This window comes from Marmota monax, unplaced genomic scaffold (assembly GCF_021218885.2).
Source record: "Marmota monax isolate L192 unplaced genomic scaffold, Marmota_monax_Labrador192_F-V1.1 WCK01_AAM20220418_F8-fsc00196, whole genome shotgun sequence".
Lineage (NCBI taxonomy): Eukaryota > Metazoa > Chordata > Mammalia > Rodentia > Sciuridae > Marmota > Marmota monax.
Window position 1 is genome coordinate 3019799 of NW_026694390.1, and position 71311 is coordinate 3091109.

The following is a 71311-nucleotide window of genomic DNA, read 5'->3' on the forward strand; positions in this document are numbered from 1 at the left end:
GTTCCTGCTTCACTAAAATGGGGGTATCCGTGGTTTCTGGCTGCTACAGGGAAGGAAGAGCCTCCCAGAGGCACAGTGAGCTACCTACCTGGCCAGGAGCAGGGTTCTGAAAAATTCCCCCTGTGTAGGGCTTCCTTCCCAGTGGGCTGCGTGCTCTCAGCAGAAATGTTGCAGGACCTTCCATTATCGGGGAGGTCTCCCTGGGCCTTTCCCAATGAAAGCCACTTCTTCAGGAATAAGCTGGAATCTGTTCTCAGACAGCCAAGTCTATAATTCAGATGTGGAAACTTTCACATCCTAATTTAGGCCAGTTGCTAAAAGATTAAAATGTAGTTTGAGATATATACACATTATATACATTGAACATATAGTAATTTCCATCATGTGTGATGTGGGGTTAATAGCACAGAACTCACAGAGCTACTCTAAAGAGTAAATCCAGCACAGGGAATAGCGCATGATTTAAGTGTTCAGAAAATGCTGGACATCCATAATAGCTAGTATTTATTTACAGGTGAGTTAAAGCTATGTGATTTCCACACATTATCTCATTACTTACTAATGGGGGCAGGGAGGAGTTTCTTAACCCACAGGTCTTGGAGAATGCAGAGAGAGCTTGGGGGGGGGGCGGGGATCCCGGGAGTTGAGGGGGTTCCCTAACTCTAATACTCATTTGGAAACTCATGTGTTCTGTGTACTTTATGGCAAAACTATCTGTGGCTTTTAATTAGCTCCTCAAATAATGAAGAATGCGTTTCTAAATTATTTCTGTGCTGTTCAGCTCGTGCACAGGATGACATGTTCCCACAGGTAAATAATCCTATCACAGCAAGACTATGGTGTTTGTAACCAAATATTTCCTGACCTTGGATAAAACTTCCCTCCCTTGAACTTTGCAAAAATATCCCTCAAGTCATTTCCAGTGTCAGAGGCAATGTGATCTATTTCAGGCTAAGGCGAGCACTTTCACCTCAAAGGCGTTGAGGCTCTGCACTTGGCAAGGGAGAGGATGACTAGAAGTAGGGAGGGCTAAGGGAATTCCATTTGGTGGCCCTTGCTTCTTTGGACCTGGGACTTGCGGTGCGCACCCTCATCCTGCCTGAGTGCTGCGCCTTTAAGGTCCACTGGGGGCGTGATGTCAGCGGCCCGGGAGCACTTAGAGAGGTGAGCCGGCAGCCTGCGCAGCGGGTGACTTGGACGCCGGGTTAGGAGTAAAACCCGCAGAGAGCTCCAGACTCCCACTTTGATCAGAGCACTTGTCCCCCGCGGGCCATGTCCTGCAGGCACTGAGTGAGCACTGCCCTGGCTCTGGGAGGGCGAGCGGCGCTATAGCAGCCATGAGCAGCTTCCAGTTGGAAGACTTTGCCGCGGGCTGGATCGGAGGTGAGTGCCGAGGGGACACTCGCGGACCGGAGCGTGAGCTACCGGCACTGCACCAAGTCCTCTGGCTTTGGAAACTTTGCCCCCCGCACCTTCCTTCACGCGCCGTGGCTGCCGCGACGCCTTGGTGCGGGGACCGTCCCTGGTTCGAAGCCCTCGAGTCCTCTCGGGTGGTCTGGCTACTCAGTGGAACTCCTCTGATTTCATGATTGACCCTGAGCTGATTTGCTTCAACCTTAGGATCCGAGGAGTTTGATCTGGTAATGATTAAGCAGTCCGTAGAGCTCACAGCCAATGGAGCCTCCCTGGCGGGCACCCACCCTTCAGTGACGGGTTTGCACCTGAATCTGGGGACGTGGCTAGCAGGAACTTGGCTGCGAGTTGGCGCTTGGCCCCTGAATCCTGGGCGCGGGATGGTGAGGGGTTGCAAGGTCCGGCTGGCTCTAGGGGGAGCCCGGATTGGAAGGAGCAGAGCGCAGGGAGGGGAGCTCCAGGTTGCAGGTGCTCAGTAACAGCTGGCAGGAACCCTTCCTGTTCTCAGCAGTGGTCAGCCTTCAGCCAATGCGCTCCTTCAAGGTCCTTCCTAGCACTATTGGGCCTACTGGTCCCTTCGCCATCACTCCCTGAGCTGCTCTGCTGGACCTCAGGTGGGTTGCTTGGGCCAGAGGTGCATCCAATTTCCTTGCTTCTCCTTTTAAAATGCCTGTATTCCTCCTTTCTCAAGTATGAGGGAGTAAGTGTAGACGTTTGATGGACCTTGTTGATTGTAAAAAAAAAATTACCTTTATTTTGACCGGCCCAAGATTAAAAGAGATGCTGTTAAAAAATATAAAAAATTAAAAGAGATGCTTTTAAAAATATAAAAAAATTAAAAGAGATGCTGTTAAATTCAGCCCCTCCCCCAAAGGAGGGGCACTAAATAAAAAGATCAACAAACCAGATAAGACTCCAGGTCCTCCCCTCCCACCTAGCAGGCCTCTGATGTTTTCCCTGGTAGCTGGCAACTGGTCCTGCACACACCTTCCTGGACAGAGGTAGCTTTTTCCACAGCACCCAGTTCTGTTGGCACAGGAGCCTGTGGGTGGGGCTGAGAATTGCCTCTCCTAAATTGACCAGCCAGAGGCCCATTTGACATACCCAAGCCCTCTTTGAACAGTCCTTCAACCACTTGGAGGGGTAGACAGAGAGGGGAGACCCCTCCCTGTATGGCCCCTTTAGTTTTCAGTAGAGTTGCAGACGGCTGGGTTTGAGAACTGCCCTGGAGGGTGGGCTGAGGCAGAGGAACCCAGACCTCTGATAAGACAATTCTGAGATTGCCCTTATTTTTGTTTTGTTTTGTTTGTTTATTTGTTTTTGCCTGCCTGAAATGATGGTGAAGGTAGTAGTCACATGAATGCTTACTAGGTGTAACTTTACTGAGGTTTATGCAAAGCTTATTGAAGTTAATTTTACCTATCATAAAATTCATTTCAAGTGTACAATTGAATGATTTTTAGCAACTTTACCAAGTGGTGCAACCGTCACTATAAATGAGTTATTGAGCATTGTCAACCCCCAGGAAGATCTCTCAAGTCCACTAACAGCTGAGCTTTGCTTCCCTTCCTCCCCCTAGACAACCACTAATTTGCCTTCTGTAAATTTGCCTTTCCTGGATCTTTCATAGCAGCTAAATCCTGAAAAGTGGGGTGTCTTGCATTTGTTCATACATATTTCTTTACTAATAACCCTAAATGAAGTGGGTACTATTACATTCTCATTTTACAGATTGGAGGTACAAAGAAATCCTGAGGCCATGCATCTAACATGGGCACTGGTATTCTGACCCAGACAACTGGGCACCAGGGTCTGACTGCCAGGGTGGTAACTCCCAGACTTGTCTATACTTGTTGTCTTTGTTAACAACCTTGTACGGAAAAATTTCCCCATAACAACCTCCACGTTTTACTTGGAGTTATATAAGTCTTGGAGATCCCAAGATCTGGAAACTACTGACCCCCAAATCTCATTTTAAAAAAATCTGGCACCTCTTGCTTTCCAGATGGGTGGGCTGATGAGTGTGAGCAGGGAGACACTGACCCAAGACCAGAGCTGAACTGTGCTCAAGGCAGAGGGAAGCCAGCACTGGTTCTGGGGGACTTGCCTCCCAGCCTAAGGACCAGAGCTCCTTCCACCTTGCTGGGAGGGGTCCTGCAAAGTGGGACTGAAGGCTCCAGGCTTTCTTCTGACCTCCACCGACCATCACTTCTGTGCCACTGCCCAGTTCAGGGATAAGGATGAGGTGAGAGAGGACAGGAAGATCTGGACCAAAGGATTAGCTAAATTCTCTGTCCCTGTAAATACAGAATATTCCAGGGCCCTGACTTAGCTGACTTGGTTAAATCACTTCTGCTGGCAGAGCCATTGTCTCTTAAGTCACTGGACTGGAAAATTTATTTTGGAAGAACAGCTCCTGTTTGAATCTCAGTCACCAGCTTCCACAAGGGCTTCTTTATCTAGGTGGCCTTGCTCTTCCCAGAATGGTACAGGCCTCTGTGAAGACAGGTTTTTTTTAATGAAAAGGTCCATTGTATCTATCACCTTTGGATCTTTAAAAGAACATCATTCAAAAGTGACAATATCTATGGTGCATACCTGTAATCCCAGCTACTAGGGAGGCTAAGGCAGAAGGATCACAAGTTTGAGGCCAGCCTTAGTGACTTACTGAGGCCCTCTCAAAAAAAAAAAAAAAAAAATGGACAGGGGATGTGGCTCAGTGGTAAAGTGCCCCTGGGTTCAATCTCCAGTGCCTGACCCCAACCCCTTCAAATAAAATGAAACAAAGAAAAGTTGAATAATCTATAGATAACTTAAAAGTTGCTGGGTTTTCTCTTCACCCCCTTGCTTTTTGAGTTGAAATTCACATAATGTAAAATTAGCCATTTGAAAGTGTGCAATTCAGTGGCATTTTTTGTACCCTTACAATCCTGTGAAACCATCACCTTTATCTAGTTCTAAACCATTTTCCTCATGATGATTAAAGTAAATCAGGACAGACCTGAAGAATCCCTGGGCAGACAAAGTTAGTGAGGTCTCAAACAGAGACCTTAACATTGCTTAATTTGCAAACATGAGTAAAACGCCTTGGGCTATTTCTTGTAAATTCTTATATTAAAGAAAAGCAGAATTGATGCTTGATGACTCAGAAGTACTCAGCTAACTTATATAACTAGGGACTTTCCAACAGGACTTATCTAAGACAGCACCTGTGTAACCAATCAAATACAGTCATGTGCTGCACATCGAAGTCTCATCTTGGTCAATGATGGACCATGTAGTTGATGGTGGCCATGCCACATAGGTAGGTGTGCAGTAGGCTGTACCCTCCAGGATCCAGGTTTGTGTAAGTACACTCTGGTGTTTGCCCAAAGATGAAACCACTTAACGATGCATTTATTGAGTCTGCATCCCATCATTAGAGCTCACATGATCATGATTTCCCTGCTGCATCTCTGTATCTAGAAGCTTCCTCTGTCATTCTCTTGTGTGTGGAGCTTCTGAACCACTCCTTCCTTGCAGTTGTCCAATTCATAAATGTTTGTTTGCTCAACAAATGCTTTAAAATTTTATTGTGCTTCAGTTTACTTTTTAACATGGACAAAGAAAGTCCTGTACCCATTAAACAGCCACTCCCATCTCCCCTGCCCACAGCCCTGTAAACCCACTAATCTGCTTTTTTTTCTTTACAAATTTACCTGTTCTAGATAATTCGCATAAGTGGAAATTATTATGCCTTTGTGTCTGATGTATTTCACTTAGCATGTGTTTTTTGAGGTTCATCCATATTGTAGCATGTTCAGTACTTCATTCCTATTTATAGCTAAATAATATTCCATTGTATGAATGGACATACCACTCTTGATTCATTGGTTGGTGGACATTGGGCTTTTGTAAATGATACTGACATGAACCTGCATTAATATGTACTAGTTTTTGGTTCTTGGATATATCTCTAGAAATAGAATTTCTGGGTTGTGTAGTAATTATATAATTTGATGTTTAATTTATTTTAAGGAATCATCCAACTGTTTTCCACAATGGTTGCACCCATTCACATTCCCACCAACAACATACAAGACTTCTAATTTCCTACATCCTTGCCAACACTTATTATTTTCCTATCAGGTATACAAGGGAATGTCATTGTGATTTTGACTTGCATTTCCCTAAATGTTGAACATCTCTTCATGTCTTTCTGGGCCATTTGTATATCTTCTTTAAAGAAGTGTTTATTCAAGACCTTTTACCCATAATTTTCTTAGTTGTCAGAGTTTATATATTCTGGATACTAGACCCTTATCACATATATGATTTGCCAATATTTCCCTCCATTCTGCAAGTTGTCTTCACTTTCTTGAGAATGTTTTTTGATGCACAAAAGCTTCACATTTTTGTGAAACCCTGTTTATATTTTTTCTTTTGTTGCTTGTGCTTTTGGTATTATACTTAAGAGTCCATTGCAAATCCCAGGTCATGGAGTTTTTTTCCCCTATGTTTTAGTTTAAGTGTTTTATTGTTTTAGCTCTCCCGTTTAGATTTTTGATCTATTTTGAATTAATATTTTGTATGATATGAGGTAGGGAACTAAATCCATTCTTCTGCATATGCATGTCATTTTATCAGCACCTTATTTTCCTTCTCTGAGGTGCTTAAGTCAAGATTTAGGTTGGCTCCATTTTCTCTGCCTTCCTTGGTACTTGGACTAGTGTACATTGGAAGCTCTGTAGCAACTGATCATCGACTGAATGAGTGAACCCATATACCTGAGTCCTCTGTCCTGTTCCAAGAGCCAGCTGATACAAACAGGAGTCCAAGGTATGAGTGACCATATATTATTCTTTGATCCACAGGTGCAGCCAGTGTCATTGTTGGCCACCCTTTGGACACAGTCAAGGTACAGTTCCCATGTTTCCCATTACATCTTGGAGCCTCTGGTCTGTGCTCACTCTTTCTGATTCTCCTGAGATTCTCTGGTCCAGGGAAGGCTCTCTGCTTCCAGCTCAGAGGTCTGGGGGTGCCAGAAGTCCTGGTTTGGAATGGCTTTCCCCTTTCTACTTGATGGTGAATTTGTTCCTGTGAATGTCCCATCCCTGCCTCAGGTTCTCATGAGTTGATGAAGTAGAGGACAGGACAATGGCCAATATCCTCCTCCAAGTCCCTCTACAGCTGAACAATCAAGAAAGGCTTCAAATGTGAGGTTGCAATTGAGCCCAAAATGTAAGGTTGAATTTCAGATAATTAGGAAAGATGTACCAGGCACAGGGGACAGCATGGGTCTAAAAGGCACTGAGATAGAGATGTCAGGATCCATGCTTGGGAAAGGCCAGATGGCCAGTTTGGCTGATATGTCAGGTTCCTGGTGCAGCTTTGGGTCAGAATCCAGGTAAAGCAGGTCAGCACTCAATCTTCAGAGAACTTGAATGTCAGGTTAGCACCTTGGACCTAGTTGGAAGTGGGAGCCATTGTAACTTGACCAGGCATAAAGGATGTGAAGACTCTAGAGATAGCAGGGCCATTCTGACATTGGGATTTATCTCTGACAGGGGACGGTGCTTGCCTTAGGTCACATAAGTTCAAATCTGAGGAATGAAATGCTACAAAAGAGTGCTCTTTGACCCCACCCTACCCCTGTCTTCTGTCCCCAGAGGTGAACAGGACTCGGTCACCTGGGAACGTGGCCATACATAATTTCTTCTCACTCCTGACTTCCAGATCTCCCTGGGTTGTGCTACAGTTTCCTTTCTCACTATCTTCCTCCCTGTATGATAATGGGCCCCTCTGAGGTCAGAGCTCAGGCCTAGTCTCTTCTCAACTGGAAGATCATCCTACTTGTCTTAATATACATAGAAAAGCAGGGTGTGAATGTTCCATCCCTGCCTGCAGATTCTCATGAGCTGATGGGGGCAGGGGTAACAGAACACTGGCTAATAGGATGGTAGGCAGGGCCAGTGCTGGACAGTGGGCACTTGTGGCAGTGAGCCAAGCAGTACGAGCTTTCCACTGTAGACACAATGAGAGAGATAAAAGGCAGGAACCAGACTTTAGAGAGGGGCTGTATTAGGGCTGGGACTCAAAGTCCCAAAGTGGACTTGGCCTCCAGTAAGCCTACCTCACTGGTCAGTGTTTCTTTACATTTAGAGCCCCTGGAACAGACTGGGACCCAATATAGTTTTTCTGAATGAAGGACAATGGCCCAGAACCACTTTTTCAAAACCACCAGTCAGGTCGCTGTGGGCTTGGTCCCCGGAGGAACAGTGCCCCCAATACTCCTGGCCAAAGTGGTCAGAACTGGGCTCTGGAGATGCCCCCCATTTTGGAAACCATCCTCGAGGCCATACCTTGTCCATGGTCAGCTGAGGTCCTCTGCTGTTTTGGTTGAGGCTGCCAAGGTCTATGTTTTCTCCCATCTGCCTGGGTGTTCAGAGCAGAGGGACCCAGAGGAACTGGAGTTGGGACCAGGAGGCCTGGGGGTCAAGGTGGCTTTTCTGAAGGGGGTGGGGGCTGCTGCAGATAGATGCCAAGGATGGGGTCATCCCAGGGGCTCTGCCTGTCCAGCTTCCCCAGTCCCTTTCCTGGATACAATAGCTGGGAAAGATGGGCTCCTGGGGTCCGTCTTTCAGGGGGCCAGAGGAAGAGGAGGCTGCAGGTCCACAGAGGTGGACGTTTTGTGGCCATTGTCTTTGCACATTCAGGACTGCAGGATGGTAGGTCCTTAGACTTCAGTGAGGAGTCCCAGGTTTCGCTTCCCCAGGGAAGCGAAAAGCAGCCTGGAGTGAGGCTGTAATGTGTGGAATACACGCTAGGGCATCATGGGATTCTGTGGCCGGGACTCAGAGGGCCCTACAACTATCGCTGAGGCCAGGGGGAAGCTTCGAGGCCTACCAACTGAGCAGAAGCAGCAGCCAGTCTCAGGCTAAGAAGAATGTTTGCTCCAAGGAGGGCCTAGACCTTTGCTGCCCACCCTCATGAGAGGGTGGACGAGGAAGGAGCCTCTTGCATTGAAGAGGATAAAGAGTCTGGTTTGTTCGAAGCACTCCTTTGCCAAGCACTTGTTTGAGTGCCTGAGAGAAAGCCATGCAGGGAGGCTGGGAGGACTGTGTCAGGAGCTTTGCTATTGTATGTGGGTGGGCCGGGGGGGGGGTATGTCACAAGGGGAAGGTGCCAATGGAGCCAACTGGAGACACTGAGGGAGGGAGACTGGGCACTTGTCCACCCATCCAGTCCCCGACTGCAGGAGCCATTAGCTGACCACTAAGTCTGATGATTTAGCAGTGAGGGAGGCAAGTGAGGGGACAAACATTCATAGGGGACAATGATTAGGGAACATGATATATGCACAAGGCATTTGTAGGCTGTTGTAGGTGCCAGGGAGAAAATAACGCAAGGTGATGAGAAGGAGTCACTAGGGGCTTCTCTATATTGGGGGGGTCAAGATGGCTTTTCTGAAGGGGAGGTGGTCAAATGATACAAAAAGCCACACACAGAAAACAGAGGTCAGAGTGCTCTGACAGAGGCACAAGCTGGTAGAAAGGCTTATGTAGAAGAGGGTGAGGGCTGCTTCAGATGCCAAGGAGGGGGCTATCCCAGGGGCTCTGCCTGTTCAGCCTCCCCATTCCCTTTTCTGGGCACAATGGCTGCTGGGGTCCATCTTTCAGGGGGCCAGAGAAGGAAGAGGTTGCAGGCCCACAGAGGTGGATGTTTTGTGACCATTGTCCTTGCACATATAGGACTGCATGGTGGCAGGTCAGCCAGGGTGTCCGTTCTTCCCATCAGCCCTGCACACCCAGGCCCTGGCTCCCAGAGTCCACCAGGAGGGCTCTGGAGTAAGTTCAGGTCTGAAGTGGACTGACCAGCATCTCAAGGCTGAGACCTGCTGCCCAGATGTAAAGCCCCCAGGACTCTCCAGAGCCAAGCCAAGCCAAGCCCTCTGGAGGGTCCTCCACACCTCTGTGATATCTGTGGATGCCCACTGGATTCTCTCTGGTCTCCCTAGGGCAGGCCAGGTATCCCAAGAGTGCATCACAGCGAGAAGGCTGAGTTTCCTAGCCAGTAGTTCCAACTCTGCCCTGTTCAGAGCACAGCTTAGTTCAGAGCAAGGCACTGCCTTGAGACAGCTAAATAAACGGCTATCCAGGATCTTAGCCCAGTGCAAGGGGCTCTCCTGGACTGGGCCTTATAGAGACTTTGAAGACTCAGATGCCATTCTTGATGACTTTAGGAAGAAAAGGCTTTCCCTGACCTCCCCATCCTTTCCAACTTGCCTAACTCTCCCTAGTCTGTCCCAATTGACAAGGTGATCACTGGCAGGCAGCAGGGCTGAGCCTGAAGAGCACAGGTTTTAGAACCACGCAGGCTCTGGGTTTGAACCCTACTTTTTGCCATTTCCTGTCTGCATAGCCTTCTGTTAGGACCCAAATCCCTGGTTTAAATATAAGGCAAGTGTGTTGCTCCTGGTACCCAGCAGACATTTCAAATTGGTAGCTACTATTTTTATCAACATCATTCTATATAGATGAAGTTTTTTCTCAGTTATGACATTGTGTGAAAATAGGTAGCTGGGTTTTAACCAAATTTGGAGACATGTGTTTAAAAACGTCAAACTTAAATGGTGTGTATAAATTTCTCTTTGGATCACGGGAACACCTCAAAAGATGGGCAGTCATTGTCCAGAGTGGCTTCCCCAGTCACCTGACCATGGAGCAACTTGTCAAGTATCTACCTCTGTGTGTCAGAGCAAGGGAAAGGGCTGCTATTTCTCTAGGCTGACTTGAGAAAAGTGAGTTGGTAACAAATTGTTGTTGCACAGGGTGTGAGAGACTTAAATGTAAAAAATCTGGTGCTTATCTTAGCTTCCTTAGGCAATTATTCCACTTTCCTGCAAATTGGTTGGCTTAAAACAACAAAAATTTGAAAAAATTTTGAGGAAGCTCAAACCAAGTTGTTGGTCCCTTCCGGAGGCTCTGAGGGAGTCCCAGGACTCTCTTCTGGCTTCCATGTTGGCGGTCCTGGCGCTCCTGGGTCATGACTGCATCGTGCTAATTAATCTCTGTCTTCACATGGTCTTTTCCTGTGGATGACTGTGTGACCAGTCTCCGTCTCCTTTCTATGGATGTCAGTCATTGGATTAAGAACCTCAGGGGAGTGAGTCCTCTCCCTGTCTGTGCTTAGATGCAAACCTGTCCACTTATCACCTAGAAAGTTTGGGGGCCCCTTCCTTTTCTCCACTCTGCCCCTGCACCTCAGGGGGACTCTTTTTAAGCTAGTCTGTGACCAGCCTGAGAACCTGCTGCCCAGGCACCAGACTGGCAATGGGGCTCATGTGACTGACTTTCAGGTCTTGTCCTTGAGGTGTCCCACTGTCCTTTGTTCAACCTGGAACTACCTTCCTTCCCTCTGGTTGACATTTTCTCTGGAGTACCTGTCACTGAGAAAGATCTGGGCAAGTTTAAAGAACTGGAAGTTCAGTCCCAACCTTCCCACCAACTCCCGTAACCCCGGGGAATAGCACTTAGCCTCCTTGGAACCTGGTTTTCTTGTCTGTAAAATCTGCACACAGTACCTCCTTGCTAAGGCTGTCATGAACATTGTTCATGGAGATTCTGAAGAAAGAGTGACCAGCAAGATGGCCCCAACCTGATGGAAAGACATGGGAGGGTGTGGAGAGGCAGATGAGTGACTTGCCTGAGGTCCAGGGCCCACCTGTGGAAGAGTCCAGCTGCCGGGACCTGAGCTGCAGTCCTAGGTCAAGGCTCCTTCCTCTGTCTGCCTGGCCACTGGTGGAGGAGCTAGCCGCTGGCTCCTCAGTGTCACGAAGCTGAGATTTTTGGCATCTAGAATTGTATAAGACTAAACCTGTGTTGCTTCAGCCACTTCCAAAGCAATAGGAAATTAATACAGAGAGTCAGCTTTCTTCATCCGGAAAATGTGGGTGATATCTTGCCTCTCGGCATGGGTGGGATTCAGTGAGGTGACTTCTACGAGATGCCATGTGTGTAATTGGTGCATACTAAATGCCAGCTCCTGCTGTAACCGGTGATCCTAGGGCCATGGGCTTTGCCACTTGCCTCAGGGCCATGCTGAGCTCAACATGCTAGGAAGACCTTTGTTCCATGGCTTTGAAATTATTCTATGGCCTGGGTTCTGCTCTGGTTCAAGTCCCTCCATGTACCATTTTCTTAAGTAGTATGAATTCTCAACTTTAGTGGAAACTTGATCCTTCTGGGGACCCTATCATTGGGTGGATTCGTTATCCAGGGACAACGAGACGGCGTAGGATCTCAAACCTGCTTTATGTGGGACATAGAGAAAGGTCTACATCAAGTCATCATTGTCCTCATTGGGGACACCCCATCCTAAGGTAGACCTCTGCTTAGCAAGGAGAACATGACAACCCAGTTTCCATCTTGCTCTTTCTTCCCGGTGTCCCTCTTGCCACACAATTTAGAAGTGAGTTTCTTCATCACCACCCGGCCTTTCCTATCTGTGGTTTATTTGTCTCCTTAGCATATCACCATTGAACACACATATTTACCTTTGAATTATTTTTTATTGACTATTTTTTCCAGCCCTAGTAAGTTCCATGAGGTCAGAGACTTGGTCATCTCCATTGAGAATTTCCTGAAGTTGGAACAGACTCCTTTGCTGCAGACACTCAACAAATATTGATTGAAGGAGTCAATAAATACATTTCCCTTCCCTGATTATGAAAGTAATACTTATGAACAATGTGATACCCTTTCCTGCTTATTTCCTATGGCTACATGTGTTTATAAAAATAGATGGATGCCAATCAAACCTTTGGCCATGCTACTCATCATGATTATTGCTCCTGGGAGGGGCAGAGGGAGAGAGAGTGGGCCAAAGGAGGTTTCACCTTTATCTGTGATATTAAAACTTTTTAATTGAGAGATTGTATTCATTCCATATTAGTTGTATACTTAAAATCATCTTTAAAACCATATAAGCTAAAGATAATGAAAGTCTCCCTCGCTTATTGTAGGAAAGTTGGAAATGGAGAAAAGTTCCATGCCCCAAAGCATCACTTAGGGGACCACCACCGTGAGGATGAGTGTTCCTCCTGGGTCCTCTCTACTTGCCTTGGTGGTGAGCTCAAGCAGTTTTTGTGAAGAGTCTCCATCTTCCCTGGGTCTTAGCTCCTCAGTGTGCCTGGGTGCTGTGGGAACAGGGCCAGCATCTCCTCCTTTGTGGCTCTCACAGCTCCCTTCCTGCATGGGTGTAGCATGCCATGGTTACCGCCAAACCATTTAATAAGCTACGCATCTTTAAAGAAGTGAAATCCTCCGAGACCAGGGTAGGAGGTGACCTGGGGAATTTTGTGGGCTTCCTCAGACCCTCTGTTTGTCATTTGCTGTCCCTGGTCACCAAAGCCAGCCTTCCTTAGAGGACACCATGCCTTCACCATTCAGCCCCTCAGTTAGCCAGTGCAGAGCAGCCATTGTGCCAAGGCTGTGCTCAACTCTGGGGACAAAAGGGGAAGGTAGACAGATGGCCCTGCCTTATTCGGGTAATCCAACATAAACCCTATGTAAACAAGCAGATAAGGCCATTGCTAAGGTCAGACCCAAGAGAACAGGAGCTGGAGGAAGAGTCTTTGAAGGGGAGGGAACAGTCAGAGAAAAGTCTAGAGGTGGGAGAGATTGGCTGCTCCAGAGATTGGGAATGTGTGTGTGGTGGGCATGGAGGCCAAGGCATGGACAGGAAATGGCCTGTGGGGTAAGGGGCAAGCTCAGGTGTCCTCTACCTTCTACCCGAGGTTTCTCTAGGTACAGGCAGAGTGTAGTATTTATTTTAAGTTTGGTGGGAGTCCACTGAACAGCTTTAACCAGAGTGACGTTGATGTTTGAACATGATCAGAATGATTGTGCAAAGAGACAGGAAGAGGGAAGGCCAGGCCTTCGTCCAGGTGAGAGATGAAGGAGTGAGGACAGGGTGGTGATTCTGGAGGCAAGAAGAGCAGGTCTCCCAGGGATGTGTGAGGTGTGGGAACGATGGACAGAGGCTGATAGGAGAGAGCCGCAGTTGGATATTTGTACTCAGTCGGCAGAGACCATACTTCAGCAGCCATAATTTTTGCACAGCTGACTGGCCATGGTCCTACTTGGAGGCAAAGCAAGCTTCTGCTGCACTGAGCAGGACTGAGTGGGACATTAGAACAGGACAGTGCCTGCAGAAGACAGAGCACAGGCTGGCCAGGCCTGGCTCCTGACTGGGTCACTTTGGGCAGGGTCTTCTTCCTCTGGGGATGCGATTGATTTCATATGACCCGTGTCCTTGTCTGTCTCCACAGACTCGCCTGCAGGCTGGCGTGGGCTACGGGAACACCTTCAGCTGCATCCGTACCATGTACAAGAGAGAGAGTGTAAGTGTCCCCCCCGCCCCGTGGGAGGAGGGATCCCTGCCAGGGTCTCATGGGCTGGGGCCCAGGTCATGGCTCCCACACCAGTGTGTAAGGCAAGAGGCCACTCATTCCACTCATCACCTTGGCCTGATTTTTCCTTCTCTTCTTACCCCACATATTACATGTTACCCTAACTTATCCTGTCACCTACTACAATATTATTGGGGAAAAACCTGGTTCTGTGTAACCTCTCTGGAGAAATCTGAGGAATATAAAACCGCAGTGTGGAAAATTCCTGCATAAACAAGGTGGCCTGCCAGGTTTTGAGTTGGAATGAGTGGCGGGGAAACCATGTGCCCACAGGTATGTATCCCGGTGTGCCTGGGGACACTGAGCTCACCATGTGACCCAAGCTTTTCTGATCAGGGGAGTAGAGGAAGGAGATTGAGAGGGAGGGAGGGAGGATGGGAAAAGGGAAGAATGATAGAAAGAAATGACCCAACTATCCTATGTACATATGGAATATGCCACAGTGAATCTCACCTTTATGTACATCTGTAATGCACTCCTTTAAAAAGAAATATAAATAAATAGAAGAAAGATTGATAGGATAGAGGAAAGGGGGCAGGGGAAAGGAGAAAACGATGGAAAGTGGAAGTACTGAGAAAGTTATATTCCATGCATCTCTAATTATGTCACAATGAACCCCAATATCATGTATGACTATAAGGTACTAATAAAAATTTTAAAAAGAAAAACTGGCTAAAGTTTTGTAACACACATCAGCTTCCTTCTTGAGAATTACCATGTGATATTCTAAGGCCCCTCTTTGAGAGATTTAAAATAAGTTTGAAAATTCAAAGTGAAATGAATATATCTAAAATGAATACAGTGAAACATCACATCATGTACCACCACAAGAACGGGATCCTAATTAGAATAAGTTACACTCCATGTATGTATAATATGACACACTGTACTATCACATACTAAAAAGAACAAATAAAGAAATTATATAAAGTTCAAAAAAAGGAAAACGAAAAAAGAAACAGAAAGTCAGCACAAGCTCTGTGATATTCCTGCAGATTTTCCTTGAGTCCCAGAAAATGTGATCTATGGCGACTGCTCTTTTCTAGTACACTAGGGCTTGGGAGCCTCCTACAATACTGTGACATTGTCCACAGACAAAGGGCATCTTGCATCAGTGTGATTTAACTCTCCCGATTGGCTGCTTTGAAATCAGGGCAAGCACTGCAAACCTAGTACTTGGTGTTCCAGGGTAATGTGGTGTGATCCCCAAGTCCCCTGAAAGTCAGCCCTTGGGTCTGTCTCCATTTTGGCACCCATTCCCCACAGAGTCCACCAGCCAGTGTCCCAGTTCTGGGGCTTTGATGGGGACTGTAGGTGGTTTCTCTGAAGTACCACAGCTCCTGGCTAAGCAGCTTCCAAAGTTATCTGAAGGACCTTGTTATGGAGGAAAAGCCAGAAGCAGTGTGTGTGTGTGTGTGTGTGTGTGTGTGTGTGTGTGTGCGCGCGCGTGCATATGTGTGTGAGGTTCCTGTCTTTGGCAATTAGGGTGCAGCATATGTGGTCAGGATTATTGGATTAGTGCACAACCTGGATTTTGTACAGTGGCTTTTTAGAACATTCCTAGAACATTTTTATTTTGGCATCTGGGTGTTGCCCTGACTCCTCCAAGGGCCTGTGGAATTTTCTGGGTTTCCTCAGAGCCCATGTGCAGTGCTCATTGAGAATGCAGTAGAGAAAAGACCTTGACCCCAGCCTGCAGCACCTCTCCTCAGCCCCCTGTGCAGGCATAGGGCTGCTCTTGTGTCCTTCCGGGGCTTCCCTCTTCAGCCACTTCTGTCAGGAGACATTCATGCTCAGGGCCCTCATCTGCAGGTTGACCCACGTACCCCTGAAGAAACCCTCACCAAGGGCTTAGTGAATTGCACTGTAATTGCCTGTCAATTTGTCTGTCCCTTGCCCTTGCCCTCAACTGCCCTGTCCCTAGACCGTGAGCTCAGTGAGGGTGAAGACTGTTTCTTATTGTCCCCTAGGGCCTGGCACATGGGAAGTAACCAGAAAATGCTTTGAGGGTCAAATAAGGAGATATGTATGGTGGTTAGCCACTTCTCCCTAGGTGTCCCATGGGCCAGCCCCAGACATTGCCACTGAAGCAGCAGGTGGCCTGGAGACCACCACACAGGAGACAAAACATTGTGCAGAAGTGGTTTCTCAGCTGGTTGCGGTGGCTCACGCCTATAATCCCAGTTTCTCGGGAGGCTGAGGCAGGAGGATCGAGAGTTCAAAGCCAGCCTCAGCAACAGTGAGGTGCTGAGCAACTCAGTGAGACCCTGTCTCTAAATAAAATACAAAATAGGGCTGGGGATGTGGCTCAGTGGTCAATTCTCCCTGAGTCCAATCCCCAGTACCCTCCAAAAAATAAAAAAATTAAAAGAAGTGATTTCTCTCCAGCGGCAGGCATGCCTGCCCCTGAGTTTCAGCAGCCCTCTCCTGTCCCATCAGGTTCCTCTTCAAGGCTCTTCACCGACACAGTGGCTTATCAGAGGCCAGGGCAGTGTGGCCTGCAGGGGGCCTGGCCGCATCCCTGGGCCTCATGCTTCCCTCACTGGGTCTCACCACAGGTGTTCGGCTTCTTCAAGGGCATGTCCTTCCCCCTGGCCAGCATTGCTGTCTACAACTCAGTGGTGTTTGGGGTCTTCAGTAACACACAGCGGTTCCTCAGCCAACACCGCTGCGGGGAGCCCGAGACCAGTCCTCGCCACAGCCTGTCTGACCTGCTCCTAGCCAGCATGGTGGCTGGCATGGTCTCTGTTGGGCTGGGCGGGCCCGTGGACCTCATCAAGATCCGGCTGCAGATGCAAACACAGCCATTTCGGGAAGGTAAGAGGCCAGGGAAGGGGAAGCTGGTGTCTGGGGACCTTGACTCTTTCCTGGGTGGCTGAATCTGGGATGGAGTTTTTAACATCCTTGTTATTGAGCAGGACACTCATGTTATCATGTCATGTTCTAGAGATGTTCTAAAAGGCCACTGTACAGAATCCAATAATCCAATAATCCTGACCACATGTGCTGCACCCTAATTGCCAGAGACAGGAACCTCACACACATATGCACAGACACACACACATACACACACACGTGCACACACACACGTGCACACACCCTGCCTCTGGCTCTTCCTCCATGTGTGTTCTCATTACTCTAGCTGTAGTAGTAACTGTCATAAGTCAAGTCTTTAGTACATGACAGGTTATATGGCAGGTACCTGCTGAGAGCTCTGCATGTGTTCACTTAATTCATCTTTGTGACAGTTCCGTGAGCCAGGTGCTACCATTACCTCTGTTTTACAGATGAGAAAACTGAAGTTCCCAGAGAAAACTGTTTCTCAAGAACACTTAGTGACGGCGAGCAAAGACCAGCTACATTATTTGACAGCACCCAATGTCAAATGAAAATGCAAGGACTGATTGTTAAAAGCAACAGCAAAAAAAATAGTTAGGAATTTTACCGCTAACCCAAGCATGGAGCCCGTGTGGCCGCACAGCTCTCAGCCTCATGACGCTGTCCCTGGGCTGAGCTGGGACTCATACCCCTATCCATCCTACAACCAAGCTGCTGGTCTTAGCATTGCCTGCTCCACACACCTGCCCATCCTCTCCCACCCTCCCTGGCTCCTGGCCCTCAGAGCCATTAGAGCTTCGTGTTCTGGCCAGTGAGTGTCATGGGAGGAAAAAACAGAAGGTGCTTGGTGTGCAGAGTCCTGAGTGTCAGCTCTGGAGGAGAGACAAGCTGGGCATCGTAGAAGATAGACTTCAGTACCTCGAGCTTTCCTTCTTAGATCTTCCACTAATTTTCAGTCTCCCCAGGCAGGATAAAACCCTTCCTGGGCCTCTGTCTCCCTTTCTGTGTGGAGGAAGGGCTGGACCTGAGGTCCCTCTCTGGATAAATCCCCTCTCCCTGGAAGCCTCCTGAATGTCCTCCGTATGACCCCTCCGCTCATAGAGGCTGGGGTTAACCCATGTGTCACAACTGAAGCCCCCAAAACTCACTCAGGAACATCCCGACTCAATACCCAGCCCCCTGCCAGGTGATGTCCAGAAGAGGGCCCACACCTGCACAGAACAGGAAGCTGATGTTCCCTGTCGGGACAGGTGGAGGGCCTGAGGCATGGCTGCCCCGAGGATGTGTCTCATCAGCCAGTGTGCACAGTCGCCTTCAGTATGTGGGGCCACCAGGGCGACATGGAACAGGCAGATCCTCACCTTTATCTACTTGAAGTAGTCAACTTAGTTTGATTGAAGGCCTATACCTTGGAGGAATGTTTCAAATTTGCTGATGTGGTCCTGTCCCCAGGAGTGAAAGCAAAGATGTAGAGCGATGAAGAACATGGTAAGCAGAGTCAGCCCCCACACTGGCTGTTTTGTCTGCCCTCTCTTCTCTAGAAATGCCTTAGTCTCTGATGAGAAGAAACCTCTCCTTAAGTCAAAAAGCTCTTTGGGGTCCAGATGCTGCAAGAGGCTCAGGGATGAGGCTCCAGTGCTCCTGAGAGCAGCGCCCCCCCCCTTCCTCACCTGCATCTTGTCCCTCTAAGTGTCCCTTGGCTGTGTGGACACCAAGCCCTCTGGTGACTGCAGGTGCCTGGCAGTATCAGCCACTGAGAAGGGGTAGGAGGCTGACAGGAATAGGAGGCGGTCATTTTGGCCAGGAATTGCTCCAGAAAATGAGGAAGGATGTGGTCTCTTGAACTTCTTTCTCAGGAACCCTCTTGGCCAGAAGTAGAAAACTCAAAGACCAGCTAGGACCAGGGAGGTCACATCAGTGAACCAGAGGTACCCAGGGAAGCTGCCCTCTTCTCTTTTTGTTGAGACCCGTGGCCCTCCTATCAGATTTCCTCTTTTGATTGAAACATGAACACAGGGCATATTCCATGGTCTGCCTCCCTCTGCTGTTTGAAAGACAGCAGCAGCTCAGGCACAGGGTGACAGATGAGGTGTCCAGGAGGCAGTCACAAGTGGTGGAGACTGTGGCCCACATCCACCCGAGGGCATGGCTGTCAGTGCTCCACCTGACAATCATGGAGCCTCTGATGATCCTGTGAGGCGCTTCAGTTGGAAATTGTCAGGTGATTCAATTAAAAGTGACAATAAACACAAACGGAACACAGTGTAGCCCAAAGCTATGTGAATGAGGCTGGGGCCAGCTGAAAACAAATGGTCTCTGCTCTGGGTCACCCTTCTCTGGGTGGTGACTTTGCTGTCAAGGGCATTTCCAGCAGCCTTGGGCACAGCTTGTGGAATCTTTCTTGGCTTGTGATTTTACCCCCAAATTGCCAGTCCAGGTCCAGGATAATGACCATGTGATGTGACGGTCAGTACTTACTGAAGCCAGGTGCCAAAGGCCTTGGCTTCTCTGCTTTGAGACATGCAACAAGTAGACCAGAGGCCACATTGGGGCGAGAGCCCAGTTCATCTGGCTGGGGGCTGGCAAAGAGAGAGTTAGTGACTTCTTCCTGGGTGTCTATGGGTAGTGACCCAGGGTGAGAATTTACAAACTACAGAGCATCAAAAGGAGAGAGAGGAAATGCTTATCTCCCAAATACAGCCCAGAAGTGGATGCACACTGTCACCACGTTAATATGCTTCTTTTTCCAATTCTATATACTTAAGCTAGTGATGGCAAGAGGTTCTACTCATGCCCTATAGACAATTTTATTTCCTTTTGAACTCAACATATTTTGTTATGAAAAGTACTGAAAATCAATGGGTAAAACTTAAAGTCAATGTGCAATATTCACACACACACACACACACACACACACACACACGCACACACACTGGAGGGCCAGTATCACATGGTAAGAATTGAGTTTCTGGAGTTAACCACCTGCTTCTAATACTGCCTCCACCAATGCCTAGAAACTGGACGACTCACCTAACATCGCCAAGCCTCAGTTTCCTCATCTGTAAAGCAAGCACACTCACCACCGTAGCCGCTTCCTGGCTGGGATGCATAGGGATGATGTATCAAATGTGAACATTTTGGCATAATGTCTGGCATATTGAAAACATGAATTAACTGTACTGTTAGCTATACTATTAGCAAATGTATTATTTTGTGTATATGTGGGGAAAAAATCCCACTTTTTTTTTTAGTTGTAGATGGACACAATACCTTTATTTTATTTATTTTTATGTGGTGCTGAGGCTCGAACCCAGTGCCTCACACATGCTGGGCTCTACCCCTGAGACACAACCCCAGCCCAGTAAATGTATTATTTAACAATCTTCCTACTGGTGAACATTTATTACAGTTTGTCTTCTCCCCAAAACAGTGATGTGATCAGCAAGTTTGTTTATAAAGAATTGCCTTCATTGAGGGTTATTTCCCTACATGCATGGGCTCTTTGTTTCATGGGAAGGGTGTGGTCACTTTTAAGATTGTAAAATTGTTATTCAGAAGGGCTTTAGCAAATCATACCAGCAGTTGCTGAGATTTAAAGGGAATTTCTACTTGGCACTGACTGTCATTGCACACTCAACAATGGTTGAGTGATCCTCGTGCAAACTCTTCCAGCTCACCAGAGTATTCTCCTGGGGCTTCTGCCACTTGGTAGGCAGTGAGGGCTGACCTGGGTTCAGTCGAATATGCCTATAAAAGTACAGAAACCCTCTCTTTTAACATTATCATGACCTTCTGCGGGATGTGAGCCTAACTAGGTGCTCTGCTTGGCCTAAGCTAAAAGTCGGGTCCGGGTCCTGGGGCCTGCAGTTTCCTTGCTGTCCAGGCCAATTCCCACCCTCAGGGCTGATGGCCAGTGACATTCACTCTCAGGTCTGTGTTTTCATTAGCGTCCTAATTAGAATGCATGTCACAAGACCGTCACAAAACAGGAGGCCAGATCTCAGAGGATCAGAGGACTCTGGTTTAACTACTTGCTGACTGTCCTGAGGACTTTACCAGGCCCAGCAGGAGGCAAGGGGCTGTGTGACACACCTGTTGGAATTCACTCTTAGAATCCTTCATTCATGAGCACTTGCTGAGCTCCTGTGCTGAGCCAGGTGGGGTGGGTAAAGCAGAGGTGCTGGGTGCACAGCCTTGCCTGGGGGAGCCCCTAATCCAATGGGGAACCAGATGTGTACAGAAATGAAAAGGGCCCCCTGGAAGGCTCTGGAACCCTCAACTTTGACTCTACGATCAGGAAGGAACCAAAAAGGAAACAGCTATGGTTGAGATTTTCAAGTGCTAGGAAGGATTTAGAGGTGGGGTTTCAGGATGAAGGGTCTTTCATATTGGGGCAGCAGTGTAGAGCATGATTTCACTGGCAGGAAAATGCATGATTAGGGAGGTGTTTAATTACATAGTACAGGGAGAGTAGGGGACGTGGATGGGACACAGAGAGAGCTGGGAAGAGCTTGGGTTTCTTAGCCAAGGATGGGCTGAGATTGCATGGCAGCAGATACACCTAGATACACCTAGGACACCAGAATGACCGACCCGGAGCTACACTGCAGGAAGATGGATTTGGCCTTCAGAAGGCGTGGGAGGGTGGTGGGAATAGCGGAGGTGGGCGTGGAGGTGCTGCCCCAGCCCAGGGCCAGGGGCATGGGGTAGAGTGGCAGCTGATCAAAGGCCTGGATGGTGTAGAACAAACAAGCCAAGCATGAGGAACCCGCAGGAGAGGAGCAGGTCAAAATTGACCCAGGATTTCAAAATCGGGCATCGATCAGGACAGGAGGTCTTCCCCACAGGGAATTCGGTGGCCGATGACGTGCGTATGACAGTGCTGAGCCTGGAGTTGTGATCAGAAAATGCTTATTGTTGATGCTGATGTTTTGCAGCCTGGCTGGAGGAACACAACAGTCTGGCTGAGTTTGTGTTGGGTGAGGTGCCTGCGGGATTGCAGCTGCAAGCGTCAGGCTGCAGGTGCTGGCAGAGCTGTGCTAGGCCTAGAACTGACAGTTGAAGTCATGGCGTCAGATGCCAATGCCAAGTGAGCTGTCGAGGAAGATGGCCATGATGAGAAGTCTCGGGAAAGGATTTCAGAGGAATTAGAGTAACAACAACTCTAACGTGAGCTCACTCATCATTGAGCCTGTACTCTGTGCTAATGCATGTTCCGTTATGAAAACCCCACAGTAACTCTGAAATAGGCGCAATCAGTACCTTTATTTTATGGGTGGAGACTTGGAGGCTTGAGTTGTTCAACTAGTTGATGCCTACCTGGCTGTTCGAAGGTGAGGCAGAGATTGATCCTAGGCCATGCAACATCATGGCCCCTAGGAACAGAGCCCTGAGATGCTGGTATCACTGAAGTATGGGGGGGTTAGGTAAAGAGGGGACAATTGCAAAGCAGGGTACAGAGACAAAGGGGCAGAGAAGGAAGTCTCTTTTCCAAGTTGGGAGAGAAAAAGGAAAGAGGAAAAAAGAAAAAAAATCAGAGATCTTTGAGGGCAAGAGGAAGGGAGTTGAGTGACATCAGGAGAACGGGCTTTGCCATATGGAAGATGACCTGAATGGAGAATGGGAACAGAGTGCCCAGGATTTGTGGAGTAGAAGGCCCTCCTTTCTGGACATGCCAAGAGGAGATAAGTTGTACTGAATGATGAGTGGCAGAGAGGGCCTGCTGAGGGTGGCTCTAAGCAGGTGACATCATTAAATCTGTTATAGAACACAAAACCATTTGAGCCCAAGGATCTACATGGGGACAAAAGGGGGCAAAACCATTTCTCTGGTTTCCCTAAATCCTCAGAGACTCCCAGCTGAGATGGTTGTGAGTTATGTCTCTGAGTGCCTCAGTTTTTCTCTTTGGCAACATGATTTTATGGCTTCCATGAAGATGGGTGGCCACTGAGAAAAGCACTCTTCTCCAGGCAGGCTGGCCTCCAGGAGGAACAGAAGGTTTCTTAAGTCATTCCCAATACAGGGCAGTATCTGCCAATGGTAGATCCCTGAGGTGACATGAGTTGTTCCATTCAACTTCTAAAGAAGGAAGATTCTGGAAAGGCAGCAACCCTTGAAGCATGACAAGAGACACAACCTGGAGATAACCCAGGATTGTACAGTCTGGGCCTTCTTGCCTCTCATGTAGGCTCCAGGCTGCCAACAGGAAGTGAGGGCTGGGACACTGGCAGCCCAGGAGTGGAGGGAGGAATTTTATGGAGAGGCCAGGCATATAGCCATGCAGTTCAAAACAAGTCCTTGAGCTCTGACTGAGTCCTTTTCAAAATATAGTCCCACATGGCTACCAGGGACCAATGAAGGTAAATACAATAATTATTTACCATTACCATCGTAACATATACATACAGTATATTATACTGTAATGTACGCCATTGTAAAATTCACTGTGTAGTGGCCCAGTGATGGCACATCATTTGTTTTTTAAATCAATTGATAAGAGCAAGTATTATCCTGTGTTCTGGACTTGATGCCAGTATTGGTCATTCTTGGCTCTGTGTGGGCACCGGTGATCTCCTGCAGCAGACCTGGCTGCGGGCCACGGATGCCTACGGTTGGCAGGCCCAGCACTGTCAGGATCCGGAGTCATATCAGGACAGGCTAATAAACTCAGGAATGATAACTATTTGCCTTGAATAAATGCACTTGAACAACACAGGTTTTAGTAAAGTGCCATTTGCCAAAATTCTCTTTGGATGATCACAAAAGCCAAGAAGGTGGACAGGCCACTCCTTGACCCTACTTTTATAGATAAGGAAGCAAAGACCCAATGAGGTGGATTCCCCTGCAGAGGGCTGGGCAACAATAGCAACTGAGCAGGAATGGGAATCCCTGTCAGCCTCTAACGCAGGGCTCTTTCTGTTACAGCATCTGCCTATTTCAGACCATTCAGGTCCTTAGAAAATGGCTGGACTCTTAGAACAGGCACTAAAGGAGAGCTTCCAGCTGGTTATGTCCTGGGAAAGTGATGCAAGGGGTCCGCCGGTGCTGTGGCCCTCTCATCTCTCAGCCATGGCCATTAATTCAGGAAAACACTAGTGATGGGTTGGGGGTGTGGGGTGAAGAAAAGACAGACACACTTAGAGAAAAAGCTGGGGCCAGGGGAGCCCTGACCTCTGGTGGAGGAGCCGTGACCCAGAGCTAGCTCAGCATGTTTTTAATATAGGTTTCATCAAACGGTTATTTGTGGGAATGGTTCAATAAAACAGGCCATCTGAAGGACGCAGGACTGGTGAAATATTAGGGTCATCTTGTTAGGCTCAGAATTCTCAATCCCTGATGGTTGATGCCTGAGCTCAAGGTCCCGACTGATACAGCTCTGCTGCTTTGCCTGGAGCCTCCTCGGGCCAGCATCACCAGAGCAGCTGGGTCATCTTGACCTTCACCTTTGCACAGGAAGTTCCCAGTGCAATGCAGCCACGAGGCAATCAGAGACCATGATCCAAATCACTGCTCTCCATACACTGGGCTGCTCAAAAATCCAAACCAAACCCAAACCAAGGAGGTGATGATGGCCAGCTTTGTGCTGGAGTCCACGCCACCACATCACTGGATGCCCCCGTAGCCTCTTAGACCAGTGCTGTAGGTGGGACCATGACTTTGGAGTTCCTTTTAGTATCTCAAGCCTCTGGTCCAAGCATCAGATAGGGCCGACCTTTGCTAAATACTAAGCGTGCAATGCTTTGGGAGGGAGGCCTCAGTGCTGGAACCCACCCAGAACAGATGCTCCTGGGAAACAATGCCAAGGTACATAGGGACTCAGGCCCTGGGTCTCTGTATCACCAGGAAGTTTGCTGCCCCAGGAAGGGTAAAAAAATACATATGCTCAGAACACAGCAGCATCAAAGTCGGATCCCCCCCGCCCCCCAAAGGCAAAGTTACCTATAGGGGTACATGCCTCCAGGGACCTTCTGGCCCAGCCAGGCCAGTGAGCAATGAAGCCAGATGGCCATGACATGTGGTCAAAGGAGCAATGGCAGGGACGAGCCGATGAGGCAGGGGCCTGCAGAGGGCTTCTTTTAGCACCGTGTGGGCTCCTTCACTCCTTGTGGAGGTGAGGAGCAGGTGGGAGCCAATTCCACTGACCTTAACCGTCCTGCCAGTTTTGGTGTTGGCTGTAAGCTAGCCCTAGTTGAATTTGGGAAAAGAAAAGAATCCCAGGCCTCCTGAGTTTTTGAGGTATATAATTCATTCCTATCACATAAAAAGATAATATGCCTTTGATTTAAGGAAGGCTATAAAAAATGGTCTCAATGGCAAAGCACTCATGAGATATGACCAAAATTTGATTTATATTTCCATCATTACAGAATAAAAATTTATAGATAGAGGAATGAAGTACCTTTACTTTAGAAGAAGATAAATTTTATGTCAGTCCTTTCACACACACATGTGCCCTGAAACCAAGCCCTGAGGAAGAGGTTGGAGACAGTGGTCCACGTGAGCTTCTAGCATCCTATGACCTTCCCCAGGATCCTTGGACAACTGACATGCAAGTCTAGAGACTTTCGTTGTGCAAATTTCCAAGAGCTACCTTCTAAAAATTTTCCAAACTAAAATTGGTCCACAATTTTATTTTAATTGAGTTAGCAAATCTCTGATTCAGCCCTTTCCTGTGGTTACCTGCCAAGGGTCCTGGGCCATACCTTCCAGACCATGGAGCACCTGGGAAATACTGCTGCTTTCTAGAAGAAGACTCTCTTGTTCATTTATCAGAAGTGATAGCTTGACCTGGTCAAGGATATTTATTGCTCCAACTATTGCTACTGAATTAAAAAGAAGAATTAGTGTAAATTCATTATTATTTTAGTTTGTGACCTTGAACCTAACCAATGGTATGGTTGCAATGCATTTAAAAAAAATTTTTTTAGTTGTAGATGGACAGCATGCTTTATTTTATTTGTTTACTTTTATGTGGTGCTAAGGATTGAACCCAGTGCCCCACACGTGCTAGGCAAGTGCTCTACCACTGAGCTACAGCCCCAGCCAAGCCATGCATTTTTATTTGGACATAAAATAATGATGACTAACTTTGATGAAGTTGTGATTTGAGATCTCACTATGAGTCATTCACCACTATTGCCAGTGTAGATGGACAGTAAAAACTGCCTCTTCAGAGATTTTCTTCTGGGTGAGTGTCAGCTCCTGAGTATCACAGAGTTCTTTCACCCTGAGAATCAGGAGAGGGTGATCGGCTGTGGAATCTTAGCTGTTACTAAGTGAGCTGTGACCAAAATAGTTTGTTTCAAGTGTAGGAAGTGATTTTCGGGTCAGGTGTGGTCATACATGTGCACACAGCTGTCAGGACTCATCAGAACTCAGCAACCACACACTCAAGAGCTACATCTTTTACTGAATACAAATTAGACCTCAACTGAAAAACTGTGGGTTGGGGGTGTGGCTCAATGGTAGAATGCTTGTCTAGCATACACAAGGCCCTGGGGTTGATCCCCAACCCAATGAATGAATGAATAACACTAAAAGCAAACAAATAAAACAAGGATAGAAGGTCACAAGCTCAGGAGAATGATTGCTCTTCATGGAAAAAAAGATAAGCCTTATGAATAGGAAAGAGACCTAGCCAAGGTTAGTATACTTCAATATGCTCATAAGGAAATGCTCTTTTAAGGAAGTAAAGTGGTATCCTCTTAAAAACCGTCAGTGGCATTAAAGAATAAAGACCATGAAAATGTTTCAGATCAAGGGAGAAAATGCTATAAAGGAAAACATTATTAGAGAGTAGATTTAACTATTATCAATTTAGATGTTTTAAGCTGACAACTCTGCTATGGTTGCATAAGACGGTATCCCTAGTCTCAAGAAATGCATTCGGAAGTATTTAGGGGTGAAGAGCCATGTATGTAACTCACCCTGAAATAGTTTACAAAGGAAAACTGTGTATATGTGTGAAAAATATATGTGTGTGTATACAAAAGAATTTCCTTATTGCTTACCTTGAGAATGAAAGAAAAAAAGGATGTTTTGTCCTTGTTGGGTTTGGGTGACAAAGCAAGTTCAGGACATGTGTTTTTCCAACATCTGTGTCTCCAAACAAGGAGGATTTTACCACGACCCGTCCTTCAATCAGTCACTCCTGAAAGCCACACCTACCCACACCTGGGGAGCATGAGTGAGCTGAGAGGAGCTCTAAAGCCATATGGTTGCCGTGGCTTGGATGAGTGTCCCCCAAAGGGCCCATGTGTTAAAGGCTTGATCCCTACAGTGATGCTATTGAGAGGTGGGGCCTAGGGAGATACTTAGGTCATTGCAGGGGGGCATGCCCTCAAAGGGAATAGTGGGACTCTAACCCTTCCTTATTCCCTTTTGCTTCCTGGCTGATGAGGTGGGCAGTTTTCCTCTATCATGCACTCCCACCATAATGTACTGTTTCGCCAAAGACCCAAAACAATGAGCCAACCAACCAAGTAAAGGAACCTCTCAAACCATGAACTGTAATGACCTTTTTCTCTCCATAAATCGACTGCCTCAGTCATTTTATTATAGTGATGGAGAGCTAACTGACACAACAGTACAAACTTGAGTCAATGCAGAGCTGTGTCAGCCTCCTGATGATGATAATCACTAGGGCAGTCACTATGAAAATTATGTTGCTTTAATAATCATAAGTGGGTAATTCTCAAGCAATAAATCCTAGATTTTTTAATAAGAAAGATTGCTAGATTTTTATTGGAAGTGCATTCAATCTATAGATATGAGGAAAACTAGTTTCTTAATAATCAAAGAACATGGTATATATCTCAATTTATTCAAGGCCTTCATTAATTCTCTTAATATTTTACAGTTTTCATAATGCCTTGCAAATACTTTATTAAATTTCTAAATATTTCAGATTTTTGGTATTAGAAAAAGCATTGTTTTATAAATTTAAATGGTGGCCTAATACATAAAATAATACATAAAATGCAGTTAGTTTTCTATATCAACTACTAATATAATCTTACTAAGCCTGCTATGTAGTTCTTTTATTCTATAAGTTCCTTAGGATGAAAATAGAAGCAGTTTTGCTTCTTTTTTTTCCAACTTGTATGCTCCGTCCCTCCTCAACCCCCTTACTGCACTGACTGGGACCTCAGATTCAGTGTTGAATACAAATGATAGGAATAGATACCACTACTTTGCTCCAGAACTTAGGAGATATAATATTCAGTCTTCATGCTTGAGTATTAATGTGAGCTGCAAATTCTCCAGATACCTTTTATCAGGTTGAGAAAGTTCTCTTATTCCTAATTTATGAAAAAGATAATATATCATAAGCAGTTTGTACTGTAAATGCAGGATCAATTTAACATTTGAAAAAATCAATCTGTAATTCATCATCTTCACATTAAAAAGAAGAAAAAAAAATTTGACTATGTCAGTTGGCACAGAAAAAGTTATTTGACATTCTAGAACACCTATCTGTAATGAAAATCCTAGATTTTTTATGTTGCAAACTTAGAAGAATATAAGAAAATTTATTGTTTACCCTGGAGAGTAAAGGAATAGAATACAGATTTTTGTTTACAAAGCCAGTTGGTGATTTGGCAAGTGTTTTTTCGGGATCTGTGCCTCCAAACAAGCCAATTGTTATTTGCATGCTGTCGTCTTTCAACCAGTAACTCCTGGTCAGGTCAGTGTTACCTGGAGATGAAAGTGGCCTGGCCAAAGTTCATAGAGTGGGACAGTGACATCTATTCTGTGTCATGGGCAAACTTCCCAGAATGGCCCAGGCAATATCATCAGGGTTTGGGAAAGAAAGGGATGTCCAAGGACCTCTCAGTGGGCTTTCAATGCCCACATTGTCTGATCTTGCTCAAAGAAACTTGTGCCCTCCCAAGTACACTTTACCCCTGATCACCTCCTATGGGACACACAGTGGAGGAGGTGAGTGAGGCTCAGTGTCCTGTCCACATTTTGTGGATGTCAGGGAGTCACTCACTTCTCCACACACGGATGGAAATCTGGGTTGACTGTGTTCAAGCACACTTTGAAGGCAAATAAAAACCTCCCTCTGACCTCAAGGACTTCTGGGAAAGTCCAGGTTGTCCTTTAATCCCAAATCTGCAGTTGGGACTGTGGAGTCATGTAGCCAAGTGTTTGATCCTGAGGCATGTACGAAACCAGATTGGAACATGGTATACAGGGAATTAAACCCAGGTAGCAAAGTAGTGTCATGATCATGGGCAGACTTCATTCATGTTGTGTTAGTTTCTTGAGAAAGGTCACTCTATCTTCTCAGGACTGGAAGGTCTCCTGGGCGTGAGCCAAAGCTGTGCTAACAGGTTTGAAGCAGGGAACAAGATGAACCCCAGGGAGGCAGGTAAGAAGTGACCCGGAGGACTAAGTAGGAAGGAAAAATTTTTCTGCTGGCTCTATAAACCTTAGAAGAAGCCAGCAGCATAAGCCACCATCTGCCAGCACAGAGGCCAAAAAGGAGCCACTACCCTGGAGCCATGGACTTTGAAGGCCCAAGGGCTCCAATGTTGCCCTACAACTGTTTAAGGGCACAGCCTGGCCAGAGCTGAGTGAGTCAGAGTGAACATGCCCAGCCCTGCAGCCATGGGGTCCTGCAACTGATCACACCAGACGCCTCGCTGTCACTATCACAATCTCTGGACACTTATGGAGCCGACAATCTGCTAACCACCAGGCCCAGTACTTTACATGTTTATCTCATTTAACTCACAACAGTCTTTCCCTGTTTTAAAGATAAGGAAACAGGCTGAAAATGCTGACCAGTCCAGATCAAAAGTTTGTAAGTGGTGGAGTTAGGATTTGCAGACAGGATACTGGCTCCAAACCTCATTTACTTTGGTGCTACATTGGGCATCAGTACACATGAATACCCAGACATAGACACACACACAACAGAGAGAGAGAGAGAGAGAGAGAGAGAGAGAGAGAGAGAGAGAGAGAGAGAGATAGCACATTAGATTCTCTAGGCTCTGCTTCAAGAAAGAGTTTGGTGTGTCTACTTGTCATTGATCCTAGGCACTCTGCAGTCACATCTGCTTAGAAAGACACAGTGAGAGTTGACCAGAAGGCCCTGGGAATCCTAAGGCAGCTTGCACTTTATCACCTGCCTGGAATTGTCTCCAATCCAACTGTGCAGGTTGGCAGGGGCTCCTTGTTGGGTTTTCCAAATTCTTTTGTGAGCTGCCAAGAAGGCCGGAAGGTTTGGTAAAACCCCAAGCCACGTGAGTAGAACTGTCATGGGCTGCACTGGCTCCAGTACCAGGGATGGCCAGTTTCTCACCCCTGGGTCACATGCCATCTTCTCTCCCCTGTCTCTGTAGCCAACCTCAGTGTGAAGTCCAGGGCAGCGGCTCTTGGGGAGCAGCCAGCCTACCAGGGACCGGTGCACTGCATCGCGACCATCGTGAGGACTGAGGGCCTGGCTGGGCTGTACCGGGGGGCCAGTGCCATGCTGCTGAGGGACATCCCGGGCTATTGTCTCTACTTTATCCCCTACGTGTTCCTGAGTGAGTGGATCACACCCGAGGCCTGCGCAGGTCCCAGCCCCTGTGCTGTGTGGCTGGCAGGTGGCATGGCAGGTAAGAGCAGCAGCAGCTAGAGCCCTGTCCCTGGGCCAGCCATTGAAGTGCAACAGGGGACAGTGGTGGAGCCTACCATGACCTTCTGAGCCATGAGGGAGGCGGGACTCATCCAGCCACACATTCAGGAATTCTTGGTTAAGTACTTCTCTGAGCCAGGCCTAGAAAGGTGGAGAAAGAGCTCAGAACGGCAGATGCCCCCTCATCCTCTTATCCCCTTCACTCTGGAGCTGTGAGAATGGAAGTCCCCATGGGGGTTCACGGACTCCCAGACAACAGAACGTTTTCTGAGCTTGCACTCTACGTCAGGGACTGCTGAGCCACGGGCAGGAAATCTGTTCTCATGGCTCTCTTGTGCTGACTCACTGCCAACCTTCCTGATGTGAGGAAGTCACTGTGTCTAGAAGGTGGGAATCAACCTCCCCATGTCACAGATGAGAAAACTCAGGGTCAGATATACTAAGTAGCCCACCCAAGGTCATACAGCTAGTTCAGGGATGAGTCTCACAGCAGGGACCCTGCAGTCAGAAAAACCCAAGTTCAAATCCACACTAACTCATTTTGTGACTGTGGATTTGCCACTTAACCTCCTCCCTGCCCGGAACCCTGCACCATATCCCTATTTGATTTATGGTAACACTCAACAGCCTCCAGTGGTTTTCCAGGCCCTCTCTGATTTGGCTCCTGCTACCCCTCGGACCTTATTGTCTACTTTTCCTCTCCCTTTACTTCCTCTTCTCCAGTCACACTCATCTCTTTGCTGCAACTTGACCAAGCCCTGTTCTCCCCCTTTGATGAGAGTCATTTCAATGGAGAGAAGGGTGTTAAAAACCTAATTTAAGGCTAGGAGCAGTGGTGCATGCCTGTAATCCCAGAGGCTCAGGAGGCTGAGGCAGGAGGATCTTGAGTTCAAAGCCAGCCTCAGCAACTTAGTGAGGCCCTAAGCAACTCGGTGAGACTCTATCCCTAATAAAATATGCATATGTATTTTAAAAAGGGCTGGGGATGTGGCTCAGTGGTTAAGCACCCCTGAGTCCAACCCCTGGTACCAAAACAACACTAACAAAAACACCCCAAAACCTCATTTAAGTGGGATTCAAAGAGAATGGGATGAAAGAAATTAGAGAACCCAAGTATATACAATACTTCTGACAAATTTTGCTGTGCTCTAATGAGGAATCGAGAAATGGAGCTGTAGGCTGTGGGCAGAGCAGCACGTGGAAGTCGAGAGAAGACTGCTTTTCAGGAAGACAGATATCTTGACACATTCGATGCTGACTCACCGACCCAAGAGAGAAGAAAATCTTTGCTCCTTCCTCCTTCTTCTCTTCCTTCCTCCTTCTCCTCCTCCTAACTAGCTATGCTTGAACTCAGCAAATACATAATACAGCCCACGTCTTTGCCACCAAACAATTCTGTGCTCCCTGTGCCCCCATGCATCTGAGGCCGTCCCTTGCCCTGCTCCTGGTAAAAGTGCATGAACACTGGTTGGCCCAGAGGATGAGAAGTTTCCATCTGCTCTCATTTGAGAGCAGGTGCAAGCAGCCTGGCAGCAGACCTCATTTCACGATGCCCTTGTCGTGGGCTGAGCGCACCAGGGCAGCCCTGAGGAAGCATCCCATTATTCTGGCAGAAGGCTGGAAGGAGTTGAGATCCAGAGGCTTACAGGGGGCTTGAAGGTCAGGAGCGGCAGAGGTTCAGAATAAGTGAAGATATCTTTTAGGAGCTGCTGAGCAGCAATTATTTAACCTAGCAAACCGACTGCCCTGGACTTTGACATTGGTGCATTTTCTCTTTCCACCAGAGAATGTGCCAATTTCTGTGTTTACACAATAACCTGGCATTATTTTCCTAGAATCCTTTAAAGTCACAAAAGTGCTCAAACTGGGGCATGGTGCTTATCCAGTGAGGATGACTGTGGCATGTGGTCCCAAAGTTCTATTCCACATATTTGGAAAAGAAAAGGGATTTTGGAAAACAGGAACAAACAAAAAGCCCTGTCCCTAATCTTTTATGCAATCCCCAGTTTGGCCCTTCTGGGTGAGGAGCCATCTGCAAGTGTTTATTCAGCTTCTCCAGGTTCAATGTAAATCCTGCCCTGGGGGAGTTGAAAACCTTTAGCAGCCTCACCCTGGGCACTGCCTCCTGCTGCCACATTCTTGTGGAGCTTGTCACTGTCTCACCCATCATAACAATAAACGCTGCCATTTGTCCAGCACTGACCGTGGACTGGCAAGTCCATGGTCAAGGCTTCATATTTATCAGTTCACTGGGTCCTTGCTCCGTGAAGATAGGCACTGCTCTACTTTACAGATGAGGGGCCCCAGGCTCTGAGTCCCACAACAAGTGGCGGGGCAGGATCAGAAACAGATTCTGCAGGTCCCAGCCCTGAGCTCTTTCCAGGTCCCTCAGCAGCTTAGGGAGCTTCTTTGTGGTGGAAATCCTCAGGGAGCCAGGTCCCTCCAGACCCCAGCCAGCCAGCCAGCCAGCCCTGACACCTGATCTTTTCTCTCTTTGCAGGAGCGATTTCCTGGGGGACAGCGACTCCTATGGATGTTGTGAAAAGCCGACTCCAAGCTGATGGGGTTTATTTAAACAAATACAAAGGCGTCCTGGACTGCATCTCCCAGAGTTACCAGCAAGAAGGCCTCAAAGTAAGTCCCAGTCCTGTGCCAGTCCCTGGGAGATGCTTCAGACATGTGGGGGGCATGAGACCCCAGAGGTGCTGTCAGGTACCATTTATCAAGTACCGTGAGCAGATGCCACACCCAGCACCCAGCCTGTGCTGTCTGTCTAGTTCTCACCCCAGGCTGGTGGACGGGGGAGGTATGCCTCCTACCTGAACAGGATCCCAGAAGACTGGTGACCTGCTGTGGTCACATGGCTGCTGGTGGTGGAGCTGGGGCTTGCACCTGCATCTGTCACCAGTTTGCTTCTCATCAAAATGGGATGGGTCCTTCTTTCCTTTGCCTCTAAGTGGGAGATTCCAGAGCCCCCTCATATCCTTCTTGCCCCTGGATCATCTCTCCTTACCAGCTTTAGGCCCCCAGAATTATCTTCAGCTCCCCACCCCACCCAAGGCCAGACCCCATCACCTCTGGTCTCTGCTGTGGAGACATCTCTGACCCGGCTCCCCAGGCCTTGTCTCCTCCATTCTTCTCTCTGTAGCCAAAGAACTTATCCCCTTCTGACTACCAATCTATCCCCGAGCACAGACCAGACTTCACAGCTGGTGTCCAAGATTATAAAGAGAGTATCGCGCTCCAGAGAAACCACTGTGCCGGCCCTCCCTACAGTGACCCCTTGCTCTCTTGGCCTGGCTGTTGGAGTGAGCAGACAATTTTAAGGTTGGGCCTGGTTATCTGTGAGCTGGGGGATCCAAACTTCCCCCAGATTTACATTGAACCTGGAGAAGCTGAACAGACACTTGCAGAAAGGCTGCTCACCCAGAAAGGTCAGACTGGGGGCTGCAAAAAGGATTAGGGACAGGGTTTTTGTTTTTTTTCAAAATCCCTTTTCTTTTCCAAATATGTGGAATAGAACTTTGGGGCCACACGCTAGGGTCACCCTCCCTGGATAAGCACCAGTGCCTCAGTTTGAGCACTTCTGTGACTTTAAAGGACTCTTCTTACCATGAAGGACTGGGGTGTTCATGGGTTAAATTAAACTGGGCTTGTGAAAGGTGCTCTAGTTTCTTGCAGAACCCAAAGGGAAGAGTGGACTTCGTCATCGGCCTTAGTATTGCCAGGGTTACTTGCCCCCGAGCCTGGGTCTTCTCCATGGCTGCCTCACCCTGAGCCCTGCCAGATGCTCCACCCCATACTTCCAGGCCCAGCACGAGACTGCCCCCAGAGTCTACTGCACCTCTCCTGTCCTCCTGCATGACGCTTCTCACGCACCACAGTGGACAGCAGACTTTCTATACCTGCCCTTCTCCTCTTCTGCTATTTCCTCCCCTACTTGGAGAAAGGTCCAGAGCTCTGGGTGACCCACAGGAGGCTAGCTAGCATGCTGTGTGAAAGGGAGCAGGATCCAAATCCCCTGAAGCTAGAGCAAAGGGCCCAATCCAAAGGACAGAACTACAAGGGGTCAGTGTGACTTCCAGCCCTTCCTATGAAATCATCAATCTCCTCTGTAAAGGAGGCTGCAGTCCGATTTGACAGAGGATCTTGGGAAAAATGCCTGAGGGCTTTCTATTTTATGTGTTCACTATTAATTTGACAAATGCCTACTTTTAGAACAACCAATATGTGCCAAGTTCAGTTCTAGGAGTCGGGCCTAGAACAGTAAATAAAGAAACACAGCCCATGCTCTGATGAAGCTAACTGCCAGGGAGCCAATGACGGAAGCAGGTCCCAGGGCTTCATTAATACAAGCAGAGTGGGTAGAGTAAGGGAGGTGAATCACAGACAGAATGTTGTGTCCACCTCTGGTCACTATCTATAGATTAGGACACGGATGCTGCTCAGAATGAAGACCAGAAGTAAAACTTCACAGCACGTGAAGGAAAGGCAGGCACTGAGACTGGGACTCTGGTATAAAAAGATGTGATGTAGAGGGAATTTTATTTCTATCTGTGTTTGGGGAAAACTTGAAGCTTTTCTGTTTTATTTTTATTGTTACTATTATTATTTTTACAAGAGCTGCTCTGACAAAAGGGTCAAGTTTTTTTTGTTGTTGTTTTTTCTCTCTTTTGTATTTTTTCCTTTTAGCAGAGGCACAGTTTGTAATTCAACCAACAATTACAGAGAAACACAAAAGATATTCAAGTGGGGTGCTGCTTTTGTCTGTTTCCCAAAATATTAATGTGCCATAATTCCAAGCAATCTATACAGGCTAAATGTACGGCTGATATTATTTCCTCCCTAAATTACGGGCTCCATAAAAAGTGGAGTCCTAGAAGGCCCCGAGCCAGGCGATCGGGTCTTAGTCTTGGTACCATTGGGGTCCGTGGTGTTTCTTCACAGCAGGGTTTGAAATAGACATAGGAGTACTCAGCTTGATTAACCACGGCCCCGGCCGGATGGTTCAAGATTAAGTTTTAAATTTTAATTAATGGATTAGAGACAGATAATGTGTGAGCATAGGAAAGTTCCAAAGGCACAGGGGGCAGACTGTCTCAATGGCCCCCTTACGGCCGCTGTCCTTTCAAAAGCAATTGCTGTTAAGAGTTTTTCATGATATATTCCAAGAAGACTGCCTGCACAAACATATTTATGTGATTGCATATTTATGTGTGAGGGCATATACGGACATTTCCAATAATACAGTGAAAAGAGAAAAAACCCACAGTCCTGGACACTCAGGTTGCCTCAAAGGCCATTTCTAGCAGCAGGAGCCACCTTTGCTGAGGGCCAGGGGGAGGCTGAAGCCCCAGGGGCCTGAGCTCTGCTCTCTGGACCACGGTGTTTGGAACATTCTTTGCTGTATCTCAGAGGCAGGCACAAAGCCCTGTGCCCATCTTCCTCTCACCTGCTCTGGTCTCCTGTGGAAGAACAACTTGGGGTGACAAAGAACCAGAAAGAAAGGGACAGGAGAACGGGACTTGAGTAGCTGTTGGTAAATCACTTCAAGATGGCAGGGGAGTGGCCTTCGGGGTGGAGAAGCCAAAAGTTCATGGTCTTGTTCGAAAGCTTTTGAGTGAGAACAGGAGGAATACCTAGTGCCCTGGAATCCACTCTCTGCCCACCTCAAGGCTCATCTCTGGCCACCTGGGCCATGGCTCCTGTTTGGAGAGTTGTCATCTGAAAAGAGGAGGCTGGAGGAGCACCTCCATATCCTTCAGTGCCACACAGGTGGCCATGCTGAAGGGGCTACTGACAGCAGGATGGGGTTGGATGAGAGACTGATAGAAATGCTGTAGGTGGACGAGCTTCCTGAGGCACCAGGGTTCAGTTGCCTGGTACTTCTGTCCCTTGGGGGTCTGGAGCCCTCCTCCTACTCCAGGAATCCCCCACTGCCTCTGCACCAGGAGTCCTGCGGCTCAGAGACTGTTCCTTTTTCACATGGGGGAATTCATTTATCTCTTCATTTACTGATCCCTCCATTGGCTCATTTAATAAGCAGATATAGAAGGTCTATGCTGGCAGGTGCTGGGGACTCAGAGATCAGCCACACCCACAACCCTGCACTCACTGCCCCTTGGGGGACAGACAGGACACGGGTGGTGGGAAACCAGTGTGGGAAGTGCTGTAAAGGGGAGATGCTGAGCGCACAGAAGGGGACAGGTCATAATGGACCTTGGGGAAGCCATGTGAGGATATCCAGAGGCTGCAAGCCAGGTCTCTAGAGCATTTTTGGCAGAGGGGACCAGAGGAGACCTAGTGGTGAGAGGGAGCCGGCTCCTCCAAAGAACCCCAGGTGGTCAGCCTGCTCCGAGTGTCAGATATGATGAGCGGCAGCCCAGAGAGAGTGCAGGGCCAGGGCACATGAGATGTTGCAGGCCAGGGAATGGCATGGACTTGATTTTGGCTATTGGGCAGCTATGGAGGCTTCAAGAGGAGTAATTTGGTCAGGCAGGACTATATGTTCTGAAAAACGTGGGGTAAAGCCAGCAGCTCTGCTCATTGTTCTCGTCCGTGGGCTTCACGGCAGAGCAGGTCACAGCTCCTGGAAAGAGATCCCTCTGTGGGGCAGGAGGCCCACACTCCAAAGCTGAGCCTGCCTGGCCCAGCTTCATAGAGCAGAGCCAAGCCAAGGCCCACAGGGAAGCCTCTGTGGGCACCCAGCATGGAATTTTCCTCTTGGAGGTTGACCCAGTTCCTTGCTGTTATTCTGTCACTCTGGGTGAGCTTGTGGAATTCCAAAAAGGTTAGACATTGGAGAGGAGGGCTCATGTTACCAGGATCTAGCTTGTACCCTGCCCAAATGGCTCCAGGGTTTAACTTGCTCACCTCTGGGGACCTGGGTCCATCGGCTCCTTTATTGACCAAGCTGAATCCCTAGGTTGTCAAGATCACCTGGCATCTTGGCCAATGACAATGACCTTCACCCATCCTAACACAGCAGCCCAGGGTCCGAGGGAACTAGAGAAACACAAAGGGCTGGTCACTGCTTTCTTCAAATGCCATGTCAGTTTCTCAAGCTTAATGACCTCTTTAAACCTGTCAGAGCAGGTTTTAATCTTGTGCCTGACAGTTCTCAGGTCATTCATGCTTGAGTGAGGATTGGGTGGTTGTTTCTGCCCACAGAACACATGAAAAGACAGATCCTTCCACACCTCCACTCGCCCAAGCCCTTATCTGTGCTCATCACTGTCTGCTTATGTTGTTCCTAAATGGGGCTCATGTTCTCCAATAGGTTGTAACTGCCCACATTTGCCAGAGCCCGCTCAGCACCACATAGGAAGACTCAAGGAGGGAAGCATCTGATGATGTCCCTAGGAATGTGAGATAAATTCAGGTGACAGAGCCGCAGAGGCAGAGTCTAGCGGCTCCTCAGGACAGGCCACGCCTCCTCAGCCAGCGTTTGAGGTTGAGTTCTTCTCACTTTTAGGTGACAGTTTTCCATAATGACAATGGTGGGGGTGGCAGTCAGCAGTGCTGGGTGCTCACCATGAGTCAGGCGCTGTGTGAGTACTTCAGAAGCATCTCATTCATTCCCTCAAATAGCAGCTCCATTTTACAGTTGGGAACGCTGAGTTCCAGAGAGTTTGCTACTCGCCCAGGTAACCCAGCTACTCATTGGGAAAGCGGTGACCTGACTCCATATCTGCAGTTTTAAGGACAGCTGAGTTTTTCACTTGCAGTTTTGGAGATGTCACATGAATGAAGCACCTGTCACCGTGGTGGCATGGGTGATGTTCTGCCTACTTAGGATTTCCAGATTCCTGAGCCCGTATGTGTGTGTGTGTGTGTGTGTGTGAGAGAGAGAGAGAGAGACAGAGAGAGAGAGAGAGAGAGAGAGAGAGAGAGAGAGAGAGGACAATCAAGCAAGTGTATGCAGGGACTCCACAGTGTCTTAGGGACTCAGTAGTTTGCCTATGGTCCTAAGTGCCTGTATATCAGAGTGGCGGGGGAGGGGGAGGGTGCTCCATCAGACATGACATGGGTCAGGGCAGGGGCATGACTGGGGCATCCCATGTGGTCTTTGCTTGCACAGGGCCAGGGGCCAGGGTGGGCAGCACTACCAGCTGTTTCTCTGGCTCCCAGGGGTGGCACTGCAGAAGGTGTGTGTCAGGTCCTGCACTAACTGGGCCTCCTGTACGAAGGTGTTTTTCAGAGGCATCACTGTGAACGCTGTGCGAGGCTTCCCCATGAGCGCCGCCATGTTCCTTGGGTATGAGCTCTCCCTGCAGGCCCTGCGCGGGGACCAAGCTGTGACGAGCCCATGAGGGCCAGGTCATTGTGCTTCCTTCCCAGCCAGTTGTGAGTATGAAACTCCTCTCTTCATTGTGAAAATGCTGTGGCCTTCTGAATTTGTTTTTCTGTCACCTGTGGACTGGCAGTGTGCTGAGTCCTCAGCGACTGAGGTGGGCACAGAACTTCCCTGGTGTGGCCAGTTCGCCTCCCCTTGTTCCCATCCCACAGCCCTCGAGAGAAGTGCAGTGAGCTCTTCTGTTTCAATGGAGTGACGGAAGCGAGGACTCCCAACAAGGCCTCCACTCCCTGCTCCAAGGGCACCACCTCCCCACCTCCCTGTTGAACTTCAGAGCCTCAGTGTGAGAGCCTCCCATAAGCTCCTGCGGCCCTAGAGGACAGGCTTCTGCCACCACTCCTGGCCTCCATACTGCCCGCTTCTGAAAGATCACAGAACCTGAGGGATTTTCTAAAAACAAATCTGAGCAGGTGACTCCTTTGCTCAAATGCCCTCAGTGGCTTCCCCCTGCCCTTTAGACAGAGTCCATCTTTGACCCTGCCCCTTCTCCAGCCTCAAATCTCACACCCTCCTGAACATCCCATCTCGTCCTCACCTCTAGGTCTTACTCAGGCTGTGCCCTCTGCCCAGCTCCCTCTTCTCCCTCCTTCCCCCTTGTCTTGGCTTCATCAGGTCTTTGCCCAGCAGCCCCAGGTATAGAAATCTCCTCCCCCAGGATGCCTGCCTGATTTCTCAGCTAGGACGAGGGGTGCCTGCTGTAGACACCCCATGCCACCCGGGTGAGTTCCACCTGCCTGACTGCTGTCCCGTTCCCAGCTAGGTGAAGGCCCCAGGACACTGCCCACCCATACTGCTAGGGCCTCCCACAGAGCTCCACAGATGGCCTCCCAGCAGCCATGACTACAAACTCTCCCAAGGAGGGTCTGCATCAGAGAATTCTAGAAAACTTCCAGGACCAGCCCTGGGAGCTGACTTTAAATAAACTGCTTCCAATTTTTACTAAAGGACTGACATTCACAGTTCTTCTGGCTTTTTGCTCCTTTTTTTTTTTTTTTGGAAATAAAAGGAAAAGGGTAGTAACACATTTTGCATAACTAAACATCTTGGTGAAGAGTTATTGCATTTGGATAATGTCCAGGGCAGGGCGGGGCAGGGACATTGTCATGTTTACTAAAGATGTGTTCAGATATCAGCCACCACCCGCCCCACACACACCTTTAACAGGTAAAGGTAACTTTTCAAAATTCTGTAATAAGATCAACATATTTTTACTGTAGAAAAGATGGAAAATCCAAATAAACTGGAAGTGCAAAATAAAAATACCTGCCACCACAGGAACTTGTTAGTATTCTTCCAAGTGTTCTTAATGTGTCTCCCCACGTTCCAATTGTACTTTACACGGCGTTTTATAACTCACTCTTCCTGTCTGATAGTTCAGGACTATTTTTCCATGTCATTAAATCTTCAGCTACAAAATAGTTTTAATGCCAGCCTCACAGATCCCAGAGTGGCTGGATGCTTGCCCAAGCTGTCAGACTGTGCCACTGTGACTGTCCCGGTGATCAGTGACTTCAGGAGGAAGGAGGAAGTTTCTAGTGAGCCAAGTCACGACCGTCCTGGATTTGGCCTTTCAGAGCAGTGCCCAACCCAATTGGAAGCTTTTCTTTCTGAAAGTGCTCTCCTCTTCAAGGGCCTTGGACATCTGCATCCCTTAGGAAAGAGGCCAGCGAGGGACGGGGAGGAGGCTCCCAGCATCTGGTCTGGAGCCTCATTTTGAACAAACCTTGCTCAAGGTGTTCAGCTTTGTATTCTAAACAAGACCCAAGAATATCAAGGCCTTCTACCAAGACCTAGATTTTAATTTACCAAGTAGCTCTAAGATTTCAGGCAGGTCATTTCCAGGCAGCTAGAACACCCTTTAGACAGAACAAGATGACGGCTATTACAGGACCAAGCAGCCCTGCAGTTCCTCAGTGGTGGGACAGTGACTGTCTCAAGAGTCCCTTGGGTACAGGTGCAGGACTCATGTGGAGATCGTTTCTAAGTGCCTGCCAGGGATAGAGGACCCAACACCTCCATTCTCAGGGAGGAAAAATACTTTTTGCCATTTGTCCCCTGCCTTATTTCCCTCTCAGGTACAAGGAGTGACCCGGGGACAACATAAAACCCAATAAACAGTATGTGAGTTTTCTGTTTTGTGATGGATTTTACTTTTATCTTTTACATGGAGAAACCAGAGTCAACAGACAATTCAAGAAAGACATTTGGCAGTCGAGATGGGCTCCCATTCACTGGCCAGCGGCCAGTGAATGGCTTTTCTGAGGTCTCTGAGTCCAACTGGGCATCCCTGCCCATCTCTCAGTACCTTGAACCTTCCTGGAATAATGCTGATCTGTTCTTTGCTTGACACGCATGCTCCAAACCTCAGTGGCCTACTTTCAATTTCAGGAAAATTTCATATCCAAGGAAAGGAGACACATTCTTTCTATAATATCTTTTTAAAAACATTTACATATAACCCCAGACGGCCCCCGCCCCCGCCCTTCAGCCATGTACATGTGTTTTCATGGTGAGACTTGGCCCATTGCTGTTCCATGAGTAGTCACAAGAACTCTCTGAGTGGGTTGTTTGACCCTAAGATCCAAGATGACAGCCTTAAAAGGTAATGTTCTTATCTTTGCTCCTTTTCTCCCAGGACTGGTGTCATCTGACCAGGGTCTCATTCCACTACATGTTGGGGCTGGCAGCATCTGCCCAACCAGCAAGAGTAAATTTACTGGAGAGAAATCAGGACCCTGGCCATGCAGGCTCTGTGTCAAGTGGGCCTCCAGCCAGTGCACTGGCCTCGAGACGCCTTCCTTCATGACTACAGGCTCTCTGCCCCTCACCCCAGCCTGGGGCCCTGAGCTTTTGCTTTGGAAGAAACCAATGGACCATTGACCAAGCAGTGACCATCTATATCAGCTCCAGATCAGTGCATGGTAAAAAGTCAGGGCCAAATAAACCCTGCCCTCGCAACTGTCATAAACTCATTGGGGATTCACATGGAGGAGCTGGAATTGACTCTAGGTTTTCGAATAAAAGCATTAAAAACCTCTTCAGGTTGTTTCTGTGTCAGATGCCTCTGGCTGACTTCCAAGAGGCACCAGGTACCCTCATTCCTGAGTTTCTTCAGGCTCCTGGAGATGGCATGGCCCAGAGAGAAGCCTGCTCCATGCAAGTAAGCCGAGGAACTAGGGATGGCTGTCTGGCTCCCGTTCTCCCAGGTTCCTGAGGTCAGCAGTGAAGGGCACCGTGGTTGAAAAGGGCCACGGAAAGAAAGACAGGTAGGTGTTCCCCAGCCTGTGCCTTAAGGCTCCAGAGATGGTGACCCTGAACTCAGAGGGGTGGGTGTTCTCTGGGCCTGATTTTCACCTGGAGAATAAAACAAAACAAAACACTTTGTCGACACTCTGGTTTCCAGAATGATTTCACTGTTCTGTGTTTTATTTCCTATTAGAACCACATGGGAGACCTGGCTCTTTTGCTATTGAAGTGGCATATCCATGATGTCACTCCCAATTCTGTGTCTGAGGTAGGCAAACCTAGTCGAGCAGAGAGCTCTTTCTCACTGAGCTAAATGTCACTTCAGGATCCTCAACACTGTGCAGCCACCACCAGTCGGTCAGAACTAGAATGTAAGATAAATCCACTTGCCATCCCTGGCTTAAATTCAAGACAGGGGAATGTCCCTGAATTCCCTTTTTAAAACTCCCTTAAAAGAGTCTCCCTTGATTTCTCCACTAACCTGGTCCCACTCACCACCACCTTGCCTTTTGGTGACTTGGATCATGCCTCTGAAAATCTCCAACACCAGACCCAAAATGAAGCATGACTGCACACAAGGGAGTTGAAAGTGTTAAGTCTGTCCAGCAACATCCTCTTGCCCAGAAGAAGGTTCTCCCTTTGGGAGGAACCCCTCAGCTTGTGCTCCTCTGTCTCTGTTCTGCGCCACCCTGGTCCTCCTCAACTAGACCATATCCTGGTGCTAGTTCTGGTTGCTCAGATTAATTAGAAGCGGTGTTGGGTTCACAGGGTCATCCGGGGTCTTCTACTGGACACCCGGATGAGTCTGCAATACAACAGCCTTATTCAGGTGTCCAGACCCTCCTCAGGTCGTCCGTATCATCTTGGTGCTCCTCAAATAATAGAAGATAATGAGAACATCACCGCTGACCCAGCTCACAGATGCAGAAAACAGACTCCAATTGTCCCTGAACACCTGCTGAGGACCTGGACCACCAATCCCTCTTGACAATCCTCCCATGGTCTCACCGTCCCTGCTGTCCAGCCCAGGGAACATCACTAGCAGAAATGGTGATGATCATTTCAGTGGAAAAAATAGAAAGCTGTTGGGACACCTAAGTATGGAGTCTCAAGAATTTCTATTGAAGGTCTCCCATAAATGCCTTCAGAATGGTCCTTCTAGACTCCCCTTTCATTGCTCTGTCCCAGGTTTCCTGTGCTCCAGTCATTTTCCCATCCCAACCAGTATCAGGAGCATAAGGGCACTCGATTGTTTGTTGAAGGAATGACTGAGTGGCCAATGGACCCTCTGGACAGCTGTGTCTGCCGTCCACCCTGCAGACCCCGTTGCCTCTGTACTTTTCTCTGGCCTTGACACCCTCACCCCCATCATCTCCAGGGACAGGAAAGTCTGCATTCCAGACCCAGCTAAGGTATACCACCTAGGGCTTCCAGGTTTCTTCCTCTCCCCCCCCCCCCAGCAGCTTCCATGTTCCTGGTATCCATACAAACCCAGTGGTATGATACACCAACCTGTGCTAGAGTCACCCCTGGGTGCCTTCTTTCACAGTCTTCCTTATCTGCACACTTGTGAACCAACAATTACCAATAGTGTTTGAAATGAAGGAAGCACAGATTTATGGGCAAACCATGGAACATCACAATTCATGGAGAATTGTCTGTAATAATGGAAATTTAGAGATCTAGATGCCCAACTGATGGGGGGGGGTTTAAATCAATGGAGATGCAGCCATTCTCCAGACAAGTCTCACACAGTCACAGAGAATGAGACAGATCTTACACATATTGTAATGGCAATATTGTGTCAGCAATGTAACAAACATGGAAGGGAAGGGGCAGAATAAGTGCATGTTACTCATTTTCTTTTTACAATATGAATTGTAAACGCACAACTACATGGGCAATGAAGAGTCCAGAAGGATATGCACCAAGTTTAACAGTGGCTAATTCTGGGATGTGGAACTGGGGAAAGCTTGTCAATTTCTACTTTGATAATCGTCTCTTTGTACATCAGTAAGTGTCTCAGTTCTTACAGTGAGCTTATATCGTGTTATATTTTTTTTAGATTAAAGCACACCTTTTTGCACAGTGCATGCTGGCACTTTTTTCTCAGGTCCCCAACTGGTTATGCCACACTGCCCACCCCTAGCAAGGCTCTGAGTGACAGCCCTTTGTCACCTCTGCCCCCCTCCATGCTGGTCAGACACCACCTCCAACACATGTTCCTGTTCCCTTCCTCCACAAAAAGCTACAGGTCTTCCATAAATGCCATCAGAATGGTCCTTCTAGAATGGTCTCCCAACACAGACAATCTCAAGATAGCCAGTCACTGGGAGGGGTCAGCCAGCAGTGCTTCCTCTTAGATTTTTCTGGAGAAGGTGTTTTTTTTTTTTTTTGTTAAAAAAATTGTTTGTTCTTTTTAGTTTTACATGACAGTAGAGTGTATTTTAACATACTAAACATACATGGAATACTCCCATTCTTGTGGTTGTACGTGATGTGTAGTTATACTGGTTGTGTATTCATATATGAACATAGTAAAGTTGTATTTGATTCATTCTCCTGTCTTTCCTATTTCCATCGCACTCCTTTCCCTTCATTCCCCTTTATCTAATCCAGTGAACTCCTATGCTTCCCTCCCCATCCCTTATTGTGAGCAGGTGATCTTGTGGAACACAGAGGGTCAACAACATAGGTCTTTTTCTTAATCAACATATCAGCACCTCTCTCTCTTAAAAAAAAAAAAAAATGTTTGAGTCCTCAGCCCAGAGCTGCAATAGACATGGGGTGACAACATCAAGGACCCTGACCTCAGGAAGCTTAGTATTCAGATAGGGGCAAAGGACAGCAAGTAGATAGTAAATGCTCAGTTAGGAAAGATGAGGGATAATTATTAAAGAAAAGGAAACAGGGTTGCTAATACCTCCAGAGTACCTCGCTCCTCAACCAGTTGCTAACACCTCTAGGGAGTTGCTCCTCCCTACACTGAAGTAGCTAATGATCACCCTCCTGCTAGGCTCTTTCCTGCCCTTGGGCAAGTAAACAGGGTAGAAAGTGGAGGTGTGGATGGGGAGAGGAAATCTGAGATCTATAAAAGAGATAAGACCACTCCCTCCCACAACACCTAGCTCTGGGCCTCCACTTCTCTCCAGAGGTCTGCTATCTCTGGGCTGTCTCTCTTTTTGTTGTTTTTGTTTTGTTTTGTTTTGGGTACAGGGGAGTGAACTCCTGGCACTCCCCAAGTCTATTTTGTATTTTTATTTAGAGACAGGATCTCACTGAGTTGCTTAGTGCTTGGTTTTTTGCTGAGGCTGGCTTTGAATCCTCCTGCCTCAGCCTTCCAAACCGCTGAGATTACAGGCATGCACCACCGAACCCAGCTTGCTTTCTACTCTTGACTTGGCATTTCTCGGGTGTTTAATCTTCAACGCTGGGGGAATAAGGACCCAATCCTGATTTCCAAGACCAGTATCAGTGTCAGGTATTGATTTCTGTGCCATCATCTGGAATGTCTTTAAACAAATGACATGTGCTTTACAGAAACACTAGAAACAGCAGAATTTCAAGTAAGGCACTAGTTTTGGTGTCTTGTCCAGGAGTCGAAGGGCTTCTGCCTTGGCCAGGGAGCTTTACTGGGAATAGCATTCACCATTCTACAGTAGTGATCTCAACAGGGATCTTTCCATTCTTAGAAATTACTGAAGACCTCAAAGAATTTCTGCTTATCTATCAATATTTACCAGAAATGAAAATTGTAAATTTAAGAAATATTTATTCATTTAAAGTATAATAACCTAATACATGTCAATATGAATAAAAGAATTTGGGAAAACATTCCTTCCAAGCAAATATAATGAGAAGGTTTGCCTGGGTTTTCATTTTTGAATGTCTGGCTTAAATAGAAAGCAGCTGAAGTCCCTTATCAGCTTCTGCTTTCAGTCTGTGAGGTCAGTAGACTTTGGAAAATTCCATATATGCTCATGGGGGAATGTCAGTGAAAAAAGGTAACATCTCAGGATTTTACAAACACTGTTTTGACCTTGTGGTCCCCTTTGAGAACCACTGTCCTACAAAACAACAATAAAAAAACCTGTCACCCAAAGGCTGAGAATAGCTTCCTTGGCTGACACATTGCAGAATCACCACTTGGTGGCAGCAGAGGTCAACTAAACTCTCCCAGGTGCCTGCGCTGCAGATGCTGGCCTTGGCCTTGACCATAGTGATGAAGACCTGGGACTTTTACTGTTCCCTGTATTTCCATTTCCTGTAGTGTTGTCGTTTCCTGTCCCTTTGGTAGACAGAAACTCAGCTCTGGGTTCCTGTCCCAAGTTTGTTTTGGCTACCAGCATGATCTCAGCAAAATTTGGACCCCTGGGTCTCAGTTTTCCCATCTGTAAAATGATCACACTATTTCCCCTTCCCTATTATTCATTAAGGAAATTATTATTCAGTAAGAATCAAGGGAGAGCAGCAGACTACCAGGGGAGCCCAGGCCCAGACCAGCCCGCCCACACCAGCCATGTGGGACCCAGGCTAATAGTAGGCCCAGATCTATCCCTTCATCCACAGAGTAGACACCCGCTAGAGCCTAGCCTCTGGCACAGAACCACCCTTCTGACCACCAGACTACCGTGGGAGGTCAGGCCCTGGGGCCCAGATTCACCCACATCAGCCTACACGGGACCCAGGCTCACAGTAGGCCCGGGTCCACCCCTCCACCAGCAGGCACCTGCCCGAGCCCAGCCTGCAGCACAGGACTGCCTCTTCTGACCAGCGGACTACCATGGGAGCCCAGGCCTGGCCCAGATATGTCCAAGCCAACTTGTGCAGGACCCAGGTCCAAGGTAGGTCCGACTTTTCCCTGACCCCCACCCGGGAGCCTAAGCCTAACCCACTTCCATCTTTGGACACTGCAGTCATTGCCATAGCCTTCCCCACACAGTAGCCCCTAACTTTGACAACAGACAGGGCCTACAAGCAGCTGCAGCTCAGAGCAGGCATCCCAAAGAGAATGTGAGGCCCATTCTTGCAGCTCCTTCTCTGTGAGACATTGCTTCCATCTTGGGATACCTTAACTATTATCTCAAGTTACCTCTACTATTGCCGCCACCAACCTTAGATGCAGTAGCATACACTGAGGGACACCAGCAGGGTCTGGAAGCCCAACATCAAGGTGAGGTACAGACAATCTGCACAGGTACTACAAGAATATAGGGTAGAAACTGTAATATCTCAGATCCACACTGCAAGAAAGGAAGACACATAGATAACATGAAAAAACAAGGGAGGAAAGTGTCCCAAACAAACCAGGACACTATAATAACAGAACCCATGGACAGCAAAGTTGATGAAATGTCAGAGAAGGAGTTCAGAAGGTTCATAATTAAAATGATCTGTGAATTAAAGAATGACTAAATGAGCAGATACAAGCAAAAATTGATCACTCCAACAAAGAGATAAGAGAGCAAATACAGGTAGCAAAATATTACTTCAAGAGAGAGATAGAGACTTTGAAGAAAACCAGTCAGAAATCCTTGAAATGAAGAATACAATAAATCAAATAAAAAACTCAATGGAATGCAAAACCAATGACTAGACCACTTGGAAGAAAGAATGTCAGATAATAGACCACAACACAATAATTTTGGGTGACTTTAACACACCTCTTTCTTCACTAGATAAATCCTCCAAACAAAAGCTGAACAAAGTAACTATAGAACTCAATAATACAATCAATAACTTAGACTTAACTGACATATATAGAATATTTCATCTTTTTATGAGAGAATATACTTTCTTCTCAGCAGCACAAGGATTCTTCTCTAAAATAGACCATATACTATGCCACAAAGCAACCCTTAGCAAATGTAAAAAAATAGAGATACTACCCTGCATTCTATCAGATCATAATGGAGTAAAATTAGAAATCAATGATAAAATAAGAAATAAAATCCACTACAACACCTGGAGACTAAATAATATGCTACTGAATGAACAATGGGTTGCAGAAGACATCAAGGAGAAGACTAAAAAATTTTTAGAGGTGAATGAGAACAAAGATACAACATACTGAAATCTCTGTGACACTCTGAAAGCAGTTCTAAGAGAAAAGTTCATTGCATGGAGTTCATTCCTTAAAAGAAAAAAAAAGTCAACAAATAAATAACTTAACATTACATCTTAAAGCCCTAGAAAAAGAACAAATCAACACCAAAAGCAGAAGATGGGAAATAATTAAAATCAGAGCTCACATCAATGAACTTGAAACAAAAGAAACAATTGAAAAAGTTGACAGAACAAAAATTTGGTTCTTTGAAAAATAAATAAAATTAACAGACCCTTAGCTATGCTAATGAAGAAAAGGAGAGAGAAAACTCAAATTACTAACACATGTGATTAAAAAGGAAGTATCACAACAGACACTACAGAAATACAAAAGATAATTAGAAATTATTTTGAAAACTTGTACTCCAATAAAATAGAAAATATCGAAGACATCGACAAATTTCTAGAGTCATATAATTTGCCCAAATTGAATCAAGATGATATACACAACTTAAACAGATCAATTTCAAGTGACAAAATAGAAGGCACCATCAAAAGTCTACCAACCAAGAAAAGCCCAGAACAGGATGGATACACAGCCAAGTTCTACAAGACCTTTAAAGAAGAACTAAGACTAATACTCTTCAATTTATTTCAGGAAATAGAAAAAGAGGGACCACTTACAAACTCATTCTAAGAGGGCAATATTACCCTGATTCCAAAACCAGGCAAAGACACATCAAAAAAAGAAAAGAAAACTTCAGACCAATATCTCTAATGATCATAGATGCAAAAATTCTCAATAAAATTCTGGCAAATCAAATACAAAAACATATACAAAAGATTGTGCACCATGATCAAGTGGGGTTCATCCCAAGGATGCAAGTTTGGTTCAACATACAGAAATCAATAAATGTAATTCATCACTTAAAGATAAGAATCAAATGATAATCTCAATAGATACAGAAAAAGCATTTGACAAAATACAGCACCCCTTTATGTTCAAAACACTAGAAAAACTAGGGATAACTGGAACCTATCTTGACATCATTAAGGCTATCTATGCTAAACCCTAGGCCAACATCATTCTAAATGGAGAAAAATTGAAGGCATTCCCCCTAAAAACTGGAACAAGACAGGGATGCCTTCTTTCACCACTTCTATTTAACACAGTTCTTGAAACACTGGCCAGAGCAATTAGACAGATAAAAGAAATCAAAGGGATACACATAGGAAAAGAAGAACTCAAATTGGCACTATTTGCTGATGATATGATTCTATACCTAGAAGACCCTAGAAGTTCCACCCGAAAACTTCTAGAACTAGTAAATTAATTCAGCAAAGAAGCAGGATATAAAATCAACATCCATAAATGAAAATCATTTCTGTATGTCAGTGACAAATCCTCAGAAAGGGAAACAAGGAAAACTACTCCATTTACAATAGCCTCAAAAAAATACTTGGGAATCAACTTAACAAAAGAGGTGAAAGATCTATATAATAAAAATTACAAAACCCTAAAGAAAGAAGTCAAAGAAGACCTTAGAAGATGGAAAGATCTACCTTACTCTTGGATAGGCAGAATCAATATTATCAAAATGACCATACTTCCAAAAGCACTGTACAGATTTAATGCAATTCTGATCAAAATCCCAATGATATTCCTCATAGAAATAGAAAAAGCAATCATGAAATTCATCTGAAAAAAATAAGAGACCCAGAATAGCTAAAGCAATTCTCAGCAGGAACAGTGAAGCAGGTGGCATCACTATACCAGACCTTAAACTATACAACAGAGAAATAGTAACAAAAACAGCATGGTATTGGCACCAAAACAGACTGGTAGACCAATGGTACAGAATAGAGGACATAGAGACTAACCCACAAAATTACAATTATCTCATATTAGACAAAGGTGCCAAAAACATGCATTGGAGAAAAGATAGCCTCTTCAACAAATGGTGCTGGGAAAACTGGAAATCCATATGCAACAAAATGAAAAGTTAAACCCCTATCTCTCACCATGCACAAAACTCAACTCAAAATGGATCAAGGACTTAGAAGTAAAACCAGGGACCCTGCATCTAACAGAAGAAAAAAGTAGGCCCTAATCTCCATTATGTGGGATTAGTCCCCAACTTCCTTAATAAGACTCCTATAGCACAAGAATTAAAACCAAGAATCAATAAATGGGATGGGCTCAAACTAAAAAGTTTCTTCTTAGCAAAAGAAACAATCTGTGAGGTGAATAGAGAGCCTACATCCTGGGAGCAAATCTTTACCCCTCACACACCAGATAGAGCACTAATCTCTGGGATATATAAAGAACTCAAAAAGCTAAACACACACACACACACACACACACACACAAAATACCCCAAGCAATAAATGGGCCAAGGACCTGAACAGACATTTCTCAGAAGATGTTGTACAATCAATCAACAAATATATGAAAAAATTCTCATCATCTCTAGCAATCAGAGAAATGCAAATCAAAACTACTCTAAGATATCATTTCACTCCAGTCAGAATGGCAGCTATTATGAATACAAGCAACAATAAGTGTTGGTGGGGATGTGGGGAAAAAGGTAGACTTTGCTGGTGGGACTGCAAATTGGTGCAGCCAATATGGAAAGCAGTGTGGAGATTTCTCGGAAATCTGGGAATGGAACCTCCATTTGACTCAGCTATCCCAATCCTTGGTCTATACCCAAAGGACTTAAAAATAGCATACTACAGGGACACAGCCACATCAGTGTTTATAGCAGCACAATTCACAATAGCTAAACTGTGTATCCAACCTAGATGCCCTTCAGTAGATGAATGGATTTAAAAATTTGGCTTATTACACAATGGAATATTGCTCAGCAATAACAGAGAATAAAATCATGGCATTTGCAGGTAAATGGATGGAGTTAGAAAGATAATGCTAAGTGAAGTAAGCCAATCCCAAAAAACCGAATGCCAAATGTTTTCTCTGATATAAGGAGGCTGATCCATAGTGGGGTAGGGAGGGGGAGCATGGGAAGAATAAATGAACTCTAGATAGGGAGGAGAGATTGGAGGGGAAGGGAGGGGGCAGGGGGCAGAAATGATGGTGGAATGTGATGGTCTTATTATCCATAGTACATGTATGAAGACACAAATTTGTATAAATATACTTTGTATATAACCAGAAATATGAAAAATTGTGCTTTATATGTGCAGTAAGAATTGTAATGCATTCTGCTGTTATATATAAATTTTAAAAAATTAATTAAAAAAGGCAAATTGGTGGTGTCATTGAACTAGGAAAGGGAGTGGTAGTGTGAAGGGGAGGAGAGAGGAGGGGAAAATGTGGGGAGGGAGAAAGAAGGAATTACAAAGGGGCATGAGGACTCTTTGTGATGATGGATATGTTCTCATGATGGTTTCATGGGTGTACACATAGGTCAAAACTTATCAAATCGTATACATTTATTTGCCAATTAATAAAGCTGTTAAAAAAAATACAAAAAAAAGAATCAAGGATAAAAGTGTTTTTGCAGATTGCAAAATGCAAAACAGAGGTCAGGGAAGGCACAGAAGATGCTGATTTTTCTGATTGCTTTCTGTCTCCTTCTTCTCTATGAGTCTAGGCTGTTTGTTTTTATAGGAGGCAGACCCAGGATGGCTGCAGTGGTGTTCCCTGGGCCTGCTGTCTTAAAAACTATGAATGTGCGGTTCCTAGGCCCCTGGACTTCCAACATTCAAAAAGCACACTTGGGATTGACACCACCTTCGGATGCTCAGAATGCCTGGTGGATCATTGACTAAAGTTCTTTAAGGATCTGATGCCCACAGCTCTGCTCTTCTGGATTGACATCAAAGAAGTTCGTACAAAACATTTGCTCCTGTAGAGGAGTCCAGACCATGAGCACCAGGGAGCCAGAAATCTGTCTAGAGAGGAACTGCTTCCCTTCTCCATCTGCGCCTGAGCCCACTGGGTACTGTACATGTACTGAAATGGCACCCCCTTTCTCCACAGAAAAGACTTAACTGGGTTTCTCCAGAATCTTCACCCAGTCTGATTTCAGGACTGTCAGCAAAAGAGTCTCTGCAAAAGAGTTCAATGTAGATAAACTTCCTATTTTCGGGTCGCCCTGGTTTACTTGGCCACTGGCCAAGAAGATACCAGCACTCCAGGAGCTGGGCACCCCTTACTAGTTTTTCACAAACATATCCAGTATAGTACTTTGAAGAAGTGTACAAACAAGGCCTCTGATCTTGAGCTGGGCTTCACAGAGATGTGTACATTTTTAAGATAAGTTTCAAATGGGCCCATGGTAACAGCTGGCAGGGGGAGGAAAGAAAAGGGAGAAGAAGCTCTCCCCTTCTCAGGTGTTGTCCTTGAAGGGTTAACTTGCCCAAAACATTGAAATAAAAAGCTGCTTTTATGTGAACTTCTGCAGACTGTGAACTTCTGAGCCCCTCCCCTTACATTCTGGGTATAAAACTCTGAAACTCCCTGAACTTGGGGTTCAGGGGATTAATTGATTACAGCAAAAGCTGTGCCCTCTGAACCTGGCTGCAGCCAAATAAAACGGTTTCCTGCTATCTTCAGTGCCTTGCCTTGTTTGTCCCTACAACAGTACCACCCGATATTTCTCCTGTCTCCTCTCAACACTGACCAGATCTTTCCCTTCTGCTCCTGAAGACTGTGAGGACAGTGGCAGCTTCTCACCGTGTGCTGAGCTCAGCACCTGGCACTCACTGCGTGCCTATTAGTGGTTGTCAAGTGATTAAAACACCTCTCAGGTGTGCAGAAAATAAATGAAGCTTTTTTTCCCTCTACCTAAATTTAGGTGTTTTTTCCCTCTTAATTCTCCATCTATCTGATGGCAGAAAAAGTAATTTTGTCATTTCAGGGTAAAACTTAGAAATTGCAACTGCTTAGTTCACAATTTTCTCCTTCCCCGGAGGTGACCTTAGATTCTGGGATTTGGGATATGGGGAATGATCTGGATCTTGGGAGGTGCTCCATCCTGCCCTGGGCTGCTTCCTGAGTAGCCCTGGGCCCTGGCTTTGCCTCCATGGTGGCTTCTAATGGCATCAGCTTTACTCGCAGCTGTCCCCTGACCTTGTGGTCCAGGCTTGCTGTATCAACCAACTCTGAGGCCTCTCTGCCCTGTGGGAAACCTTGGCCTCTCCACCGACACTTCCCAGGACTGTGTGCAGGTAGCCCTCCCTACTTCACACCTGGGAGGTGTTGGGTAGTGGAAGCCATTCTCTTTTCAGATTGTCAACTCTGAGGACATTTAGGACATGCAAATCAGGCTGTGCTGAGCCTGTGCTGGCAGCAGACAGAGAGACCCTCTCCAGGGCACTCAGCAGCCTGCCACAGCCTCGCTCAGACTTCTCTCCTGTAGACATATCCCTAGGACTAGGAGCTTTTCCTTTGGAAAATCAAAGGCCAAGAATAATGTCTGTATTAATAAGTAAAAGAAAATGGTCATAATAGATACAGAAAAAAGCATTTGACAAAATCCAGTATTAGTTCATGACAAAAATGCTTGACAGACAGAATAAAAGGGACCTTTCTCAACCCAGTAAAGGGCACTTAGGAGAAGCCCACGGCCACCATTGTAAGTACAGGTGAGAGACTGGATGTTTCCACTAATAACCCGAAGCAAACAAGGATGCCCACCCGTACAACATTGGACTGGGGGTTCTAGCCAAGGCAGTTAGGTGAGAAAATGAAATAAAAGCCATCCAAATTGGAAGAAGAGAAATAAAGCAGTTCTCTTTGCAGATGATAGGGTCTCGTACATACAAAGTCATATGGATCATCTCTCAATTAACTATTGAGTACTATAACATGAGGGCTGAACTCCTTGGGGCGCTCTATATTCCACTTTGCAGGGACAGGAGGTCTTGGTGCAGGGTGAGTAAGGGCAGCAGGGTAGTGAGATGTGACAAAGTCAGGAGAGAAATTGTGGAGTTTAGATTTCACAATGTCTTCCTGCTTCATGTCCCACAGATGGACAGATGGAGGGATGGACTGATAGGCAGATGGGCCAACTTCAAAGCTAGAAGTAACTAGGCTTGCCTATGGCCAGCAGCAGGAAGCCCTGGCCTGCCATCTCCTGGGAACAACTCTGGCTGGGGCCTGGCAATCTAGACCAGGCTTTGTCACATGTGAGCAAGTTACGTTACCTCATTTGTGCAGTGGGAATAATTTATCTACAGTAATTAAATAAATACCTCATGGGGTTGTTATGAAGATCCAACTAGATATTCTACAAAGCAGAGTTCCTGGTATACAGAAAACACTTAATAAATACAAGTTTTCTTCTCTTTCCCCAAGGTGGCTTCTCCATTAGTCTCAACTTCCCTGGCATCCGGGACAGAGTCATGACAGCCCACCTCTCCGCAGGGGAACCTTCCTGAGAGGTTGCCTGCAGGAGTGAATTTTGTGAGTTACACAACTTTTGCAGGAAAGCCGGAGAAAGCACCAAATGGGCAGGTGTCAGGCTGCGGCATCTTAGATCTCTCTGGCCACCGTCTCTGGCAGCAGCTTGAGTGCTCAGGTTGTGATGCTGTTCAGGTGAGCATCGCTGAGGTGGGCCTCTCCCGAATGACTCACTAAGGAAGGTAAACTGCTCTGTGTAACATGATGCAGGTGGGCCTGGTGCCAGTCACTCCAAAAACCCAGATTTGGGAGAAGCCACCACCCACGCTGTCATGTTGTGGCTGGCCAGCCGGGGAGCTGCTGAATCCTCTGTCCCTCCTGGAGATACCCAGCCTGGCCCTAGAGCCGGTAAGTGAGTCTTCAGCTTGCAGAAAAGCTGTCTTGTTGACACAGCTCTCCAATCTCTTGACACCATTCTGAAACCAAAACAGCTCAGCAAACTCAAGGTTGCTGTGACTCATTTGGCTCCACGGGAACCTTGACCACTTTGTGTGAATGCTCATGTGTTTTGCTGCAGAATATTGATGCGTTTAATTAGGAACTTTGCCCTGGGCCCTGCTGTGGGTACTGTGTAATATGTGGTGCATGAATTATGTATTTGCTTTGAGTTCCGAAACCCATCTGACCCTCCAGTTTCTGGAAAAGAGAGCATGCACTGTTATTAATCCTCAGGCTATGGTTGGAGGAAATACCACACACATATAAATAGGAGTAGAATGGAACACACATTGGGTTTGAAACCAGAGCCTGCTGTGAATGACGCCCTGCTCTACCTTTTATCAGATGTGAGATCTTAGAAACATCATCAAACCAAGAAAGCTTTGGTTTCCATAATTACAATGCAAAAATAATATCTACCTCCTATCATTAATAGGGGATTAAATGAGATGCTACATATTTTGGGCACAGAGCAAGTGTTTAAATATTAAGCATTGCTAATGAATAGTAATAAATGTGTTTCTTGCTAGACCTTTGACTCATGCACAGAGGGGAAAATGCTGGGGAGGAAAGTCATCTTATTTGTGGGAATCCACAGGCAAGATAGCCCCATGTGAACACCCTGTTCAGTGCCTTGCACAGTCAGGAACCCAATGCTGGGAGCCCCCTGCATGAAGAGGGAGAGCATTGAGGACTCTGAATAGTGAAAACCTTAGCCATTATGTGCCATTGTCTCATTTATGGTACACCTCAAAAACTGAAATTGAGCAACAAATATATCACTGATGGTAACTTTGAAATAAATATTAATATAGAACAAATTAAAAAGAAGATTCAAAGTATAAAAAATTTTATTCTTTTGCAGGGTGCAGCTGCACACAGCTATAAATCAGCCACTCTGGAGGCTGAGGCAGGAGGATCACAAGTTTGAGGCCAGCCTGGGCAACATCAAAAGAAACTGTCTTAGAATAAAAAATAAAAAGGACTAGGAATGTAGCTTAGTTGTAAGAGTGCCCTGAGTTCAATTCCTGTACCAAAAAACAAAGGGGGGCTGGGGATACAGCTCAGTTGGTAGAGTGCTTGCCTTGCATGCACAAGGCCCTGGGTTCAATCTCCAGCACCACACACACACACACACACAAAGTTATATTCTTTTGAGAAAAATAATAGGTGAATGATTAGTGATAATTAATGATATCAAATTATCAATAATAACAAGTTATACAATAAGCTCTAGATTTTGATTTCCAATCATTTTTATATATATACCTGTACCAATTTCACTGAAGTATTTACAGAATTGAAAACTTGGAACTTACATGGATCAAGTTTTCAGGAAGAAAAAAATATAGGAGATGCCAGGATACACTACTACTAAGAGTTGGAACATGAATTCCCCTACCCACTGCTATGGGAGATACTCCAAAAATTACCACAATGGCACTTGTGCCCACCCACCCCCTATCACCACTGCATAATGTTTCCCACTCCTCTTGGCAAGCTGTGTCAACAGATGAGACTACAGTCAATAGGTGTGCGTCCCTGGCAAAAATGCTTGGTGGCCTTCAGCACTGAGAGAGGACACAGTTTAATACCAGTGGTTTTCTTCAGAAAGTCTCTTGATGGAGAAATCCAGTGTGTTATGGTGTTATGCATATATATCTATATACGTATTCGTCCAGAAATAACTGAGATCTTGTCTTTTTCTATCTCAACTAAGGTTAAGATGTTTATGGATGAATATTTGAATATCATGATGGACTGAAATAATAATAATAACCCATTCTCCTGACCTGAGCTCCTTTGGCTAAAACCCCATCTCAATCACCCCTATGCATGAGGGGGTTGGCTACAGGCAGAAGGTAAAACCTATTCCCACTGTCACTGCGAAACAGATACACAGCTGCAGGAACTGGGCTACAAATCTCACTCTTGGCCAAGGATATTTGCAGAGCAGGTCACATCTGGACATTGGTTGACATTGTAACTGATAAGAACAAAAGTGAAGCCAGGCAGGACCTGTGAGGGACTCTCTCAGGCTGCTCTGAACTTCCTATGTTATTGTGATGAAAAAAATCCAAGTACAGGGTAGCTCAACAGGGAGGAGAAACAATTCTAATTTTGGCAAGGAAAATTCTCCTCCACAGTAGACTTTGTCCTTTAAGAGCCTCTAAGTCCTGGGGCTGCAGATGTAGCTCTCTGGTAGAGTGCCTACTTAGTATCCCCAGCACTGCAAAAATTAAAAATTAAAAAAAAAAAAGAAAAGCCTCTGAGTTTTTCCTATCCCTGTAAAACAGCAGGTTGTACAGAAAAGACCATTCTGATTGTTGTTAGACCACTTGATAGTGACCTTAACCCTGCCTCCATCTGTCCATCACTCAGGACGAGGAAGGCCAGACCGGAGGGCTGGTGGTCTGCCCCCTTCTAGGGGACAAGTGGTGTGAACCCTTATCTGGGACTGCCTTGAGGTGTTGGAAAGGCATCCATGGTATGTTCTGGGTGCTTTCTCTTCTCTAGGTGTGCACGTTCTTGATCTGGACATCAGGTCCCACTGTGCTCTATCATCTGGAAGGCCTTCATCCGCTCAGACCATGTTTCCATACCACCTGCTCCATGCCAGCTCAGCACAGGCACCCAGGACACAGACATAGCAGTGAACCAAAGAGTTCTCTGCCCTGGGGGAGCTGGCAGGTGAGCAGAGAGAAATGGACAGTGAACAATAAACGTGGTGAATTAATAGAAAGGTAGCATCTTGGAAGAGAAGGCAGTGAGCCTGGTGGAACAGAGGCCAGGATGGGGCTGGGGTGGGCAGGAAGGAGAATCAGGGTAAGATGGATAGCCATAGCCACACTGGGCCAGTTGCATGGCCTTGTTCAAGGCTCCCTGGAGTTGACCGCATTAGACCCTGATCCCAGCCAGGCCCTGAGCCAGCACATAATGGGTGTTATGGTTTGGATGCGAGGTGTCCTCCAGAAACTCACGTGTGAGACAATGCAAGAAGGTTCAGAGGAGAAATGATTGGGTTGTGAGAGTCTTAACCCAATCAGTGATTCAATCCCCTGATAGGGATTAACTGAGTGGAAACTGAAGTGGTAGGGTGTGTCTGGAGGAGGTGGCAATTGGGGCATGGCTTTGGGTATATATTTTGTACCTCAAGAGTGCAGACGCTCTCTGCTTCTGGATCATGGTGATATGAGCTGCTTCCCTCTGCCACATTCTCCTGCCTTGATGTTCAGCCTAACCTTGAGCCCTGAGGAATGGAGCTGGCCTTCTATAGACTAAGACCTCAAACCGTAAGCCCTCAAATAAACTATTCCTCCTCTATAATTGTTCTGGTCAGGTCATTTAGTCACAGTGGCCAAAAAGCTGACCAACACAGTGGGTGTTCACTGAAAATCGTTGAGCTGACTAGACAGGATAAGCCCAGGGTTTATCTGCTTCATGCTTTGAATCCAGAGGCCTGTTCTGGGGCACTTTCCCAGTTCAGCTTCAAGCTCTTCACACTCATCCTCCAGCCACCTTCCTGAGAAGGCTCCCAGCATGTATGTGTGTGTGTGTGTGTGTGTGTGTGTGTGTGTGTATATATATATATATATATATATATATATATATATATATATATAAAATGTGTAATATATATATTCAATTTTTAAAATTTATTTTTTCTCTTTATCTATACATGATGGTAGAATGAATTTTGATATATCACACATACATGGAGTATAACTTCCCATTCTTGTGGTTGTGCATGATGTGGAGCTACACGGGTGGTATATTCATATATGAATATAGGAAAGTTATGTCCCATTCATTCTACTGTCTTGAACTCACCAAATGGAGGCCTTCTCCCCTTTGAGGAACAGAGACTTTGGGCAGTGCCCTGTGCCTCCCGGAAGGCAAGCGCTTAAACTTTCCCTAGTAGCAACCCTCAGACTGCCCCCACATTGTCCTGCAGAAAAAAATCTTGACCACACGCACCTCAGAGCATTAATCTCCAGGATATATAAAGAACTCAAAAAACTTACCACCAAAAAATTAAAAAATAAATAATAACCTAATCAATAAATGGGCAAAGAAACTGAACAGACCCTTCACAGAAGGGGAAATACAGTTGATCAACAAATATATGAAAAAATGTTCAACATCTCTAGCAATTAGGGAAATGCAAATCAAATGTACACTGTGACTTCATCTCACTCCAGTCAGAATGGCAACCATCAAGGACACAAGCGAGGGCTGGGGTTGTAGCTCAGTGGTAGAGCACTTGCCTAGCACGTGTGAGGCACTAAGTTCAATCCTCAGCACCACATAAAAATAAATAAACAAAACAATGTTATTGTGTCCATCTACAACTAAAAAAAATTTTTAAAAAGAATACAAGCAACAATAAATGTTGGCAAGGATATAGGGTACACTCATGTATTGCTGGGAGGACTGAAAATTGGTGCAATCACTATGGAAAGCAGAAAACTTGGAACAGAACTAAGAAAACTTGGAATAGAACTACCATATGACCCAGTCATAGGTAGGTTTATACCCCAAGGTTTATACCCCAAGGACTTAAAATCAGCATACGAGAGTGACACAGCCACATCAATGTTTATAGCAGCTCAATTCACAATAGCTAAACTATGGAACCAACTTAGGTGTCCTTCAATAGATGAATAGATAAAGAAACTGTGGTATATATACATAATGGAATATTACTCAGCCTTAAAGAAGAATTAAATTATGGAATTTGCTGGTAAATGGATGGAACTGGGGAATATTATGCTAAGCGAAATAAGCCAATCCCATAAAACCAAAGGCTGAATGTTTTCTCTAATATGCAGTGCTAATTCACAATAAGTGTGGGAAAGAATAGAGGTATTTTGGACTAGACAGAGGGGAATAAAGGGAGAGGAGGGGAAATGGGGATAGGAATGATAGTAGAATGAATCGGACATTATTGCCCAATGTGCATATATAATTACGTGACCTGTATAACCCTACATCATGTACAACCAGATGAGAAGTTATCTTTCATTTATGTATGATGTGTCAAAATGCATTATACTGTCATCTATAACTAATTAGAACAAATTTAAAAAGTATAATTTAAAAAAATAACTGTACCCTTCAGTCCTGGTCATGGTTCAAGAGTCTCCAAGTCTATGTTCAGAATCATGCATCTTTTCATTATGGGTTCTTTGACCCATTCTACCCCCTGACAAAGTCCAGGCAGCAAGGAATGAATAAGCAATGAACAAGCACTCCATGACTAGCTTGTGTTCTTTCCCCATAATATTTATTGCAAAATAAAGACAAAATTTTAAACAAATGACCACAACTGATTTCGATTTAGAGTAGCTTACTTGATTTTTAATTTGCAACAATGTAAAGAGAAAGTATTAAAATTCCATAAATAGAATAAATAATATTTCATTTTCACAGTTGGCTTTTCACCCCTGTCATCTTCTCTTTCTGGAATGTTTCCAGGAGACTCCTCAGAAATGTCTCCATGTTGCCTGGTGTGGTTTGGTTGCATGGCTGTTCACAGGAAAAAAACTGCAGATAGAAGTGGACAAGGAAAGAGTAACTCAGCAACGTGGAACCAAGGAGCCCCGAGACCACCTGCCCAGAGCCTGAGAAAGGACAGCAGGAAGGGGCTCAAGATCTGGAGCAAATAGGCGGGGAGGTCCAGGCTGGCTAGCATTTCATGAACACATTGGATGTGCCTGGCTCTGGGCTAGGACTTCAGGGGTCTTTTCAAACATACATGGGGCCAGTAAATCCCCCCAGTTAGAAAGAACCTTTTCCTGGAATTTTTTGAGGGCTAAAATGCATCATTAACCATTTCAATTGTCCTTCCAAGGTCATTTTATAACATACTAACTAAAAGTCAGGCTTTGGGGAGGTCACATAGACCCAAGTTCAAATCTCAACTCTGCTACTTAGTAAATAGATAGCATCAGGCAACTTAGTTAACTTTCCTAAGCTTTAGTTTCCTCCTCTCTTCAAGAGAGGGTGATAAACCTAACAATTGTCCTAAGGCAGGTACTCAGTAAAAGAGTACATATTAAGCACTTGGAACTAGATTAGAAACACATACAACTAAACGGAGCTCTGGGCTTTCAGGCCTCTGTGCTCTCCGGCAAATGTGAATATAAAGGAAGGCAGGGAGGTCCGGCAGCGCCCACCCCAGCAACTAGGACTTATGCTGAAGAATGTACTGGTAGGCATTGAAGGCAGGTGGTGATCTGGGTGTGTTTTCCTTTAAAAATGTTTTTGAACCAATTAAGAATTCTCCTTTAACTTATAGGCCACCACAGCCATTTGGTTAGCAAATGGAATGTTTAAGATAATTTAGGATTGCATGGGCTACAGCCCTGATTCTCCTGATTGTAGCTTCTAATTACAATCAGGATGGATTCTTTCATTATCCAATAAGCAGGGAGAAGAAAATGGCCATGTTGGTGTCAGCGTTTCTTTTTTTTTTTTTTTTAAACTAGGCAACAATGAACTATCTGGGGCAGATCTCATTTTGATTCTATTGTTTCTGATTGAATTTCATAGGTCTCCCTTTGTCAACCTTGAGCTACAATTCTAACTTGATCATCCTTTCTCATTCAATCAGAGCTAGCATTAACATTCACATAAAAATCACATTCACATAAACTCACTGGACACTTGTTGTTCTTTAGGATGGCAACCGATCTTTTCACCCGAAGGAAAACCTGCGAGAATTTTGTTTTCTGTGTGGCATTGGTCATCTGGGACAGCCCCTCCTGGAAGCACGGTGTGCTGCAGTTGTCCTGGCAAATAATACGGATTTGTGAAAAGAAATGCTCCCGTGACAATTTTGAGAAGGAATCACAAAGAGAATGGTTTTTAGAGAGTATTTTAACTTAACCAGTGTAACCCGAGTTAGCACTATTTTTTGATAGGGCCCTTGTCAGTCTAGGAAACGATCTTCAATATTTCAAGATATAGCCAAGATTTCCAGCATGTTCCATCTAGGAAACATGGGGCCAGTAAGCGCTGGCAAACAAGTAGTTCTACTTTTTTCCACTGATGTCCCTCGCTTCAAGTATAGCCCCAGTGAGTTTGAAAGAATGGAAAAAGGAAAAGCCTTTTCACACCAGCCAATGGGATGTGGCAATGAATCAAGGCTAAAGTCCTGCACAGAGGACTGGACAGGGCTGTGCTTTTTATGCATAGTTCTGCTTTGCTTCTTCTCAAATAATGGATAGCCCACGAAGCATGTGATTTTGACTTCTTCTGGGATGAAAAGCTTAGGTTCTTCCAGCCCAGCTTGAGAGAGAGAGAAGGAGGGAGAAAGCACTGTCTCCTGGGGTCAGTCCCCCCACCCTACCAAGGGCTGGAATTAGGAATCAGAACATTCCTTCCCCTTCCCTCCCTGCCAAAGTGGGGAGCTTCTCTCTGGAAGCCCCTGGCAGCCCTGCCACCCACCACCTCAGACATGCTGTTCTCCTAGGGGGTGGTTCAAACCATGGGACAGCCACCTAAATCAGTTAGGGAGACTTTTGGGAACAAGGAGGGAGGCAGAGGGAGAAGGGAAAGAGGGAGGGAAAGAAGAAAGGAGGGAGGAGACGTAGAAGACAGGTAATGCCAGATAAAAGATAGAGTGAGCATTTTGCTTACATTGTTCCATAACCCTATAGTTATCAGCAGGTGGATTAGAAAACAGTATGACCCGACCTATACGTGATTCATTATATTCTTAGTTCCAGTTTGATTTCATTGGGCACATGGCCAATCCTCTAAAAAGATAGTCGATATATATTTTTAAATACTGAAAAGCATTCAAATTTCTCAAGGGCCATAAAATAAAGTACAAAGAAATGTATATAGTGTATAATTTCAAAAGCTTGGTTGTAAGAGGGAATATTAATCTGTATTAATGTCAGGGTTTTTGCCATTAAGGAACAATTTCTAATTTAAAATATCAAATATAGCTATTTATTTTTACTTCAAAGTTTAAAAACCCAGAATCAAGATTATCTACCCCGCACCCTGCCCCATACTTACAGAAGGGATGGGCAGACACAAACAACTGGTTACCTGAAAAAGAGAAATTTCTGAGTGAAGATTCCAGACACAAACACTGAAATTACTTTAGAAAGTTCTCAAAAGAGCGTTCACTCACATTGGCGCTGCAGCTACATTTCGAGGTTGAGTCTTCCTAGAGTGGATAAGGATATGATAAGCCACAGTGAATGGTGTGTTTTTCATCGCCTGGAGGGACCTACCGCCATGTCTGCCTCAGTCTTTCCCACAGGATCCCTGCAGCCCAGCAGCCTACCTTCAGCTTCTGGAGGAGGAAGTCAACATCCCTGATTCCTGCCGAGGTAGAACACCTCTGGCTGGCCACAGAGCACAAGAGCAGGGTGGAGGCGAGGATGGTGCCCAGAAGCATCTTGACTGGGAACTGGAGCTCAGCTTGCAGACACCTTCCAATCTACTCCTATTTAAAGCTCCTTTCAAACAGGGAAAACCCCTGACATCAAACTGATACCAAGGGCCCACTTTTTCTCTGTAAGTTGGGGCGACTTGATATTAAAAAAAAATCACACTGAGTCACTTGACAAAGATTATGTGGTGCCAGGAAATATCATTCCTCAGAAAAGATACTTTTCAAAAGGTTGGGTTTTGAAATACTGAAGGAAAAGTTAAAGATCTAAAAATCATAATTTTCTTTCTTATTTTTTTTTTAAAGATACGGATTCTGGTTGTGAGAGTTAGAAGACTTTCCATGAAAGCTCAGGTCTGTGTTTTCCCTTTTTACATCATTGAAAATGCTGATGTAATAGCCAGTCCTGGGTGTTGAAATGAAGGGGACAGAAGGATGATGAGTGACAGGGCAGGATACACTTCCATCTGTTAGGGTTTTCCTTTAGGAACTGTGGCCTTGACCTTACTATACTTTATTACCAAATCTTCATGCCTTTCAGGCCCTGGGTGAAATTCCTGTGCAAATTTGACAAGAATTCTTCTGAGCAGGTGTATGAAAGAGGAAATTTTCTTTTTCTTTTCTTTTTATACAAATGTTTTATTAGAGATGAATATTTTATTTTAGTGCCTTATAGTTAAAAATAATATTGACATAATTATACAAGAGTGGAATATAATTTGCTCCAATTCAGTTCCCAGCACTTCCCCTTTCCCTCCCCTCTGTCATCCCTCCCCCATTTCCTTTCCTCTACTCTACTGGTCTTTTATTTATTTATTTATAAATTAGTGCATGATATATAAAGGTGGAATTCACTGTGGTATATTCACTTATGTCCATGGAATGCTTGGGTCAATTTCATTCTACCATTCCTCCCTTTTCCCATCCCTCCTACCTCCTCCTCAATCCTCTTCCTCGGTTCCACTCTGATCTCTTTATTTTCATGAGATTCTTACGCACAAGCGAAAATATTCAACTGTGAGCTGTGGTTCTGCTTGATAAAATTGGCCTTGGGGATTCCTTGGTATCTTTGGAGACCTTGTATAGATAGCACTGTGTAAACATCAGGTAAAAACTCAAAACCTAAAATGGGATAATAGCTAATATTTATTGAGCATTTTCTACATACCGGTCACAATTCTGTGTACTTTATGTAAATTAAATAATTTAAAAAAAATAATTACATAATATGCATAGCCCTCAAGTAAGATAGGTACAAATTTGTCACCCTCATTTTTTATCCTTTCAATCCTGCCTACATCCTAGTTTCTGGGCCCGTGAATGGGGCTGTGTTCATTAAGAAGCAGAAAGCAGTTTTATTGTGCCCCCCCACCCCCCACACCACCCAACTCCCATGAAATAAATAGTTATCCTCAGTATTTTATGGTTAGGAAAACTGAAGCACAGAGAAGCAAATAATTTACCCTAAGTCATACAACCAAGAAGCCACTGATATTCAATCCCAGAAGTCTGGCCCCCAGTCCAGCTCCTGACCTTCCTGTTCTCCTGCCTCTGTGTTTCGTCCTTTCTTCTTCTTCTTTTTTTTTTCAGTTCCTCATTAGATCTTCACCTTTTATTTTTAATTTTTTTATTTATTCTTTTTTGAATGCACGACAGTAGAATGTATTTTGATATATTATACATAGAGTACAATTTCCCATTCTGTCTCTTTTATTGTTGTTTGTTTGATTGATTGATTTTGTCCACTTCTCTCTCCAGGACACAAACTCCAGGGGCCTTGTTGGTCTAGTTCATCCCTTAGGGACCTGGGGAATCATGGATGCTCACTCAATGTTTGTTGAGTTAAAACATTAATTTGAAACTTAGTTCTTGAAATACAAAGGTGTGCATAATTTTGGATTTTATAAGGTTTCAAATTTAGTTTCTAAGGTGAATATTTGCAGGTGAGGGAAGGTAAGAAAATATTTCTTTTATATAATAAATTGAGAAGGTAGCTGGTTCTTTGGCTTAGTGTTCTGAGTCATAGTGGCCAACCAGGACAAACTTGTAAGATTTTCTAAGTGCTATTGCAAAAATGTGTGGCAATATTTTTCTCATTGCAAACTGTTCCTTAGGAGGGATGATGGATCATCAGGGTTTTGCTGTACTGTGAGGAAGGGGTTCCCTGAACAGAAAGCAAGATAAAGAGAAATGGCTTTTGGCTAATTTCTCAAATCATCTCCCAGCTTTGACTTATATGCCTACCCTTTGCAGACATGAAAGAGAAAGCTGGAAAGACTCTCAACCTATGGAAAACATTTTTGTCTGGAGTATAGGTTTTATATTCTTTTCTCTCTGATAGAACCCTGGTGAGTTCTGGGTACAATGTACCCAAACACCCACTTTTCCGGCCTGTTTTGCTGGAAATGTGACAGGTTTTGATCAATGCAATCCTTCCTGCCTTGCTCCCCAGACCAAGTCCTACCCTGATCAACAGGTCTCCTACCTTGGGTACAGAGAAAGGTGATCTGTGAGCAAGAATGCTCCTGGGCAGGTTGCTTAGGCTTTCACCAGCCCTCACCCACACAGAGAAGGGAATCTGGGGCCATCACCCAGCCCTTCCCCAGGGAAGGACAAGAGGGTTCCATCTAGGATATGTGTCTCAGGGCTGATCTTCATTTCCACTTGGATATTTGGCCTGATCTTATCCAGACTCCTCAGGCTCGGTCTCCCCTTTACCCACTACCCTCTGGGCACGTTGGTTTCTATTTCCAGCCCCCAGGCCTTTGCCCTTGCTGAGCTCTGCCTGGAATATGCTTCCTCAGCTCCTTCATCCATGCCTGCTGTCTTCCTCCAGCCTTCCCAGACCACAGTGATCATTGCAATCTACATCTCTCCCCCAACCCAATTAATACATAATTGTATACATATTAATGGGGTGTAGTGTGATATTTCAATACCTGTATGCCATGTGTGCTGATCAGCTCAGCATGGTCAGCGTTTCCGCCTCCTTATCGCTTCTTTATGGTTGGAGGCTTTGTGCTCCTATCTTCCAGTTCTTCATAAAAATAAATATGTTATTATGAACTGTAGTGAGCTGGTCCCCTACCATGCTGCAGAACACAGAAATTTATTTGTCCTAACTGTATTATCCAACCTACCTGAATCTCCCCTCTCCTCTACCCTTTCTAACTTTCAGAAATTGCTATTCTACTCTTTTCTACTTTGAGACCAACCTATTTAGCTTCCACATATGAGAAAGAACATGAAGAACTTGTCTTCCTGTATTTGACTTATTTCACTTAATGTCCTTAAGTTTCATTCATTTTTGCAACAAATTACAGAGTTTCATTCTCTTTTATGGCTGAATAATATTTCATTATGCATATATACCATATTTTCTTTATCTAATAGTGGATGGACATAGTTTGATGTCATATCCTAGTATTGTAAATATAGTGCCATGGTAAACATGGGAATGCAGGTATCTCCTGGGTGTGCCAAATTCATTTTCTTTAGGTATATACAGAAAAGTGTGGTTTCTGGATCATATAGACTATCTATTTTTAGTTTTTTAAAGAATTTTTATACTTTTCTCCATAATGACTGCACTAATTTACATTTTTACGATGTATAAGAGTTCCCTTTAGGGCTGGGATATGGCTCAGTAGTAGAGTGCACATCTAGCACCTGCAAGACCCTGGGTTGGATCCTTAGCACCACATAAAAATACATAAAATAAAGATATTATGTCCAACTACAACTAAAAAATAAAATATATTAAAAAAGAGTTCCCTTTATTCTGCAGCCTTGCCAGTATTTGTTAATTTTTGTTTTTTTAAATAATTGCCATTTTGTCTGGGAAGAGATAATATCAAGAGAAAGAAAAAAAGGAGTGTAAATCAGAAGAGAAGAAGTCAAATTATCTCTGTTTGAAAACAACATGTTTATATATGTAGAAAAGACAACTAGAACTGAAAAATGAATTCAACAGAGTTACAGAATATAAAATTCAGTAGCATTTTTATGTACTAATAACAAACTTTTTAAGAAAAATAATCCCAAAAGCAATACTATTCATAAGAGCAACAAAAATAAAACAAAATAAAATGCTTAGGAATAAGTCAGGCATGGTTGTGTGCACACATATAGTCCTAAATACTAGGAGGCTGAGGCAGAAGGATCACATAAGCCCAATAGTTAAAGGCCAGATTGGACAACATAAAGAGATCCCTTAAAAAATTATATATATATATATATATATATATATATATATATATATATATATATATATGTGTGTGTGTGTGTGTGTGTGTGTGTACATATAGGTGTATACATGCACACACGCCTAAGAAGTAATGATCTGCTGAATTGAAAATTACAGAACACTAATGAAGGAAATTGAAAACACACACAAAAAAATGAAAAGATCTTCCATGTTCATGGATTGGGAAAATAAATATTGTTAAAATGTTCATACTACCAAAGGCAGTTTATAGATTCAATGCATTTTCTATCAAATTACCAATGATATCGTTCACAGAAACAGAAGGAACAGTCAAAAATTTACATAAGTGGATTTCTTTTGGTGTCTATTTCTCCTAGAATAATTAAGTTTTGAGAGGGCCGATACTATGCCTAATTCATGTGCATCATTATATTCCCAGGGCATGGTATATACATTAAATGCTAAGTTATCACTGTTTAAAAGAAGAAATGTCACATGAATTTAAATTTAGAAAATGTATTAAATTTATATTATGTATAAAATGATCAATACATGGTTCCCAGTAGTGATCAACAAACAGAAAGCAGATATATCATTTTTAAAAACTTGAACTCTTTGAAGAGTGATTAAGTGATAGATGGAGTAAACTGCCTTCTGTGTAACTCCTTGCATTGGGGGAGTGCTGGAGAATTGCTGACATGCTTTTCAATCTCTCCTGTCTCTGTGTCTCATAGTAACAGCATGGGGAAGCCATATGTGGGGTGGGTATTCCCACTCTGTAGTGGATGAAACAGAAAGAGGGAGACAGGTTAGGTGACTGACTCTTTATCATTCTTTCCCATTTCCCCACCCACTCCGTTATAAAAAAGAAAGAAACGAATAAAGGCTATCTGAGTAGTGCACAGTTCAAAACACTATGAAAACAGCAGATGTTTATCTAGGCAGTCTACAACTTCTGAGGTTTAGCTTCTAGGATTTCTTTGAGTATTAAAATGCAAGCATGCAAATCATCTCCTACAGAGGAAATACACCCAGCTCAGAGATTACTCACCTGTTTTAATTATCAAGAAGACTGGAGAGTGGGATGCACACCAAGATTTCACATAGATAACGTATTTCACAATAAGTGACAAAAGACAATAATCAACCATTTATTTTGTTCCAAAGATAAACTTTGACATTCTTATTTTATGATAAATGCTCATGTGTAATGGATTATTTCTCTAGGAATATAACAAAATGGTGATTTGTTCTAAGAAGCCATAGCAGAAAATGATAAAAGAAAAAAACAGCAACAAATTTCTAAGTAAAACCCATGCTGCATATTACTCTAAACAACCAAAGATAACTAGTTCTGAGATTCCCCAGGCACTAACTTCCTAATAGTTATTTCCCAACCAAGTGTGGTGGTAAGCCCCACTCTGCACTAATACAAGGGACCACAGACTTGGAGGCTTACTCAGGTCACTGAATCACTCTTCAAATGCTTTCCATATTCAAGTTTTTAAAATGTCATATCCGATTTTTGTTTGTTAATCATCTATGGGGAGCCATATATTGATCATTTCATAAATAATATGAATCTAATAATTTTTTACAGAATTTAAATTATTTAGTCATTTTTTCACTTAACGAGTCATTTCTGAGCCCTTAATATAGTTCATGCCCTGAGACTGCAACAGTGAACAAGTCAGTCATGGTCTCAAGGAACCTCTCCCCAAAGAAGGGTGATTTTCAACTGGGCACCTGGGACCTCTCCTCTTGAATTCATCCTAAGAAAATTCTGGTTCTGCCTTCTGTGGATGCAAGGCCACTGCTTCCAGTTTGTCTTCCACACACTTTTCTCATGCCCTAAGATCTATGATCTGTTCCTTTTCCTCACCAATCCACACACCTCACCACTGGTTAATAATAACACATGCTTTCCTTGTAAATGGAATCCTCACATCCAGTCCATCAGGTCATGAAACTTGCCTATTTCACAGACACTTTGCTATGGCTAAACCATTGATGTCTATCTAATTCAGGAAAGATGAGAACTCCTCTTCTGGATTAGGTCAGGAAGGTGTTAGAGTCTGTTAAATCTTACTAAACATAAGGTAACATATCAAGCACTTTCTACATATTCATTTCTGCACATTTCTATATATTCACTTTCTACATATTCTTTTGGTTATCTTAATAATCTTTATTAACTCCATTTTACAGATCTCAGAGACCCAAGAGAGTTGTCCAAGCATAAAACTAGAACTGGATTTATCTAACCACAGAGCCTGTATTTTTGTTTGCAATGATACGTATCAATCTCCATTTCTGTCGACCCATACTTTATGGCCTATATTCCAAGTCTATTTAATGCAACCAGAAAATCAAGGAATGCCTTTAGGACAGTGGGAGAGATTCTAGAGAGATTACCTGTAATAGTGTCTAAGGCTGTAGTCCAAAGTACCACAAACAGGTGACTGCAACAGAAATTTATTCTCTCACAATTCTAGAGTCAAGAAATCCAAAACTGAGATGTTGGCAGGTTTGGAAGCAGCCTGATCACTACAGAGGTAGTTGTTGATAAGTAGAAAATAAGTCTGAAGAGTTAAAAAGGAAATGACAGAGCTCTATAGCATCAAGAATGTGTTAGTTCTTCAGCATCAAGAATCAAGATAATCTCAGACACCCCTAAACAAGTGATGAGAAAACCTCCCCATCCCACCAAACACTAAATCTATGGTTACAGTGGGCCCCAGGGTGCTCAGGTCAGCAGCTCAGAGATATAACAAGTACAGGCTTCTTCTGCTCCCTGTGGTCTCACCTGTTGCTCCTTGATGACCATCTCAGTTCCAGGTCTTACATCAGAAATGACAATACGAATTCTAGAATTGGAGATGGTGGTTAAGAAATTTCAATGCAAGCACTTTTAATATGTATTGCCAAACTGGCTTCCAGAAAGATCCATAAGAAGATTTACAACTTACAGTAATTCCACAGTTAGGTTAAGAATGCCTGCTTCTGACATCCCTGTCTGTTAGAGTCTGTAAACAAGTCAAAAATAACACCTGGCATTTTGCCAGGGGAATGTTAGAGTTCGTAAACAAGTCTGGATGGTGCCTGGCAAAATGCCTGAGGGAGTGGTTTGAGAAGTAACAAAAACAAGCCATTAAGTGTGGAGATTCCTTATTGGTTGACTGATGTATCTAGTTTATGCTAATTAGATAAGCTCTGTGGAATGTATAAATACTGCTCCTGTCCTGCAATAAACGGCTCCCACTCCTGCTGTATCAATCTACACAAGTTCCTCCTCACCCCCCTGATTATTCTGCTGCAGCCGGACTGCGGCACCTGTCAACACCCTTGATGGTTTTCATTAAACTTTACCAATGTATTGGACACATATATGCTGCTGATACATAGTTGCTGAATTCATAAGTTAATGCTCCTTTCTATTTCTTCATTTATAAACTGTGCTCAGTTTTCTGTTATGTGTTGACCTCTTACTTTTTTGTTTTGTTTTGTTTTGTTTTTATTTTGGTGCTAGGGATTGAACCCAGGGCCTGTGTATTCAAGGCAAGCACTCTACCATCTGAACTATATCTCCAGCCCATGCGTTGAGCTCTTACTAATTTCTGAGAGTTCCTTGTAAATCTTTGTTTTTTAAATATATTACATTTATTTCTAGGGTATAGAAAGAATTTAACTTGGTTTTTTTTCTATGTTTGATTAAATACCTCTTTTCTTTACTGATTTCAAATACTACTTTATTGAGGATTATATTTTCCTTTTTTGTTTAGTTGTGTTTCTGGACTCTGGTTTGTTCCATTGAATGGACTATGTGCGATGATGGTATAGAATC

General features: G+C 45.1%; 2 protein-coding genes across 4 annotated transcripts; one reads left to right on the forward strand and one right to left on the reverse strand.

Annotated features, from left to right (window-relative positions):
• The first annotated feature begins 1142 nt into the window (after positions 1–1142).
• Slc25a48 (solute carrier family 25 member 48) lies at positions 1143–41725 on the forward strand. Of its 3 annotated transcripts, XM_046468063.2 has the most exons (9): positions 1145–1383; positions 6267–6310; positions 13724–13795; positions 16423–16681; positions 28998–29078; positions 30055–30312; positions 32833–32966; positions 38522–38678; positions 41324–41725. In XM_046468063.2, exons 1-8 carry the CDS (start codon positions 1338–1340, stop codon positions 38642–38644), a joined length of 1017 nt encoding a protein of 338 aa, XP_046324019.1. In that variant the 5' UTR covers positions 1145–1337; the 3' UTR covers positions 38645–38678; positions 41324–41725. The 3 variants fall into 3 exon arrangements, with proteins under 3 accessions (XP_046324020.1, XP_046324019.1, XP_046324021.1); XM_046468064.2 differs by lacking the exons at positions 38522–38678; positions 41324–41725 and adding an exon at positions 37612–38343 and having other exon boundaries at positions 1143–1383; XM_046468065.2 differs by lacking the exon at positions 28998–29078 and having other exon boundaries at positions 1148–1383.
• Positions 41726–60274: 18549 nt separating this feature from the next.
• Il9 (interleukin 9) lies at positions 60275–63266 on the reverse strand. The gene is made up of 5 exons (XM_046467976.1): positions 63153–63266; positions 62997–63032; positions 62879–62911; positions 61510–61641; positions 60275–60394 (listed from the first exon to the last, which is right to left on the reverse strand). Exons 1-5 carry the CDS (start codon positions 63264–63266, stop codon positions 60275–60277), a joined length of 435 nt encoding a protein of 144 aa, XP_046323932.1.
• Between the last annotated feature and the right edge of the window lie 8045 nt (positions 63267–71311).

What these genes read in the sequence shown, in the direction of transcription:
- Slc25a48 (XM_046468063.2), top strand. Translation starts at nt 1,338, where the DNA reads ATGAGCAGCTTCCAGTTGGAAGACTTTGCCGCGGGCTGGATCGGAG. An exon ending in TGCCGCGGGCTGGATCGGAG is followed by an intron (nt 1,384 to 6,266) that starts GTGAGTGCCGAG and finishes TTTGATCCACAG; the next exon opens with GTGCAGCCAGTGTCATTGTT. An exon ending in CCATGTACAAGAGAGAGAGT is followed by an intron (nt 13,796 to 16,422) that starts GTAAGTGTCCCC and finishes GTCTCACCACAG; the next exon opens with GTGTTCGGCTTCTTCAAGGG.
- Il9 (XM_046467976.1), bottom strand. Translation starts at nt 63,266, where the DNA reads ATGCTTCTGGGCACCATCCTCGCCTCCACCCTGCTCTTGTGCTCTGTG. An exon ending in AATGTAGCTGCAGCGCCAAT is followed by an intron (nt 62,912 to 62,996) that starts GTGAGTGAACGC and finishes TCTCTTTTTCAG; the next exon opens with GTAACCAGTTGTTTGTGTCT. An exon ending in TAAAGAACAACAAGTGTCCA is followed by an intron (nt 60,395 to 61,509) that starts GTGAGTTTATGT and finishes TTCTATCTGCAG; the next exon opens with TTTTTTTCCTGTGAACAGCC.